This window comes from Galeopterus variegatus, unplaced genomic scaffold (assembly GCF_000696425.1).
Source record: "Galeopterus variegatus unplaced genomic scaffold, G_variegatus-3.0.2 Scaffold4994, whole genome shotgun sequence".
Classification (NCBI taxonomy): Eukaryota; Metazoa; Chordata; class Mammalia; order Dermoptera; family Cynocephalidae; genus Galeopterus; species Galeopterus variegatus.
In genome coordinates, this window is record NW_007731105.1 from 39,311 (window position 1) to 111,399 (window position 72,089).

Genomic DNA, 72,089 nt, shown 5'->3' on the forward strand with positions numbered 1-72,089 from the left:
GGAGGGATTGGCTGAAACAGCCGAGGCTCTGTTCTGTTCCCGTCTAGAAACACGGTGTCCTTCAGCACTTTCACCCAGAGAGCCTCATTTCCCCTGAGGGATGTAGCCTGGGGCCAGCAGCCTTTGAGGGTCCCTCAGCTGTGATGCAAATGGCACACACAGTCAAGACTCCATCCACCCTAGGCGGCTTTCCTGAGTTTTGGTGGACAAGCTCACAAGAAGCTTATGCCTCTGCTGTCCCTTGTTGCCTGTCTGTAAGTATTAAACCTGTGTCACAGGACTTGTGTACATGGTTATTCTGTCTCACGGGACTCAGACGGATGGTATCCAGTGCGCAGTCAACCTGCTGCATGCCTGACACACTGAGAGGGTTATATATGTTAAAGTAATCTCAGCAGTAGCATTTCTAGACATGTGTGCTTAAATGCCTCACGGTTACCTCAAATGCCAAGTGTTCAAAACCCCATCCTCCTCTCATCCCAGCCGTCCTCTATCCACTCATGCACACTACAGTGCCAGGAGTCGTTCTTCATTTCTCTTTCAAACTTACCTCGGTTCTAATCAACTTCCAGATCCACTGTTTTTAATCTCATAAATATTTCTTGGATCTGTCTTCTCTACTTACTCCTTTTCTATCTGCTTCTGTTTAATTTATTTTGCAAACTTAACCCTTTCTATCTAGTCATTAATATCAGCATTTCTCAAGAATTGTTCTACCCCTTCTTCTGTTCTCATTCTATATTCTTTTCAGTAAATTTCAGCCCCAACCTTTAATCTCTTTTTTATGCAAAAGTTTTTCAAATTTATCTTGTTAGCCCATTCTATTCTTCTGAGCACCAGATTTAAATGTTCATCAGCCTAGCTGATATAATTTATATATCTTAATAATTTAGATAATAGTTTATGTAACTTAGATATCTCAAGCTTATGTCAAATCTGGTTCTTCCTGTAGTCTCCTTGTCAAATGACTAACACCAACATTCATCAATTTCCACAAGATAGATACCTCTTGTAAATAAATACACCATTCCTTTTATTATTTATTTTTAATTTCTTTTTTGTTTTTATTGAAACATAATTGATTATACATATTTCTGGGATAGAGTTGATTATCAATATTTGTGAACAATAAGTGATGATCAGATCAGAATAATTAGCATAATCCTCATTACAAAACTTATTCATCATTTGTGTCCATTAAACCAGTTTCTCACTAATCCCACTTGCTCTCCCCCTTTCCCACCTCCAGTAACCACAGTTCTGTTCTCTCCTTCTGAAAGTTCAACATATTATTGCAATTGTTCTTCCTTTCTTTCTTATTTATTTATTTACTTATTTATTTTTTAGCTCCCACTTGTGAGTGAGGACATGTGGTATTTCTTTCTGTGCCTGGCTTATTTCACTTAACATCATGCACCATTCTTGAAGCAGACTTTGCCAACCACTACCACTTCTCCAAAATCTAATCTATTATCAATTGGCATAATTCTTTCTACTAAATTCTAAATATCTCTTGAATCTCTTTTTCTTCATCTTCAGCCCTGTCACTATAGACCAAACTATAATTGTTCTTTCTTTCTTTCAACCAGACCACTTTGCTAACTTTCTAAAAGGTTCCCTGTGTTCACACTTTCCTTTTTTTCAATTAATTTTTCATAGTGAGCTACGTATAGGCAGGGTTACCCAAGCCAGACATGGTTGAAGCTAATGGGGACCCTCCACAATCCAACTCTTGTCATTTTTTTTCCCTTAGTTGTAATTCTTCAATGGCTTGATATTAGCTTTAGAACAGAGAACAGAGTTCTTGATATGATAAAGGAGGAACTAGGATGGGAAAATTCAGAGATGTTTTTCAGAAGGTCATGGCAGTATCACATATGAGTTGCCTCCAATGGAACCAATAGAAAAATGTATGTTTGTATTGGATTTTTCTCTTTCTTTGTTTCATTCCCCCAGTCCGTCACTTCTGCTCCCTGGGATCCCTTCCTCAATAAAATACCTGCATGCCAGCATTTGCTCAGGCTTTCCTTTAGGATTGATTCTGGCTAAGACACATATGTTATTCCCTATGCTTGAAATCTTTTCTCCATCACCTTCACTAGTTAACACTCAGTAATGTTTTGAATATTGCCAAGAAGATGTTCACTATCTCAGTACTCCCATTTCTCCTTCCCTTACAGTCACAACTATTTAACTGTCATTAAGTAGATAAAATAATTTTTTTAAAAAAAATGGGTGTGGCTGTGTTCTAGCAAAACTTATTTACAATAACAAGAGTGTACTAGTTTTCTAGAGCTGCCATAAAAAAATACCAAAAAATGGTGTATTAAAACAACAGAAATTTATTATCTCACAGTCCTGGGGGCTGGAAATTTGATATCAAGCTGTTAGCAGGGCCCTGCTCTCTCTGCAAGTGCTACAGGGGAACCCTAACCTGTTTCCTCCAGCTTCTAGTGTCTACCAGCAATCCTCGGCACTCTGTCTTGTAGATGCCTCACTCCAGTCACATAGCATCCCTACCTGTGTGAAAGAACACAATTCAACTCATAACAAAGCCACAGGCCAGATATGGCCTGAGAAGAGTAGCTTGCCATGTCCTAGTTTATATAATTACTTTGTTAAAACCTGTCTCCCACACTCTACTATAAGTGTCATGAGAATAGAGAATGTGTTTGGTTTTGCTTAATTTCGTATTCCCAGGAGTTAGGATATTGCTTGACATAAAGAAAGTGCTCAATAAACACAACTTTTAAAATGACACAATTCATCCCAAAAAACTCACACTAAGTTATTAGTGAGGTATACTAAATGTTCTCCCTGTCCACACTCCAGTTTCTCTAAAATCTGTCCTCAGATTAACAGATAGAATTGCCTATCTTGAGTGCCAAATTAACAAATGCTCTTTCCTACATAAAATTTCAACTGGTTCTTATCTCCATAGATAAATTTTAAAGTTCATAAGCTGGCATACAACGTTCTTCATGTCATCTACTGGCTACCTGTCTAGCCTCATCATCAATCATTCTCTGGCTGACACGTTGTGACGCAATAGCATTACAAGACTTCTGACCTATACCAAGCTGTTTTATACTTTAGGCTGTTGTTTCAGTTGCTTTCTAGGCCTGGAATTCCTGGCCTACTCCCTTGGTCTAATCACCAATTAACACTAAAGAGTGAGCTCTGATATTCTGATATTATATATCCCAAGAGGTTTTCCCTAGTTTTGCAATGATGGATTAAGTACTCATCTTTACTGACCCTATAAATACTTAATACATATTTGTTATGTGTTTACCACAATATTTTTAAATCATTTGTTTCTACTTTTGTATCCAACAAATCGCAAACTCATTAAGAATAAAAATAGATTCTATTTTTCTGTCTTCTCAGTGCTTTTTACAATTCTTGGCATACAGTAGGCATGTTCAGGAAATGCTTACTGAGTAAATAGATTAGTTAATGAATGAAGACAGAGTGCTGGTTTTGAGCCCTCAAACACTTTCAGAATCTTCCTCAATGTGCACCTGACAACTCAAAGTGAGATGGAACAGACAGACTAAAGTCTTTTTTGACTTTTCTCCTCTTTAGATGTTCAAAACCACATCTTCCAAGAAACCCCTTTTTGCATGTCTAGTTAATAGGAGCAAGTAGATGAAGTAACTTACCAAACATAGAAAAACTAGGGTAAAGTAAATACGGAAGAGAAGAGGGGAATAATGTGTGCAAGGGCCAGGCCTCCAACTTTCTGAACTGGACACCAGCTCTCATCTCTTCTAAGATAATTCTTTTGGTCTTTTATCTCCAGTAATATAAATAAACAACATTGATACAACTGGCAAAAGACATTTAAGAAGTTTAACCTAAAAAGAATTGATTCTCATCTTACCTAAATAAACAAGAGAGATACCCTGAGAGCTAAATGCAAAATGACAGGATCAGAAAACTTTTTAAAAAGAAAGTATGTGAAGGAAAAATTATGGGCTTTAGACATCTCTGGGTTATTTTCCCACCAGTTTGCATTTTGGTTGGCATATTAGGAATATTTTTGACAATTTCAAAGTTATAGAAAGGCCAGTTACCAAATATTAACTATATGTGAAGAAACAATCATGAAAGAGCCTTCCTTTGTATAAAGCCAGAATAAACTAGGGAATCACATATGAAATTCAGCACTATATCAAGTAGAGAGAAATAGGCTGAAAAGCTCATATATTAAAGTTTACATATAATCTTGAAAGGAGGAATATAAAAGCAGAGATTATCTAAAGTGTACAAATCTATTAGGGAAAAAGATACATCACCTATGATATAAAAATGTTTGTATTCAACCAATAAAAATACTTTGAATAGAGGAAAAACAAATCCCAGGGACACATTTTCTTTTTTTATTTTCCAACATTGGAGAGGTCAAAGGCCAAGTCTAAATGCCCAATTCTTTGCAAAGTATATAATTTTATATGCCAAAAATAAGCCTTTTATAGAATACTTTCTTTTTAGTTGTTTGACTATTTCTACAAAGTGTTTTTTTCCCTTCTTTAATTGTAGTAAAAGATATATAACATAAAATTCGCCGTTTTAAATATTTTAAATGTACAATTGCGTGGAATTAATTACATCCACAATGCTGTGCAGCCACTACCTCTGTCTTTTTTCAAAACTTTTCATCATCTGTACTCATCAGGCAGTGAGTTCTCACTATAATGTCCCCCCATTTCTGCTAACCTCTAATCTACTTCTGTCTCTGATTTTTTTCTTTTAATTTATTTTTTTAATGGACGCATGATAATTGTGTATATTTATGTAGTGCAATATGATATTTAGGTACATCCATACAGTGTGTAATGATCACGTCAGGGTATATCCATCATCTCAAACATTTGTCATCTGTTTGTGTTGGGAACATTCGACATCTTCTCAACTACCTACTTGAAGTTATATAGTAATTTTTTGTTGACTATAGTCTCACTATATTGCCATAAAATACTGGATCCTTTCCTTTCTATCTTTCTACAATTTTGTATTCAAAGCACCCTCTCCCCACTGCCCTCTTCACTCCTTACTTGTCTCTGGTAACCACTATTCTACTCTCTACTACTATGAGGTCAACATTTTTAGTTTTCACACATGAGTGACAACATGTGGTATTTCTCAGTCTGTGCCTGGCTTATTTCACTTAACATAATTACATAAATTTCTCCAACCTCATCCATGTTGAGTAAATGACAGAATTTCAGAATTTCTTTTTGGTGGCTGGCCAATACAGAGATCTGAACCCATGAACTTGGTGTTATAAATAATTTCATTCTTTTTTTTACAACTGAATATTATTCTATTGTATGTATATACCATCCAATCATTTATTGATGGACATTTAGGTTGGTTCCAAATATCGGCAATTGTAAATAAAGCTACAATACACCTGACAGTGTAGGTATCACTTCAACTCGTTGATTTCCATTCCTTTGGATATATATCCAGCAGTGGGATTGCTGGATCCTATGGTAGGTCTATCCGTATTTATTTGAGAAACCTCCACACTGTTTTCCATAATGGCTGCACTAATTTACAATCCTACCAAAAACGTGTGAGAGTTCCCCTTTCTCCACATCCTTGTCAGTATTTGCTATTTTCTGTCTTTGATAATAGCTATTCAATTGGAGTGAGATGATATCTCATTGTGGTTTTGATTTGCATTTCTCTAATGATTAGCAATGTTGAGCATTTTTTCATATACCTGTTGACCATTTGTATGTTTTCTTTTAAGAAATGACTATTCAGATCATTTGCCCATTTTTCAATCAGATTTTTTATTTTTTTTGCTATTGAGTTGTTTGAGTTATGTGTATATACTGGATATTAATCATTTGTCAGGTGCTGTATTAGTTCATTTATGTCGCTATAACAAAATACGTGGAACTGGGTAATTTATAAAGAAAATGAAATTTATTTGCTTATAGTTTCTGAGGCTGGGAAGTCCAAAGTACATCTGGTGATGGCATAGAAACAGAAAAAACAATCCTAACATTCATATAGAACAACAAAAGACCCTGAAAAGCCAAAGCATAACTGAGCAAAATAAATAAATAAATAAATAAATAAAGCCAGAGGCATTATACTACCTGACTTCAAATTATACTACAAAGCCATAGTAACCAAGACAATATAACAGTGGTATAAAAACAGACACATGGACAAATGGAACAGAATAGAAAACCCAGAAATCAACCCACATACTTACAGCCAACTGATCTTTGACAAAGGCAACAAGGGCATACATTGAGGAAAGGACTGTCTCTTCAATAAGCAGTGCTGGGAAAACTGGACATCCATTGGTAGAATGAAACTAAACCTGTACCTCTCACCCTATATCAAAATGAAGTCAAAATGAATCAAAGACTTATATGTAACACCTGAAACTATAAAAATACCAAAAGAAAACATAGGGGAAAGACTTCAAGAAGTAGGACTGCACAAAGACTTCATGTACATGACCCCAAAAGCACAGGCAACAAAATAAATAAATAAATAAATAAATGAAAGGTATTATATCAAACTAAAAAGCTTCTGCACAGCAAAAGAAACAATTAACAGAGTGAAAAGACAACCAACACAATAGGAGAAATTCTCAAACTATGCATCTGACAAGGGATTAATATACAGAATATACAAGGAATGCAAACAACAGTGAAAAAACAAGAAACCAATTTAAAAATGGGTAAAGGACCTGAATAGGCATTTCTCCAAGGAATATATACAGATGGCCAATGGACACGTAAAAAAAAAAGCTCAACATCACTCAGCATCAGGGAAAGACAAATCAAAACTACATTGAGATATCATCTCACCCCAGTCAGACCAGCCATTATCAAAAAGAGAACAACAAATGCTGGTGAGGATGCAGAGAAAGTGGAACCCTGCTACACTGTTTGTGGGATTGTTAATTAGTATAGCTGCTATAGAAAACAGTATGGAGGTTCCTCAAACAACTACAGATAGAACCTCCATATGTTCCTACGGTCCCACTGCTGGGAGTAAACCCAAAGGAATGGACATCATTACTTTGTAGAGATTCCTGCACTCCCATGTTTATTGTAGTTTTATTTACAATAGCTACTAGTTGAAAGCAACCTAAATGTCCATGAATGGATAAGTGGATAAGGAAAATGTGGTATATCTACACAATGGAATACTACTCTGCCATAAAAAGGAATGAAATTCTGCCATTTGCAGCAACATGGATGAAACTAGAGAAAATTATGGTAAGTTGAATAAGCCAGGTACAGAAAGAGAAATATCACATTTCCTCACTCACAAGTGGGAGCTAAAAAACAAAGTAAAATTTTGTTTGCTAGTATTTTATCAGGATACTTACATCAGAGATATTGGCCTGTAGTTTTCTTTATCTGTTGCGTCCGTGCCTGGTTTTGGTAGCAGGGTAATGCTGGCCTTGAAGTATGAGTGTGGAAGAATTCCATTCACTTTAATTTTTCAAAACAGTGGAAGAATATTGGCATTCTTTCTTTAAATGTTTGGTAAAATTTCACCACAAAGTTATCTGGTCATGCACCTTTCTTTGTTGAGAAACTTTTTATTACTGACTCAATCTTATTACTTGTTATTGGTCTATTTAGGTTTTCTATTTCTTCTTGACTCAGTTTTGGTAGCTCATATGTGTTCAGGAATGTATCCATTTCCTCTAGATTTTCAAATTTATTGGTGTATAATTGTTCATAATAGTCTCTAATGATCCTTTGTATTTCAGTGGTATCAGTTGTAATATCTTCTTTTCCATTTCTGAGTTTATTTATTTGGGTCTTTTCTCTTTTTTTCTTCAATAATCTGAATAACGCTTTGTTGATTTTGTTTATCTTGTCAAAAAACCAACTTCTTATTTGATCTTTTTGATCGTATTGTATCTTCAGTCTCAATTTCATTTATTTCTGCTCTGGTTTTTATTATTTTCTTTCTTCTACTTATTTTGGGTTTGATTTGTTCTTCCTTTTCTAGTTCCTTGATGTGCATGGTAAGGTTGTTTATTTCAAATATTTTTATTTTTTTTCTTTTTTGATGTAGGTGTTTGTTACTATAAACTTTCCTCTTAATACTGCCATGACTGTATCCCATAAGTTTTGGTATATTGTGCTCTGTCTTCGTTTATTTCAAGAATTTTTGACTTCCTTCTTAATCTCTTCTTTGACCCATAGGTCATTAAGGAGCATATTGTTTAATTTCCATGTATTTGTCTAGTTTGAAAGTTCATCTTGTTATTGATTTTTAGTTTTATTCCATTACGGTCAGAAAAAGTACTTGATATAATTTCAATTTTTTTGAAATTTTTGAGAGTAGTTTTGTGACCTAGCTTATGGTTAGTCCTGGAGAGTGTTCCATGTGCTGATGAAAAGAATGTGTATTCTGCAGCTGTTTTATGAAATGTTCTGTAAATGTCTCTTAGGTCCTTCTGGTCTATGGAGCCATTTTAGTCCAATATTTCTTTGATAATTTTCTTTTCTTATGATCTGTACAATGATGAGAGTGAGGTTGTAAAGTCCCCAACTATTATTTTGTTGAGATCTAGCTCTATCTTTAGATCTGATAATATTTGCTTTATATATCTGGGTGCTCTGGTGTTGGGTGCATATATATTTATAATTATTATATCTTCTTGCTGTATTGATCCCTTTATCATTATATAATGCCCTTCCTTGTCTCGGTAATGGTTTTGGTTTAAAATCTCTTTTACCTGACATAAATCTAGCTTCTCCTGTTCACTTTTGTTTTTTATTTGCCCAGAATATCTTTTCCCATCCCCTCACTTTCATTCTATGTGTGTATTTCTAGGTAAGGTGTGTTTCTTGTAGGCAATGTATATATGAGTCATGTTTTTTGTTTGTTTGTTTGTTTTTTAATGCATTCAGCTACTCTATGTCTTTTAATTTGTTTGCATTCAAGGTTATTATCAATATGTGAGGTCTTACTCCTGTCATTTTATTAGTTGTTTTCTGATTGTTCTGTGTTTCCTTTGTTCTTTCTTTTCTTTCTGTTTATTTTTTGTGGTTTTGTGGTTTTCTATATTGATATTGTTTAATTCCTTTCTCTTCCTAATTTGTGTGTCTATCTTACCAGTAAATTTTAAATTTTCAGGTGTTTTCATGATGGTTGTTATTGTTCTTTCTCTTCTAGATTTATGACTAGCCTAAGCATTTCTTGTAAGGCTGTACTTGTGGTGATAAATTCCTTTAATTTTTGTTTGCCTGACAAAGATTTTATTTCTCCTTCATTTCGGAAGGATAGCTTTGCTGTTATAAATTCTTCACTGACAGTTTTTTTGTTTTGTACTTTGGATATATTATCCCATTCTCTACTGGCCTGTAGAGTTCCTGCCAAGAAGTCTGCTGTTACTCTAATGAGAATTCCCTGAAAAGTGACTTGACACTTTTCTCTTGCTATTTTAATAATTCTCTTTTTGTCTTTAACTTTTCACAGTTTGACTACAACGTGTCTTGGAGAGGACTTTTTGGGTTGAATACATTGGGAACTTTTGAGCTTGGATTTGGATGTTTGTATCTTTCCCTAGACTAGGGAACTTGCTAGTTATTATTTCATTAAATATGTTTGTGATATCTTTTTTGTTTTCATCTCATTCTGGAATGGACATAATTTGAATATTTATTTGCTTAATAGCATCCCATAAATCTTATAGGCTTTGTTTATTTTTTTATTCATTATTCTTTTTTTCTTTTTGTCTTCCTTGGTTATTTCAAAACAGCTGTTTTCAAGATCAAAAATTCTTTCTTCTGCATGATTTAGTCTGTTAAGACCCTCAGATGTGCTTTTTATTTTATTCAGTGAATTCTCCAATTCCAATATTTCTGTTTGATTTTTTTAATGATATCTATTTCTTTGTTAAATTTCTTATTCAGATAGAATTGTTTTTCTGATTTTATTAAATTGTCTGTGTTCTCTTATATCTCAGTGAATTTTCTTAAGATTATTAATTTCAATTTCTTTTCTGGCAAGATGGCAATTTCCAGTTCTTTGGGTAAAATTATTAGGGCATATTGTGTGTGTGTTTGTGTGTTGTTGTTGTTGTTGTTGTTTTTCTTTGGTAGTGTTATGTTTTCTTGTTTTTTGTGTGTGTATTTCTCATTTCCCTGCATTGATATCTGTGTATCTGGTGGAACACTTACCTCTGAATTTTGTAGAGTGGCTTGTGTGGAGAATTTTCACCTGCAAATGTATCTGTGGGTTTTGATTGGGTAGAATACAATGGCTTTGTTTATGATGGGTGCAGTCGTATACACTCTGTGTAGATTCTTCAGCTGTAATCCATTTTTGCCATGTCTGCATGTGCCTCAGCAGCCTATGGTTCATAGGTTTGTGGAAGGTGCATGGCTTAGCCAGGAGTGGGCTAGCTGTATTGGTTCTTAGGCTGGGGGGGGTGTGCATGCACACTGTAGGTCAATCAACTTGGGAGCTGACTAACTGAAGTCAGCTGGGTCTCTGGACTGATTTTCAGTCTGGGAATATGGGCACATGGCATGTCAGGGATTCTGGGATTTGTTTGCCAGTGTCAGGTCACTGTGCTGGTTCTCTGACTTGACCCACCAGGGGCTGTTTCTCACTCAGATGTATTTGTGTGTGATGGTTCAAAGACTTGGGGTCCACGAGGAGAATAATGGCTGGGCTGTTGCTCTTAGTTGAGGGTGCGGGCATACTTTGGCTCTGTCAGCTGGATGTGGGTCTGCCGAAAGGCAGTCCACTGCACTACTTCTCAGGCCCAGGTTTGAGGTCATGCTTCCCTTGGTGGTTTGGGTGCAGGTGTCTGCCAAGGGTGGGGCTGCTGAGATACTTCTCAGATGGTGGATGAGACCACTAGGCAGTCCTGAACAGAGAGGGCCTAGTCAACCCTTTTCAGGTGATGGGTGAGGTAGGGAAGTTGGCTTGCTTATAGGGTACCCAGCAAAATGCTTCTTGAGCATTGGGCAAAGCCATGATGCAGGCCACCTGAGAGGGGGCCCAGTCAATTTCTTCTTGGGCAGTGAGTAAGGCTGTTAGATGGGGATTGTTGAGGGTGAGACCATCCAGATGCTTCTCCAGGAGGGCATGAATGGCTTTAGTTTCACCAGCCCAGGGGTGTCTTTGTTACGGTGGGGACCCATGAGCTGTTTTATGAGATAGGAAACTTGGGCACACAGAATTCACCCACTAGTGTGGGTGTCTACCTCATTGATCTCTAGATGGGGATGTGGGGGTGTGCATCAATACAGAAGTCCTGGAGTTGGTTTGCCAGACATGCAGGATTAGAGTGACATCTGACCCTTGGTCCAGGTCTCAAACTGCGAGGATCAGGGTATTATAACCTCTTGTGTTAGCGTGTTGACATGAAGGCAGAGCCCTAAAGCTGGGGAAGCACACTGGCTGCTGGCACCCAGGGAAGGGGAGCTCCCACAGTGGCTATGGTGTCAAGGTGGGGCCATATTGCATCAGCTTGGGTTACAAAGGTGGGGGTGGAGAATGTCCATGATATGCTCCTGCTCTGGTACAGTGCAGTGAGTGTATTCTAGGTAGCTCCCTACACTTGGCCCCAGACTTGCAAGGACTGTGGAATCCTCCTGCAGTAGGAACCGCAGGCTGCTGGGGTGAGGATGGGGATTGGTGTGGACCCTCTCTTTCTTCCCTTTTCTCCTGCACTGATACAGTGGCAGAGACATGGCTGAGACCATGTGCCTCTCTCTCCTCTCTATGCTGATATCCTGGGCTTTCCTGCACCACAGGGATCTCACCAGCTTCCTGCTATACTCCTGTGCTCTCTCACAGATGTGCCCATCACTGTTTAGCTTTCTGTTAGTTTTTATGGTTCTTTTCTACGAGAGAAACATGCCCTGGACACATCTAGCCTACCATCTTGTCCCTATATTTGGTTCTTTATCTTCTTTTATAATACCTGTGAAAATGATAAAAGATAAAAAGATGAAAGCTTCCAAAGCTTTGGATACATTTTTAAATAGTTTCTGCACCAACTTCACATAGGCATACAAATAGCCCTTTGCCAACATAATCTATTCACTATATGCCCAGATTGCTACAAGAGTCCTCATGATCATTTCTTATAATTAAGAATTAATTTATGTGTACATATGTAGACTTGGATACATTGGACTTTTTCTTAAAAAGCCTTCAGAATTTTATTAGAATGTTATTTTATTTTGTTTTGTTCACATTAGCAAAATTAAACAGAGTGCTGAATTTCAATTTTCCATGGCTATGTTTATTATTTATTTTGTTATGTTTTTAGCTGCACTCAACCAGGTCCTACATTGCTAAGAGCTAAATGAAGTCATAAGATATCAGTGACAATGTGAGTATATGTCTGAGCTTCTGTCTCTGCCTACATTCTCCAAAGGAAATATTAATAAACTTTTTAAGATATATATATTTTTTTTCCCCCTTTTTGTCTTTTTCCGTGTCCGGCAACAGATCGCAACCCTCAGTGTCGCGCCCGTACCGGACCGGGACTGGCAACGGGATCGCAACCCTCGGTGTTGCTCCCACACCTCGCTCAGCCAGTGAGCGGGAACCGGTCTGTATGTGGGATCCGAACCCTCGGCGGGAGCGCCACCGCGCTCCCAAGCGGTGCACTGTAGCAGTGCGCCACCGGGCTGGCCCTTTAAGATATTTTTTAATATTGTCTGTAGCACCAATCAATTTCATAAGTTTACATAAATGGTAATTAACAATACATAAATTGGAAATACAAATATTACATATATATGTCCATACATATTTTTCACTCATAAGAAGGACAATACAGATTTTATAACCCTTAGTAGGTATGTGATGCAGAGGTCAAAAGGGCTAACATGACACTGGATTGGAAAGTAGCATTAAATCCAACACATAGTTGGCTGCTGTTTGCTGAAGTATTATGTTCAGTCCCAAGTAACTTGTGTAAGAGGAAAATAGAGAAAATGGAGTACACTAAGAGGGGAATTCCCAAAGTGAAAGGGAGATGCAATCTTGTCATTTCAGAAAGAATGAAAATATAAATCTGGAAAATGAGACATAAAATTGTCCTCAAATACTTAAAAATAATTTTGATGTGGTGTAAAAACTATTCTTATAATTTAAATTACTTTTTATAGTTCAATGAAGTAGAACATGGGCCCCAAAATAAAAATTATATAGTGACACAGTGTAGGTCATCCATTTTTTAATACATTTTTATATAAATCAGAGGGTTGGTTGATGAGAATTATGGAACAATTTAAGCATCAAATGGATTGCTGCATTAGATTATTCTTATGAAGAACTCGGTTAGTTAGAAGGATTAGATGCAATTATGCAGTTAAAGTTGTTTAAGACAGTATTTTACAAATAGTAATGGCTCAGTAAATGTTTTCCAGTGGTACTGCTAATAGTAGTTGCAGTAGCAGCAGCAGCAGTAAAACTAAATTATCCTTAAACTAGAAATTGTATGATTTACACAGTGACAAAAGGGAGTAAATTTATTTGAACATTGTGACACTATCTGAACATTGTAAACAGACATGATTTTTTCATTTACTGCCATGTCTAGTTTTAAAGAAATGTTTTAGTTTTTTTTCTGCCCTGACACATCTGCTTAGAATTAGCAGTTTTTATGGCCCTGGAATATATACAGTGAATATCTGAATACTTAGCTTATGAGATTATATAATGTCATAAATTATAACATTAGTGGAAATGACTTTGTCATTTATTCAAACATAATTGAAATCAGGTACAGTTCTACAGTAATTCACATTTCTGACATGTGATTTCATAAAGTCTAAAAGGATTGGGTTCCAGAACTTTCTTTTGTAGGCCTAAAACAGTGAACTTTTAACACAACATATTGATATGTCAGAATCCCTTGGGCTAAGAATGTAGAGGATAAAGATTGAAAACACTCCCCACTTGATTTTGACACATACACATTCCCTCTACTCACTGGTGAGAAAAATTGATTCAAATACTAACAAATTCAGAAGAAATTCCTCAGTCCCCAGGAGAAAGTTGAAATCGGGAACTGAATTTATTACACACTGAATTATATGAATTTATGATTCAGATAAATTAAACCTTTTGCTTTTAAAAATCATGTTTTTAGGAACTTTATCTTTTATGATGCTTGAACTGTGGGAAGAAAACTGCATGGATTGATTACTTGCAGCATGCCTGGTTCACAGGCACAGCTAAACCAGTCTTACATGAAGATTTCGTCCCTTAGGAAATAGATGGAATTGTCCCCATTTTCCAGATGAATATACAGCATCTCAGAGTGATTGATTCTCCCAAGATCAGACACCTAATGCATGGTGGATTTGTTATTGAAACCTAGTTCTGCCTGACAGCAAAGCTAACTTCACAACACCTACCTGCTCAGTGTACATGGAATTCAGAAGAGACAGGTCTTGGAGCATGCAGTTTTAATAAGTTCACAGAACTCATAAAAGACAGCATCGCAGAACAAAATTCACTGGCACCAGTGTTACTGCACTGAATTTTTCCAGAATAATTAATGTGTTTCTTAAGATATTTTCTTCATAGCAAATTTGTATCGAGGTTATTCCCTTTATTTTTGAATTTATAACAGAAGCTCTTCATAGCTTTGGAAAATAAAGTCTTATGTCAGGTCACCCAAGAAATTCACCAAAGGACAAGTAATCGTAAACAAAAGTAAATGCTGTCACAGGTTTTTCACAGAAAGTGTAATAATCTCAATTCTGGGAAAGGTAGTAATTAACAGATAAGAGGTTCATTAAATGAATATGCAGTGTCGTGACATTAGAATTGGACATTGATCACTGTTAGCTCTACAGGTTCTCCCCTGGCCTGGAAATTCTGACACCCCATTTATCATTCCCTCTATTTTTAGAATTTTAATGAGCAGATCACCAAGCCTTACCTCATTGACTTAGGCTCTGAGAAAACATATTTACAGAGATAATAGTAGGCTAAAATTGTCTCTACTCTCAAATTTGTTAGGAAATAATACACACAGACAAAGCTAAAAAATTTATTTTGTAGTGAGCAAGTTTGACCTTGTTTTAGCAGGTAAGCTTTTTCTTCGTTTTTTGTCCTGGAATTAATCTATATAAATCTATTTAAAATATCTATATTTTTTTCAAGGACAAATGAAATATTTATCTCATTCTGTAGCTCCTATGATCCGCAATGGTACATCATTTAAAGCAATATTTAAAATTTTTTCTGTAGTTTCAATTTAATACTTATTGCCATTCCTGAAGTCTGTTCTATTTTAAAATGTATATATATTTTAAAGCATTTTCAGTCTGACTTTGCTTAGCTATCGTAATAGGAATTATAACATAATTGCATGAATTTTTATGCACACTTTAAAGTTTGAAATCATAAATTCGGGGGGGGGAGTTAAAATTGAATATAACATATAAAAAACTTGTGTCCCTTCCACGAATTCTACAAAAATGGTAATAAAAATTAAAAATAAAGTTATAGACACAGAGGACCAAAGAAAGAGAAAAAGATAGAAAAAGGAAGTGTGATATGTCTTAAGTATTTTGGAAGTTGAAAAACAGATGAACAGAAGTAGCAACTTACTGAACAGGTCAGAGAAAACTGAAAGAGGAGGTCATTACTGAGAATCCATTTGATGACCTGCACGGAACCACAGAAAGCCTGGGGGACTGGAGGCATGCAGGAATCTTTGAATATTTGGATTAAAAAACTCAAGATATGTGATGTGATTGTTCATTATTATAAGGAGAAGATGTACCCAAGATTCTCTTCTTGAGGCCATTTAACCACAAAATTATCCTTTTCTCATCTGTCAAAAGTTTTCATCTATGGATATGTGCAAGAGAAATTATGGAGTCTCTGACATAAGCCAGAGCAGGGAGAGGTTGTGAGGGTGACTGGAGACAGGGTGGGAATCTACTCAATACAAAGGGATCAAGTGAAAGTATGGGTACTAAATCCTGAGATGCTCAACCCTGCTATCTTGCTCGCTCCAAAGCACTATCCACCAGATTTATAATTTCCAATAACATAATTAAAGGAGTTTTCTCTGGAGAAAATAACCAACCTGAGAGAAAGGCACAAAGATGCTAACAGCTGTAGAACCATCAGTGAATCAGCCTGGTCCTGGCCCTATCATCTTTTAGGAAAGCCTCAATTCAGCAAGATGTGCTTATTTAAGAGCCTTCACAATTTTCTGCTTTTTGGTGTGTGGATCTAAATATAAATGAACACTCAAAGATCATCAAAGAATTCAGGAGTGCCTCCAACACAAACACAGAAGCTTAAGAAAATAAAGAAAAATGAAACAAATTGGGAGAAAAAAGACAGTGGAAGGAGGGGGAGAAGAAGCATTTTTAAAACTAATATCTTCAGAGAACTAATAGAAGATATGTATCCACTATAAGAGCAGAGCATTTTTAAAAGAAATACTTAAAGGACTAGAAAGAGCTCTTAGAAATTAAACATAATATACTTTTAAATCCAATGAAGAGAAATACTTTTAAATCCAATGAAGAGAGTGAAATAAAACATTGAAAATTCTCCCAGAAAATAATACAGTAAATAAAATGGAAACAAAATAAAGTAAGATTAAAATAATGGGATGGAAAACTGGGGGGAAATAAAGAATTAATCTAGAGTGCCTAACATATTAAAACTAGGAATTTCAGAGAGAGAAAGAAGAAGAAAGAAAATTATTAAAGGAATAATGTAAAAAAAATTACTGGATTTGAAAATTATCATTTTCCAGATAGTAGCAATCAGTTAAGTGCTTCACTTGTGTCAATACATAAAATAAAACTCATACCAGAGCATACATCATGTAATATCTGAATTCTGAAATGAAAATAAGAGCTAAAAAGCTTTCAGAAAGGTAAAAAACAGACTAGAAATTGAATGTCTTCACATTTCTTCATAATGACATTAGAAGTTGGGAAGAGAGAAGTACCGTCAAAATTCTTCGGAATGATTTCTAACTTATAATATTTTGCTTGATCAAGCTATCTATTAAATATAAAGGAAAGAAAAGAATATTTTCAGACTTGGTAGGTCCTGTGAAATTTACATCCACGTTCATGTAAACTTTTTTTCTTAAGATGTTACTGGGGAAATGTGCTCTACTAAAGTGAAACCCAAGGGCATATGGGACCCAGGAAAAAGGATTTCCAAAGTAGAAGATAAGGCAAAGGGAATTTTCAAGATGGTAAATGGACATTATTGGACAATAGAGATTATAGCTATACAGCAGTTTTAAAGGGTAACTAGTCAATATTGGACCAAAACTAAAGGCTCTGGGAGGCATATCTTTGTATGAGTGCAAGCAGTAATGCACAAGCATTTATTCAAGTTGTTTCTTGTATCGTTTGCTATTCTCCTAGTGGCCAGGGCAAGTCATATGGCCAAGTCAAGAATCAGTGTGAGAAAGTGCTATCAAAGAGCATAGAAACAGGGAGATGTGGAAAATAGGTTTTCAATTAATTGCTGTCAATTAATGCAATATCTCTGTCATAAGCAGTAAGAAAGTTATGGAAATGATACCTTTTCCAAATTGTCTGATATTTTGAGAGGAGATTTGCAGTTCTATGTGATAGCTTAAGGATACATTTCTAATGGACAAAGAGAAAACCAAGCATGCAAACACATGTAACAATTATTAACTCTATGAAAACATAGAACATTGTAGGAAGAAAATATAATCCTTGCATTTTATGTGGCTCAATTGTGCACAATATATACAAAGTCAAAATAATATAACAACTGAACATCGATCCAAACTAATCTATATAACCGTATATAAAGGAATGGAGAAAGGATGTGAGTATGTAGAAGAAACGACCTAACGAAAAAAAAGTTATCATTTCTAATAATAGGAAGTCCACAATAACTTTGAGACTTGAGAAAATCAAGAACTAATACTAGCATATAATTAAATCATACACACACACACACACACAAACACACACACACACACACACACAAACCTGGGGAATGGGGAATAGGCGATTACTGTTTGTTACAAGCCTGATGTTGCCATCTGAGTTTTTAACTATGTGCACATATTTCTTTATTAAAAATAAAACATACATAAAATAAATCAAATGAGCAATAATATTTTTGTTCATAAAGATCACTTTACAAAGGTAATAGCTAAATGACCTTGAACTTTCCCTTATAAAAGAAAGGGATTCATCTATCTTTATCATTTCTTTTATTTTTAAAATTCCAAGATGCATGATTTCAATAAATTTTGCAGAATATTTATTAATTAATATCATATGTCTTTAATTTTTTACTTTTTAAACAATGATTTAATGCTTCTTCGTTTAAGTTTGTTTTCTTTTATTTGTTTTATATGTTCTGCCTTTTTCAGTTTAACCCAAACTTCTGCTGCTGAGGCAGTCACTACTTGTTTAATAGTAGGACTACTGCCTTTGTTCTCTGACTGCCTGAACCAAGATTACTCCATTTATTTCTGGGACTAAAAAAGACTTTCAAAAAGGACTAGAGAGTGAGATAAGTACCCCAGGCAGGAAGGCAATTTAGAGCTCCTTCAAACGGATGCTCTCTTCAATATTGGCTCAACAACTGTATAGTGAAATATGGCCAGCCAGAAACATTTTATTTGTTTTTTAAAGTTCTACTTAAGGGCATCATCTACTACAGGAAGAAAAGACCCACTTACATTTGAACAGTGATGTAAGGCATTACATATGGATATACAAACTGGTATCATTTCTGATTCATTTCAATGATATGCCATGCTTATAAATGGATGCCCCAAGCAACTCCCTGACTGGCTCACCTGAAATATGCCTCTGGTTTCAAACAATCCTACACACCAACCTATCCATGGTGGGCGGCTTACATCCATGTGGTTCCTTCCTTCTTGCTCTGGCCCCATTTTTTCATGTTTACAGTTTACAAAGCTTTTTATGTTTCATCACTATCCTTGCTTTCCCTAAAGTGATAGTATAAAACATACTAACACGATCACAGGCTTTTTTCCCCCAACTAGCCAAAGAGAAAGTAGGCATTTCCACTGAATCAGCCACCCCTTCTCATCACGCTCTCAGGAGAGAAATTCAGTCTGTGTCTAAATGTCATGGAAATTTTTTTCAGGCCAAATCAATGAGCAGGTGAAAAAGATGGTAAGGGCTGGAGAAGGGAGGAAAAGGATCAGCGAAAAACAGATTAAATTAATCTAAACAAAAAGAGCAGGAGATGGGTGTCTGGGAGATGGGGAAAGAGTGGGGGAATAGGAGAAGGGATGCTGAAGAGAAAGTTTTGTGAGGCTGCTTGGTGACCAAGATGGTCTGCACTGTGTGGGTATGTCAGAAAATGGAGAAGAAAAAAAAGCTAGGGATTATGAATTGCATTTTCTTTGATTTCTTCCAGGATATATGAGGAGAGAAAGGTATTCATGTTTAATTGTTATTAACCTTTCTGAACTGTGCTTCTTTAAATTCTATGCTACTCCAGAACTGAGCACCATGGATCTCACTTTGATAGAGTCACAGTGGGAACAGCCCTGTCACCAGGCTTTGCCTCCTGATGCCCCCAAAGCAACCATCCTTAGCAAGAAGGAGTGGATGTGAAAAGGACTGACTTAGCTCTTGCCACACACAGCTTGTCACCAGGACCCTATGCTGCTCTGCTTGTATCCAAGTTCTCACGACTTCTATCCTAAAAATTTTACTTTTGGTCCATAGCCCTCAAAGAGGACCATAAAGCACACCAAGTCTAACCAGAACAGACTGAATATCAACCTCAGCCATCCTCTAAAAATCTTCGAACCCCTCCCCAGTTACTCAAAATAACAATAACAATAATGATATCTTAAGCAAGAGGCAAAAATGAAGTATATATGGTAAGCTGTCATCCATAGGAGCAACTGGAAAAATGACCCTTGATATAGCACTAGTGTCTATATTTGCTGTTCTTGAGGGTTAGAACTAAATAAGATTGGGATATCCATGTGGGCAATTTGTTGCTCAACAGATATCAGAGCTGAGATTAGATATTAAGGAGACAGAGGAAATACATATAATGACTCAAAATAGACTATAGATTTAGGGGGAAATCTGAATTTGAATTATTTCATGGTCACTTAGTAACTGTTTTATATTAAGCAAATTATATAACCATCTGAGTCTCAGTTTCCCCATTTGTAATAGAAAGAGTTACATATACAAAATTATGTAAATTTTTAAGAGATAAAGCAATCAATTGAGAAGGACAGGGAAAAAAGTGCACAACTTTTCACAAGCTTAACAAATACTTCTATAATAGATACCACTTGCAAGATTACTGAGGTTAAAAGGATAAATTAAATATAGTCCTGATCCTGAAAGAACTAAAAATCTAGTAGTAGAGATAAGACAAATATGCATACACTCAAATACATGGGGAAATGTCACTAGTGTCATCACACAAAAGAACACAAGGTCCTAGAGAAGCACAGTGAAATGACAGATAATGTGCAGGTAGAGGGAGGGAGAGAAGGTTGCATTTCTGGAGGAAAAAAGGCAAGGAAATGGAATTTAAAACATCTCATAAATGTTAATAATGGGAAAGGCGAACATGTCTTCTTTTGAGACCTGTAAGAATAGAGAAAGATTAAGTAAAAATAAAAAATATATGTATGCTAAGGTTGAGAGAAAAAATATTGTATATATTTGACAATTGATGGAAAGAATTCAGAATCTTTTAAATAAAGGCAGAGATAAGTCATCATTAATGTGGAAGAAAAGAACAGAAAAGTGAGGCTACTAGAAAAGAATCGATAGAATTTGGTGAAATCATGGATGTATTTTCTTGCGAGTTGCTGTCTAGCCTGCCTCCTTTCTAACCAGTTAAAGCCTGAATAGCCTCCAGCAATAAATTTATCATGTCTCCTTGAAGAAACCTCTGTTCCTATCCTCTCTTTTCTGTGATTTCTCTTTTTCTATGTTCTTACCTTGTAAAGTCTATGTTGATAATATAAAATGTTATATACATACATGACATTTTCTTCTAAATATTTTGTGGATATGCCTTGTTTATGAAAGACTGTAACCTCCTCAAGGCTAGAGATCTACATTATGCATATCTTTCACTATGCTTAGTTCAATGAACACTCAAAATTACCTCCTTGGACATCTTGTACAATGACTTAAGGATGGAAGATTGTGAAGAGATGAAGAAGCATTATGGTGTTTTCACTATTTCAGAAGCTATTTTGCTTTTGTGGGACTAGAATAAATAAAAATTATTAAATCAGTCATGTTTGTATCTACCTACCTACCTATCTACATATATAGATATAAAACAAGATCACAACAGAATTGATCATGGGATTTTATATAACGACTTTGCACTTAAATATAATCCTCACCTAAATAATAAGAAGGATTTTGTAAATGTTCTCAGTGAGGTAGAAATTGAGCCAAGTTTTATTAGGTTGTTAATGTCACGAGAGGCCAAGTGATCTATTACATAACAATGCCAAATTTTGTATCTACCCTTAAAATGAGCCTAAGCATGGAGACTAAAGAAAAGGCAAGGAGAAAATTAATTAAAACAATGAAACCCAAGAAGGGCAGAGACTAAGTTAATAAAGTTTCCTTTGTAAAACAACTGGCATAGTCATGATAATCATTTATTTATTTAAAAACTAACATAAAATACCTTTTATAATTTAAAAATAATGCATACTAATTGTGGAAATTTGGAAATTTCAGAAAAGTATAAAATGAACAATTAAAACTATCTATAAGTGTTTCACCCAGAAATAGTCAGTGTTAAGTTTGTCATGTAATATCCCAATGTTTCAATGTACATAAAAATCTCAGGCACCTGTCATCTTGCAGGAAAATTAAAGAAGCTAAAGAAAAAGATGAAATCAGGACTAGATTCTTAAAGGCTCCCTGGGAAATATAACATTTTCTGGCACACCATGATTCAATCTAATAGTGTAGAAGCAATATATACTGTAAAATAGACTCGTTGGTAAATATTTTTTGAGTTCCTACCCAATTTCAAAGATATGGCCCAGGCAGTAAGGAGATACATTAAAAAAAAAAAAAAAAAAACTGTCCCTGTTCATAGAGAATCATAATCTGGTTACAAAAATAAGGTAGAAGAACAGGTGAACGGTTCCCGCTCACTGGCTGAGCGAGGGGCGGGCGCAGCACTGAGGGTTGCGATCCCGTTGCCGGTCCCGGTCCGGTACGGGCGCGACACTGAGGGTTGCGGTCCATTGTCGGACACAAAAAAAAAAAAAAAAAAGAAGAAGAACAGGTGAAAAATCAAATATCTACAGAATATTTAAATAACAATTCAAGACAACGACCAATGAGAGAGATATCAGATTATATATGATTAACTACCAAATGAAGTCCACAGACCTCTGAGTTCACAAATACTTGAATGTGATTGATGGCAAGGCACATTTAAACAGCAACTATATCATAGCCCCTAAATTTCCTAAGAGAACTCCATGTGTTAATGACAAGTGCAGATATACTTTCAAACGTGCACTGACAAATTGAAGCTATTCTATTCTGGCTGGTTTGTCATATTTTTTCCCACTTTTATGCAACGTAAAGGGTATCGTGACTAGGAAATTACATATATATATATATATATATATATATATATAATATATATATCATATAAAACTATTAAGTATATGATGTTAATAAACAATAAGAGCATTTGGCCAAAGGAGCAGAATCCTAACCACTGAACTTCACATTCTACAATGGTTTCAACCATCTTCTACAAGAAAAAAATTTACATGCAGAAGACCAATCCAGGCAAAAGCAGTCTTTACTGCTGTGTGGTTTTCCCCATGCACCTACCTAGGCCACGGAAGTCTATATTCCTAAGCTAACAGGAAGCCTAAGTGACCTCCTTTTCTTGTAAGAAAGGCCGCTGTCTATTACCAATATAATATCAAGGAAAAAAATAAATGATGAGAAAACATCCTTGAATTGGAAAATCCAGCAAGGAGACAGTGTTTCTTTCTGAGTGCTCCTGTAATCCTTGCCCAGAGAAATTCTCCAAGCATAGCCAGCAGAGGGCCCACTCATAAGCACCAAGCAGCCCCAGTGCCATCTTACCACAAGGTCTGAGGAAGAAATGAATCAATATCCTAAATGCCTAAGTCCCAAGAGACAACTTCCCCCTGAATTTTATAGAAGAGCTGAAATCACTTTCTTGGGCACAAGAAGGTGCTGGAGGTGATAAAAAAAATTATCTAGCAAAGAATTCCTGAAGCTTTGGAACCCTAAGAGGTTGATACCCAATTGCATTTTTGGACTCAACCTGTCTATGTAAACACTTCCTAATGTTGTTTATGAAACAATAACAGGTAAGGGATTGAGAAATGGATAAAGGTGACATTTCCCTTAGTAGCCAACAACATGGGCAGGCGAAAAACATTTTAAATTCCCATGATTCTCAGAATTCTGTCATTGTTCTGTTTAGCACCCAATATCTCAGAGGAAAAAGTTGTAGGCAGTTAATAAATTGATTTCTATTTGCTCAGAAAAAGTGAGGGTAAGCAGATATTGTAAGTTGCCTTACTCAGTACCCTCCATCTTCAAAACTGCATTCACGCACGTGGAGACTAGAAAGTTAAAATAGCATTTCCCAGACTCACTTCAGCCCAAGTTTATTCACGTGGTCTAAGAGTTCCATCAAGCAGGTGTAACCGGGAGCAGTGTGAGATGGGGAGATCTGATCTTTTGGGAACCATAGTGGCAGAGGCACCTGGTTCTACAGTAGATTTTAGGCCTCTGGGCAGCAGGAATACTGGTATTTCAGCTAAAGTAGCCCTGTGTGTGTTTGGGCATTTTTCCTGGCTGAATTATCCCTGAGTTTATAATTCTCATATAAGTAGCATCCAGAGTGGATTTTTCTGACTACAGTTAAGAATACTAACCAATTTGGGAAAAGTTTATGATTAATTAAGAGATATCGATCTGATGATCCTGAAAAGAGATTTTGAACAAAAGGCGAGATCGAAAAAATCCTACAACTGAAATGCATTCGACCATCCGTGAGCAGTTAGGAGCCACTTAGTGTGTGTCCGGCATTATGCTAAGTGCTGGCAGTACAACGAGGAATAAGATGTTGTCCTTATTTTAAGAAACTTACTGGTGAGGAAATAAACACCACCCTGTAATAAGGGTAATGATAGACGAAAACACCAAATTCATTATAACACAGGAAAAGTAAGCAATTTGGTGAAGGGCATAGGTCTCAGATAGACTTGAAGCTTAGAGTAGGTTATATGGGACACTTTGGCAGATCTGAGAATATGGAGAAGGCATGAAGCCAAGCAAGAGTCAGTTGTATGTTCAAGTTCTAAGTGAAGTGTCTTGTAGAGAAGGCACAAAGGTATAAGATAGAGACAAATGGGAGTCAGGTGAGAGAGGTCCTTGCAGGCCATACTAGGGAGTGCAGATTATACCTATGGACACTATACAGGGAACTATTACAGAATTTCAAAATGGTGCTACAATGCAGGTGTAAATTTTAGGTAGGTCACTTAATGGTAGTGTGAAGAAGGTATGAATAGCAGTGTGAAGATTGGTGGTGTAGCCTGTACGTGAAACAACCAGGCTTTGTAATGAAACAGAGAAAATGCAAGGCATATTTGAAAAAATATCTGAGATTAATGATTCAGGACTCCCAAGTTACTCTCTGAGTGTGTCGGTAGAAGATAAGCCACAGAGCAAATCACACCAGATGCTGGACACTCGATAGGAGGAACAATATCCAGTTATCCTTCTGTAGAGTTAAGGGTACGGAAGCCCCACTAGGAGAAGATTCCATACAGACAGTTTGGATTTCCAGAAACAGTGCCTAATAGCATGATAGAATGGTGTAACATGCAGGTTATAAAGGCTTTTTTCCTTCAATATTGCATTTTTTTTTTACATTCTTGGAAATTTGTTCATTAGTAACCTATTGATACATACTCTTAATTATACAATTGGATATACACAAAAGAAGTAAAAATACCACACCCTTCTCATGGGAGACAATAAAACATAGTAGGAAATGATTAATAAACATTCCATGGCACCTTCAGAGCAAATATTTGCTTCAAAATAAATTACCCATATTACTGATATGAATATAAAGTGTTTCACACCTCATTGGTGGAATGGAAGTAGATATTATATTGCATCGTTAGAGAATTGTGAAATTATCTTTCTAATATATCAGCTTCAAGCTTCCTACATACTGCTCAAATTTAAAAAGATTGCCTCTTTCACAAAATTCATGCTTAAACAACTTGAATGTAATTTAGTGATTCTGTCAAGTGAATTCAACATGAAAATATTAGGACAATCCCAATTAATACGACAGAATGGCAAGAGAATAAACTAGTTGAATAATATTTCACCTCTGGATGTTGTCTTCAATTAAAATTTCTATCAAATGAAAGAATTGATTAGTTTCTTCAAGCAAGAAGTCTTGCTTCCTACAAGGAAACAGAATTGTTTCCATTAAAGCTTTCAGTGCCTTTAAGAGGCTGTCACCTCTGGCTGGGGAAACAGTTTATGACATCCCAGCAGCTGCTTTCATTACATGCACTTATTTGGCAATCAGTGGCATGCTGCAAGTTCAGGACTGTAATCTGGAAAGGTCATAGTTTGACTGCTAAAAAAGATACTGAAAGGTCAACTAGTTATTTTTGAATTTTATGATGTGTATTTTTATGCTTTGATATGTATTTGTGTAGTTGTGCAATTAGTTTGATGCTTGCTTTATAATGAAAACAACCCATTTTCTTACTTGATATCTAATTTTCTCACTTGTGTCATCTTTGATTAAGAATAACACACCACACTGTCTTGTTGATTGTAGCAAGAATGCTACTCATTTTTATATTATTAAGGCAATATGCTGGGTGATACAATAAATTTGGCAAGGAAAAAAATTACATTAAAATAATTACATTAAGGCAGTTTTAAGAGAGATAGTCAGACACTAATTTAAAAACACATATGAGCTTCTAAAGTTTGGGGTAAACTTAAGCTGAGAGTTCTTGAATATTCAATTTGTAAAATTAAGATACGAATGTGGTAGTTTTCATTTAACATTAGATCTAAATGTGATTCAATTCACGCCTTGACTATTTATGTACCTTAGTTTCCAATTATTTTTCAGCAATTAAAAAAGTTGTGCTCACTGGTAATCATTTATCTGCCTTTGATTACTTATGTCAACTTTCTCATATTCAGGGTACAGTACCTGAGGTGTGCATTCTCATATTTACATAGGAATTAACTAAAACATAAGAGGCTTTTATAGTTTATGGTGAGCATCTTCAAAGCTTATAATGAACCTGTCAGTAAAAAATATTATGCTTCCAAGATTTCTTTTCCTGTGCTGTTAATACATCATTTCCAAAAAATACACTTTTATATTGTCTACTATCAGAAATATTGGGGCAATCAGAAGACTTTATATACATACTGGCTACTATCCTTGAAAAGAGGTCTCATTTACAATTACCATGCACATATATGTAGATGTGTAAGCGAAAGAAAATAAGGAATGTGAACAGGCATTTAAAATAAACCATAGGGCTGGCTGTTTACTCTGTTGGTTAGAATGCAGTGCTGATAACACCGAGGTCAAAGGTTCGGATGCCCATACCGGCCAACCACCAAAAATAAAAAAGAGAGAGAGAGAAAGAAACGATAAAATAAACCATATTATAGACTTAAAATTTGATACACATATAGTCAGCCCCCCCATATCTGCAGGTTCTGCATCTGCAGATTCAAACAACTGTGGATTGAAAATATTAAAATAAATAAACAAATAAATACAACAATAAAAAGTAGGAATAAAAAACAATATAATATAACAACTATCTACATAACATTTACATTGTATTAGGTATTATAAGTAATCTATAAATTATTTAAAATATACAGGAGGATGTGTGTAGCTTATACCAAATACTATGTCATGTTATACTGTATAAGGGACTTGAGCATTTGTGGATTTTGGTATCTGTAGGGGTCCTCGAACCAATGACTGTAGATACCAAGGGATGACTGTATAATGTTAGGATATAAAGAAAAATAGTGTTTTGAGTCACAAACTCATAGCAGCTATTATTCGATGTAGTGCCCAGGATGAGTTCACACACACTTTCCGTATAGGTATAATTTGTGTTATGAAAGATACTCACAAATAGAATTCTTACGTAAGCCTAAAACTGTCTATCACAAACACTGAAAATTATGCTATGATGTAGCTATTAAATATAGACATTAGCTGGAAATGTAGCTGTGCTTTGAATTTATTCTTGCTTTGTTTTTTATTTTGATGACTTTGCCGGTGTCGTGTGTTCCTTTAAATACATTTTATTAAAGGAACACTGCCAGGTCTCTGCTCCGCACATCCTTGCTTCTAGAACAAATGTACCTCTTATTTCTTTGATCTGTAAAGCATGTCCTTGCTTTCCTTTTCTTTTTATTATAAAATCAATATACATCATTAAAGAAAATTGGCAAACAGATAAATGTAGGGGGAAAATAACCATAGTTATACCACCTAAACACAGCTATTATCAAAAATTTGGTGTGTTCCTGTTTTTTGGGTTGTTTTTTTTTATTCTAATACGTGTTTTCATGTATTAGACTGTTATCCTACTGGATATATAATTATTATGTCCTGCTTTTTTTCTGTCACAGATTTTTTTATGGATCAATTTTTTAAAGTAACACACTTTACATTTTAGAATAACTTAAAATTTTCAGAAAAGTTATAAAGACAGGCCAGAGAGTTCCCATATACCCAACACTTTCCCCGATTAGGAACATCTTTCATTAGAATGTTACATTTGTCACAATTAATAAAGTTATATTGATACATTATTATTAATGAAAGCTAATACTTGATTCAGATTTCCTTAGTTTTCCCTAATGTCCTTTTTCTATTCCAGGATTCCGTCCAGGATATATTACATTTAGTTGTCAAGTTTCCCTAGCCCTCTCTTGGAAAGGGAACCTTCTCAGAATCTCCTTGTTTTTGATGACCTTGACAATTTTGAAGACTACAGTCAGGTGTTTTGTGGGATGCCCCTCTATGGGAATTTGTTTGATGTTTCTCTCATGATTAGACTAGGGTAATGGGAGGAATACCTCAGAGGTGAAGTGCCATTGTCATTATATCACATCAAGGGTATAAACACAACATATTACTGTTGACATCGACCTAGATCACCTGAATAAGGTAGTGATTGCCAGTTTTCCCACTGTAATATTAGTTTTTTGTCCCTGCTTCAAAACCATACTCTTTGAAAGGAAGTCACTACGTGCAAGCCACGCTTCAGGAGTGAAAAATTCTACTCTCGAAAACTTCCTTGGGAAGGGAGTATCTACATAAAATAACTGAAATACTTCTCATGAGAGAGTTGTCTATCTTTTCCATTCATTTATGTAGTCAATAACTCATTTAAATCAGAATACATTCGTGGATATTTATTTTATACTTCGGTTTATAATCCAACAGTACTTTACTTATTTTATTGCTCAAATAGTTCCAGGTGTGACTTTTGGGAATTCTTTCAGTTGGCTCTTGCACCCTTTGAAATGCATCTACCAGTGGGGTGAGTTTTTGGAACACTTTCTTACTTTCCAGCACAACAATGAATCACCTTTTCGTCTGCATCTCTGTACCCTCAATCATCTCATGCAATACTAGTTTGCTCAGACTGCAAATGCTGAGGGGGTTCCATACGGTTATAAGAACAACAAAATGTTAGCTCTCACCCACCCATCGTCCTGCATCAAAATCACTGGCGTGCTGATTCCAGTTCCTCGTTCATGGTTCAAGCAGATGGAAAAGGTTTCTCTCAAATGATGAGAGAAGCTGTGACTGACTGTGTCTTCCACCTCATGGTTTCAATCATTTATTTAACCTAATGGTAGCTCTTCATGTACTCCTAATCGATGGTGCAGTTCACACCAAAATTCTGATAAAACATGGGCAATTTACTTCTTTCTCTAATTCTCTTTCTTCATCTGCCAACTTAGAGAAAAAAATGCTTGTATAGCAGAGCTATCAGAAAAATTAAATAGTGTATGCACTGTATAAGTATCACATAATATACATTTATACAGTACACAGAAACACTTCCTCACACCTTAATCCTTCACTGTGATTATTTGGTTATTTTTCTTCTCCGCATCTGTAATACCACTCCTATACTATTCTTGAAATATTATTTAACCCTTCACTCCTCTATGAATACTTTCCTGTTGAAGTGGAGCAAGGTGAGAAAATGCTTACAATTCTTAGACAAGCTGCTAGCTCCCAGCTGACGCTGCATGGGCTGGAGGATCTGACATGGAGAGAAAAATGAGTGCGCAACATAGAGCAAAGGGCAAGAAACACATTTGAGTTCATCGGATTAATATTTTTGGCCTCATTTCATAAAAAGCTATATAGAACCTTAAAATGTTTCATATCTTATATTTTGGGCTGAAATACACCTCAGAACATGAAAAATTCCCCTGTGGGAACTGGAGGGAAGAGAAGCTATAGTGAGCTCCAAAAAGAATGCTCCAAGGCAAATATCCGGGGCCATATACCTGGCTTAAGATCTGTGACAGCAGCTCACCCAAAGTGAGAGTTACCTTCTCCATTCAGCCTTGGTAGTATCATGATGTTGGCTCCACATCATGGAAACAATATTCAATCAGCTAATGCAAAATATTCTTTGTGGCAGCAACTTCTGCCAACTACTATCTATATGTATACGTGGATTAGATGAGATAACTACACAAAGCAGTTAAGGTATTTTGAAGGGCTAAATTCAATTTAACTTATTTTTAAAACTAATGGTTACTTATTAATGGTTAACTAGTTACTATCAGGTTTTCGTTTGTCTTCCCCACGAATTTTCCTTTGAAGTTGAAGTTATAGGGGGTTTGCCTGGTTTAAGTCTAGGTTCTTCACTCTCTGGTCCCCCCTTGCTAGAAAACTCACTCAAACAGCTCTGTTCTCATTCTCATAGCCTCACACCTGGCACCAGGTGTTGCTCAGACATATAAGTACAGAGCCTGATCTGATTACCCCAGGACTCCCACCTTGTACTAAGACATTTCTGATACATGCCAGAGCTCTTCTTTTCAAAATTTCAGAGAAGAAGTTTAATCTCCTAGAGCTGCATCTCATTTGTGAGGTGTCCATGGACATTTCAGGTTCCTGAACAGCTCCCATACACTTGGACTTTCCCAGGCCTTACTAATCTACTTACTACTAGTATGCCTGAGTCACTCAGGGCTTTGATAGCTTGTGCAAAAGAACTACTTGACAGGTGATTCCATGATATGTCTTAACACAAGGTAGTAGGTGGGAGTCGAGAGAGGGGCAAGAGGGGCCTTACATTTATTGAATACTTATGTGTCAGAATCTGGGCTAAGTTATGCATCTAGGACATTCCAGCAGACTCAACAGCACTGAGCCTGGGATCAGAAGACGTGGTCTAAAGGACACATGGTGCAGCATTCAGATGTCATCCCCAGACCCATTAAAACAAAAGCACTCACTACCCTTTGGGGATCATTTTTGGCTGAAAAGAGCTACCTCCTGTCTCTCCTACCCCTTTCTTAACGACAGCCTCTGTCCTATGACTGGGAAATAGATGTTCATCAAGTTCCCCTTGCCCAACTCCGCAAGGCCAATCTAGACCAGAGTCTGGAGCTGAAACCTTTGTTGTGACTGCATTGCAGCTCAACTTCTCTCTCTGCCTAATTCTGTCATCTTCACCCCTCCATGTGTGTTGATGGGAGAGCACTCCCCAATTTCCTTCATGCTAATTTCCTTCTCAGTGTCTGTTTCCCAGAGTAACTCATTTGTAACGCCTGAGTTCTAGTGTCATCTACATGCACTGCTCAGCACACTGGGCTTCATGTTTCTACTTGGAAAATTAAGAAAGCTGGACTAGCTCTGTAAACCCATTTCCAACTCTATTATTATGACTGGAAAGTGGGAGTAGGGGGTGGGAGAGACTTTGGCAGCCTTAAAACATACCAAATAGCCTCTTTTTCCTGAATCAAAGCCTTGGTTCTACATGGGTCAGAAATCCCTGCATTAGTTCTTCACTGTCATTGATCAACATCAATTATTATATTTTTTATTCTTTCCTAGGCTTTTTTAGTTTTTCAACATATAGTTATGTATGCCATGTGTGAGATCATTTTTTCCCTTTCAAATAAATCATGTAACTTCTGTGTTTGTCAAGAAACCTGAAGTAGAGAAATATGAAATGTGAACTGAGAAAAAGTTCAGTTGACCAAGTTCCATTAATTCTTAGGAATGACGAGTCAAGGTCAGTGAAAGGAAGAATGAAAAATATCACAAACTGTTTTTTAAAATGGGAAAAAAATAAGTCTTAGGAGTGTGTTCACCTTAGTACTTAAAAAATACTTTATAGCCTATAAATAAGATATAAGAGTTTATAAAATAAAGCCCACAAAATCAATACCTTAGAGAAGTAAAAAATCTTGACAATTTGAAATACTTTCATTATACTTATCATTTTAGATGAAATCATCATATTGAAACGCTGAAAAAAAATAAAATGTCAGTCTTTTATTTTATGTTAATCTTTCAGATTTTATTAAATATCCAGATGTTTGACATAATTTAAAAAATCATTGAGTTGATAATGTATATTTTTTTATCACAATGTTTTAGCAGCACGTAAATAAATCAGTGCTGGGAACAAGGCCAGAGATAATGAAAGCATAAAATTTCCCCAGCTAAATTTTGTAAGGCATTGTAACTGGTCTTTTTAAATCTTTCTTTTTTTTTTTTTGTTTTCAGGGCCCCAGATGTCTCAATAAATAAAGCAAAAGCAAAAAATTGTAATTACTGGACTTATACCAATCATATTTCTTTAGAAATTCACATTTCTGATATACTTAAATACATTGACTCTGATGTTGAAAACAAATGGTTATCATCTGTTTCTTTTCTTGTCTTCTATAATCTATTTTCCAAATAGCAGTCAATGAGGGTTTACAACATAAAAATCCCATAAGGGGTTCTTATCATACTTAGAAGAAAATAAAATATTTTTACCATGGCCTAGACGCACCCCCATGGCCAGTCTCCGGTTTCTTTCTAGCTCATCTTCTTGCATCACTCTCTGTCTCTCTCTATCTCTATCTCTATAGAAATAGAGAGAACCTTCTTTCTGTTCCTTTAACACACCAAGACCACAGGCCCTTTGCACTAGTTATTCTATCAGCTTATGCATCATTTTAATTTTTCCTAAGCTAGGAAGATGAATTATAGACCATTAATCTTAACATTTTCCTTAGATTTGCATGCTCCAGATTTTATATGGCTAGTTCCTTTTATAACTCTAAGTCTTGGCTTCAATTTCACATCTGAGAAAGGTCCTCCCTGACCATTGAGTCTAAAATAGCATCCTTCCTCCCCAGCATTCTTTATCACATAGTCTATTTTCTTCTTTATCACTATCTGAAATGATCTTCTTTAATAATAGATTTGTTTAATGTTTGTTTTCTCTCACTAAAGAAAGGCACATGGAATCAGAGAACTTGGCTGTATTTTTATTATGTAAAACAACTCCTAAAACACAGCAGGTGCTGTGATCTATGTTCTAGGAGATGTTTAATCAAAAAGAAAAAGCTTTGCCTCATAAGCTTTAAACTGATTGATCATAAAGATAAAAGAAATATATTAGTTGATTATAAATTGTCTTTTAATCAACTCCCCAGTAAAGTACATCATTCCCCACACTCATTGATAACATGTTTTCTCATTCATTGAGTTCATTTACTCCATTGCTGACCACTGTATAGAGAACTCTATATAAATGACATTTATATAGGGATATCCACATCGAAAAAAGCAAGGCTGTTTTGTTAATTTTTTTATGCAAACAATAAAAGATAATAGTAGAAGATATACAAAAAGCTGATCAACAAACTTATATAACAACTAATTTTTGATTCTATCATTTAACATTAGTTCAATATTCATGTACATTCTTCCAGATTTTTGGTTTATTTGTATTGGATAACTACAGGATTGAAATTTTGACCTATACTCTTGTAAAATTAATTTTGATGCTTTTAATAGAATTTATATGATTAGAAAAATCCAGAAATAAGTTGTAGTAGAGGGTTTTGCAATATCAAAAGAGAAATTTAATAAGGGTGTAAATTACAATTGAAGTACTGGGAATAAAAATGATACATTTGAAAGATCATTCACAAAATCTAATTAGATTTAAAGGGACAGGGAAGGAAAAACAGTCAAAATTAATATGAAAATTTATGAATTCATAAATACATGTATGCATTAAACAGTTCTTTATAATAAGTTTCTCATGTACCAGATATTGAGCTAAGTATTGTGGTTAAGCAGAGAACAAATTATCAAAGAAACTTATTTTCATAGAGGTTTCCATCTTGGCCTTAACAGAAATAGGGATATAAAGAGAATAGGTATGGAACACCGTTATGAAAAATGTGGTTGGTATTGAAGGAGAGAGGTGGCTAGTGCAGGGTTGAAGAAGCAGAGAACTTTATCAAAGTGAGTAGACAAAGGCATGGTAGAGGATCAGAGGATTTCCTGAGCCCCAGAGATCCATGGTCACTTACACACACCCAGACGTAGGTGTCTTAGTCCGCTTTGTGCTGCTATAACAAAATATCTGATGATGGGCCATAATAATCATATACAGTGTATATTGACAAAATAAAAATTTAACGGAAAAAAAAAAAGGGCCCAAACTACTGTTATTAAAGGTATGTAAGACTATCCAGAATAAGGTCACAACAACCATGACCCACTAACATTGAAGTTAAAATAACCACATTTGTAAATTTAAAGCAAGATGAGCACCTATTGAGAAAGAAACAACCAACAAATGAGACGTCTGCAGGAAAATCTAACGATATACTAATAGCAATCTTTCCTGAAAACTGGACGTTCCAACCATCTCCGTTTCTGCTGTAGGTTATGAACTCCAAAGTGGACTAACCCATGATAATTAACAGTAGGAAGTCCTAAATATAAGTAAAATAGTCTGTGGATTTGGGGTTTTCATCTGTGAGAAATAAAGAAAGTGCTGGGCTTTGGATCATTTCAAATTTGTAGGATGAGCTGTGGATATTATAATCACGGAAATAAAGAAATGGAGATAAATATGCATAAACCAGAAAAAAAATATCTGAGATGAGTAATTTATTAAAAACAGAAGTTTATTTTCTCACAGTTCTGGAGGCTGGAAAATCCAAGATCAAAGCACTTCAGGTTTGGTATCTTGTGAGAGCTCCTTCCTGCTTCCAAAATGGTGCCTTGGTGCTGTGTCCTCTGCAGAGGAGGAATGCTGTGTTCTTACATGACAAAAGTCAGAAGGGCAATAAAGGTTCAAACTCCCTCTGTAAAGTCCTTTTATAATAGCATTAATCCTTTCATGAGGGCACAGCCTTGATGACCTTAACACTTCCCAAAAGATCCCACCTCCCTACATTATTGCATTATGAATTAGGTTTCCAACACATAAATTTGAGGGGATTACATTTAGAACATAGCAGTAGGATCGGTGTACGACATTTGTTAAGGGGGCACTTTAATCCCCAATGACTAGAAAATAGTACTAAGTATCTCTGCTAAGTCGATGGAGTGGACAGCTCATAGAGCCATTTCTGAGTCCTCTTGGATCAGGGGGTTCAACTGCATGTATTCAAACATGCAACAGCAAAGGCGGTCACCTCTGCATACCAAGATCTGGCTTTTCCCTCTCCCCCAATTTTTCAGCACCGCATAAACTCTTGATTATAGTATGACCCAGGGGAGGTAGGAGGAGAGAATGATGGAATCAGTTTTGCTATTGGATAAAAATATAACATTTCTTAGATTCTAGCTAGACAATCATACCTGCTACACAAAGAAACAGAATAAAAAAATATTGTTATAACTCTCAGGAAAGCTTATATTACAGAAAATGGAAGAGGAAGAAAATGAGAATAGAACCAGAATACAGAGGAATACTGAGGGAATCAGAGGCAAAGATATTCTGATGAAGAGGTCATTAGTAGCATCAGACAATGGGAAGGTCATCAATGTCAAATACTATAAAAGGTCAAGAGATTAAAGACTCAAACAAGTCCTGTAAATGTAACATTATAAACCCTGGTAATCCTCAAGAGAGCAATTTCATACTGTCATAAGAAAAAAAAAAATGGGGCTAGTCAGCTAATGTTTTTAAGGAAATTAGACATTGATGAGGAAAACTTCTCATTCTATGAAAAGTGCAAATTAAATTCACAGAGGAATATCACTCCAAAGAACAAAGCCTAAAACTGCTTTGTTTTCAAAAATTGTTTTAAAGAATATCCCCAGTGTCCTGGTCTGTCTCTGTTGCTTATAACAGAGTACCTGAAGCTGGCTAATATACAAAAACTAAAATTTAATTCTTAAAGTTTTGGAAACTGGGAAGTCCAAAGTCCAGAAAACACATCTGGTGAAGATCTTTTCCCTGGTGGTGACTCTCCAAAGCAACACAGAGTATCACATGGCATGAATGGGCAGAACAAGAGAGAACTAAGCTTCTCACTTGCTCTCCTTATAAAGCTATCATAACAATGCCCATGACCACCTATTAAACCATCAATGGATTAATCCATTCATGAAAATACAGTCCTCACAATCTGATCACCTCTTAAAGGCCCCACCTTTAAATTACTATAATAGGATTGCCCACCCTCTTAACACTGTTACAGTGGAGATTGAGTTTCCAATACTTGCAATTTGGGGGGATACATTTGACCCATGGCACCCAGTAAAATTTAAAATATTAGAATAAAGAGAGAATCTTTGCAGTTTCAGGTTTTCAAATGACATTTTCTGTGCTGATATTCTCCTGCACTACCACCATTTCCCACCCACTCCTCATATCTATTTTTTTTTCTCCTTTCATCTCTACAGTGTGCTTAGTGGGAAACATTAGCAGGAGACAAGAGGGCTGCAGGGGGAGAAACTGTACTAGGACATGCCTGCTTCCTCTGCTGGGGCAAGGTTCTAACAACTCTCCTCCCCACCCATGACTACGGCTCCTGTTAGGTCACCCTGATGTTTGGCTCTTGGCTCCATGTTGCCCTGAGCTTCAGAAACACCATTTCTACTCTTAGAAATGCTGTTAATAGCTTCCTGCTGCCCTTGATAATCTCTGAATGTTCTTTTTCCCCCCAACTCTGTCCAAACTTCAAACTTCATGAAGCTTTTTCCCTGTTTTCTTCTAGGAGTGTTATAGTTTCAGGTCTTATGTTTAAATATTAAACATATTCTAAATTGATGTTCATGTAGGGCATAAGATAAGGGCAGAATTTTATGAGTATTCTTTTGCATGTGGATATCCAGTTTTCTCAACACCATTTTTTGAAGAAACAATCCTTTCTCTATCATGTATTATTGGCTTCCTTGTCAAAGATCACTGATTACATACAAGTGGGTTTATTTCTGGACTCTCTATTCTTTCTGCTGGTCTGCATGTCTGTCAGTATTCCAGTTCTTTTGATAACTATAGCTTTGTAATGTTTTGAAATTAGGATGTGTAAGACCTCCAGCTTTCTTCTTCTTTCTCAAGATCGTATTGGCTATTGAGCATCTTTTGTGATTTCATGTTCATTTTAGAATGACTTTTTCTATTTCTGTTAAAAATGCCATTGGGATTTTGATAGGGGTTGCATTCAATACATAGATTGCTTTGGGAAACGGGACATTTTAACAATATTAAGTCTTCTAATCCATGAACACAAGATATCTTTCCATTTGTTTGTGTTTTCTTTAATGTCTTTTATTAACATTTTGTAGTTTTATGTATACAAGTCTTTCTCCTTTCTCCTTGGCTAAGTTTACTCTTATTTTATTATTTTTAATGCTATTGTAAATGAAATTGTTTTCTTAATTTTATTTTGGAAATGTTCGATGTTAATATATACAGATGCAACTAACTTTTGTCCATTGATACTATATTCTGCAACCTTACTGAATTTGTTTATTAGTTGTTAACAGTTTTTGTGGAATCTTTAGGGTTATTTATCTATAATATTATGTCAGCTATTAACAGAAATAACATTCTTCCTTTCTAATTTGGCTGCTTGTTGTTTCCTTTCCTTGCATAACTATTTGGCTAGGACTTCCAGTCGTACGTTGAATAAAAGTGGTGAGGGTAGGCATATGTGCCTTGTCCTAATCTTAGAGTAAAAGTTTTCAGTTTTTCACTGTTCAGTATAATGTCAGCTGTGGGCTTTTACATATGACCTTCACTATGTTGAGGTAATTTACTTCTTTTCCTACTTTGTTGAGTGATTTTACCATTAAATTTTGTTAAATTTTGTCAAATGCTTTTTCTGCGTCTATTGAGATGATTATGTGATTTTTATCTTCGTGCTGTTGATGTGCTGTATTACACTGACTGACTTTAGAATGTTCAGTCAGTCTTGCAACTCAAGGGTAAATTCTATGTGGCCATGGTCTGTCTTTGATTTCTTTCTCATTTTCCTTTATGTATCTTCTATAGATATTTTCCTTGTGGTTACCATGAGGCTTAAATAAACATCTTATTGTTTTAACAGTCTATTTTAAGCTGATAATAAGTTCAAACACATACAAAATCTGTACTTTTACTGTACTTTTATCTTGTACTTTTTTAAATCTGTACTTTTGCTACTCTCTCCCACACACTTTATGTTACTAGTGTCAAAAATTACATGAATTTTTATTGTGTACCTTCTAAAACATTTTTATAATTATAGTTATTTTTTATACTTTTATCTTTTAACTTCTATATCATTACTAAAACAGTTTACTCACTACATTTACAGTATTCTGTATTTGTCTCTATATTTATCAGAGAATATTTACTTTCATATGTTTTCATGTTACTAATTAGCATCATTTTATCTCAACTTGAAAAACTCCCCTTAGCATGTCTTGTACACAGGTCTAGTGATGGTGAAATCCCTCATCTTTCCTTTACGTAGAAAAGGCAGTATTCTTGGTTGGCAGTTTTTTTCTTTCAGCACTTTGAATACGTTATCCCACTCCCTTCTGGCCTGCAATGTGTCTTCTGAGAATCTACAGGTAGTCTTTTTACGTGATGAGATATTTTTCTCCAACACCTTCCTAAATTTTGTCTTTGACATAAACTTTTAACAATTTGATTATAATATTCCTGAGTTTGTACTTCTTTGACTTATCTGTGTTATTTTGTTTGGGTCCATTACTTTTGAATCTGAATTTCCATTTCATTCCCAAGATTTGGGAAATTTTTGGCCATTACTTCTAAAATAAACCCTGTCTCCCGTGTATGCATTTTGGTCTGCTTGATGATGTCCCATAATCCCTTAGCTTTTATTAGTCTTTTTCATTCTTTTTTTCCCCCCTGACTAGATAATTTAAAACTACCTTTTAACCATGTTTCTTCTGCTTGATCAATCTGCTATTGAACCTTCTTAATGATATTTCAGTTTATTTATTCTATTTTTCAACTTCAAAATTTCTATTTGATTCTTTTTATTTTTCTGTCTCTTTGTTGAAATTCTCATTTTGTTTATTTATTATTTCCTGAGCTTGTTAAACATTCTTTTATGGAAAGAATTGCTATTTCTTTGTCAGGTAATTCATATACCGCCTTTCTTCATGGTCTGCTTTTGGAGATCAGTTTTGGTCTTTTGACAAGAACTTTTTTCCTGTTTCTTTGTGTTTCTTGTAACTTTGTGTTGATATTTGGACATATGAAAGAAGAGTCACCTCTCTTGATCTTTATGAACTGGCTCCACATAGGAAAAGACCCTCACCTATTAGCCTGCCTGGAGATTCTGGGGGCCTCTTAAACCTTTTCTGTGGATGAGTTTCCTCTGAACTTATGCATTTAAATTCATAATTAGAGGGATTTTTTTGGTTTTGTTTAGGAGCTCTTAGTTTCTTGCTCCCTCTAATGCATACCTATGTACCATGGATTCTCTGAAGCTGTGGAACACCACCCAACTCTTTTTTGTTCTCAGCAGCTGCCAGTTTTCTTGAGTATGCCAGATCTCATCCACACTCCCAGAGAACCAAGATAAATTTAGTCTCTTGGGCAGTTCCCTGAAAATTCAGAACACTGGACAATATTCCACTTTTTCTCTTCCTCTGCTGGAGAGGCTGCCAAGCTGTATCAGCCTGTGCCTGTTGTACTGTACATATGTCCCCTGGAATAGCAGCACACCACTTAGCTCTTTTGTTCTCAGTGAGCTCCAAACACATGGAATATGCCGAGTCCCATCAAATCTCTGAGACAGATGAAACAGAAGCCAGTCCCTTGGGAAGATCCTGAAAAAGTCAGAACATTGGACATACAGCCCAGTATTCTCTTTCCCTCCTCAAGGAGAAGCCAGAAGCTAGGAGTTTTCTCCTGATTATGTGTTTTGGTGCTGGGGGGGGAACTATGGTGAGAGTATACCATGCATATTTCTACTGACTTTGATGCAACTATTTTCTTGGCTGCCTTGTCTACCTTGGAGAAAGGAGGGGCTAAGGCTTTCTATTTTGCCACCTTGCTGATGACACCTCCCTAAATCATTAATTTTTAAAGATACCATCAAAAGTTTAAGTTAGAAATTTCTGTTTTGTTTTAAATACCTTAATCTTCTCCTTCACTGAAACTGTTGATTATTCAGGATTTATCATCTGTTAATCACATAAAGACTTACACCATTGATGGAAAGTTTTAGGCAAAAATAGACAAATTACTTCTAATAGGAGATAACAGGAATCTGATGAAATTAGCAGGACCTAATTCCAATTTGTGCATTGCATTAAAATTGTTTCTAGCATACGGTAGGAATACTATGGCTGGTTGTGAATTGCTATCCTAAACACTGGGCCTGAGTGCATTTTTGTCCTGTATTGTGAATGTGTTATTATCACAGTGTGTAATAAGTAACTCTCACAGTGCACACAAACTCTGAATAGCAAATTGCCCCCAAATAGTCTTATCTTCAACTTATGATTTTACAGGCTTTACCTCTCATAGTGATTAATATCATACCACCATATAAGGTTTAGGTCATTCAGCAATGTAGCCACCATATATCAGACGTCAGACAGTTCAAAAGCACTTACTATCCTATGTAAATTACATCCTATGACATTCTAATTAATGAATATTTTCACGTAGAATAAAGATGCACACAATACTTACCAAAAGTAGTTAATCTTTAAGATACAAATACACACTCACACACACACACACACACATGCACACACATGCACATGCACACCCTTCTTTCCAAAAGAAAAGGCAATTGAAGAAGACATTTCGGCAGGAAGAAAAAGCAATAACTCATGATATGGACCCATTTCAATTAATGAAAATCCCAGGAGATTAAAGGGACACATTCCATTAGTGAAAGGGTCAAATGGTGAAGTAGGTCTAAGTAATATATGAGCCTGGGGTCTTGAATCCAGACCCATTTGGGTAAAAAGATTGCTAGCTTTGGCAAAAGAGCCCTTAGCCTCAATAAATGAACATGTTACCAAGCAAAGAACCTTAAAAGGACCTAGAAAAACTAATAGCTCTGAGCTTAAAAGTGAACTTCAGGTAGCCAACACTTTATCTAGATCACACAATTAAAACAAATCTTTTCAAAAGAAGATTTCTGTAGTTGTATTTAGTCTGTTTATATTTTTAGTTTTTCGATTTGACATAAAACCTAATTTCATTTTTTTTCTATATATTGTAATAAATACCATAAAAAAACATTAATACATCACCTGGTACCTTCTTAAACTGAGAGCTCCTCTGCCCTTGTCACCAATACTTTTGAGCCAACGTTACACTTTGTACCTTGTACCTAGCATTTAAAATTTTAATGTAACTGCATTTGATTCACTACAGACTTTCAGCTAACCCTTTGCCTTGTGCTAATGATGCAAAAACAATCAAAACCTTGTTTCTGCCCTCAAGAGAGAGACATTCTAGGAGAATAGAAACATCACTTAAACAAATAACTCCACTAAAATGTTATACAATACAAAGGAAAAAAAGACAATGGTCAAAACGCCTATGGAGGAGGCAAGTACACTTCAAAGATGAAGTGACCTTTGAGCTGCACTTTCAAATATTGGAATGTCTGCTTTCAAGAAAAGAGAGGTTGGGTTGAGTTTATTTCAGACCACAAAGGCACTGTGAACTAAGGCAAAGAGACAGTAATACAGCCCTAACATTAGGACTATAGAATATCAGGTTATTATTTTCATCCTAATATATTTACTTATTTATTTATTCATTTTGGTAGGGAGAGTCGAGGTGCAGAAAGAAGAGCAAAAGAAAGAAAGCCAGAGAGGTACACAGAACCTTGATTGTATTAGATCTTCTTTTGCTGTGGGTCAAATGTGTCCCCCAAAATTTCGTGTGTTGGAACTTGATCCCCATCATAACAGTGTTAAGAGGGTAGGAAATCAAATTATGGTATTGGAAAGGAGGGGGCCTTTAAAAAGTGATCTGTGCTCTCATCGATGGATTAATCCATTCGTGAAGTAGTAAATTATCATGGGTGTGGCATGGTGGCATTACAAGGAGGGCACATGAAAGCTCTGATTGCCTGCACTGCCACAGATTCCAAAGAGAGTCCCACCCCAGAAGAAGGTCCTCACCAGATGCACCCCCTTAGATTGTGGACTTCTCAGCTTCCAAAATTTTGTTTCTTTATAAATTACCCAGTTTCAGGTATTCTGTTATAAACAACAGAAAGTAGACTAATACATCTGTCTTTAATAATGACTTCGGACTTCATTTAATAAGCAATGGAAGATTTCCGAAGAATTCAGAGCTGTTTCCTTTTTTCATTAAAAAATGGAGGCAGTTAAAAAAATATGTTCCTCACCAAAAAGATTGAGAAAAATCATATGAAATAACCCATTAGTTCTTTGTGCCTCTGAGTTGTTATTAGTACATACTTGGCCTGAGAGATGAAGTTAGGCAAAAAAAGGAAGGAAAATTAGAGGAGCTAAAGGAATCCATGGGTAAAGGCATGGAGTCATGGTGGTTAAGAAGTCCAGTGGTTTGGGAAGTTGGACATTAAGGATGAAGTGAAACACATATGAAAGTTAACTTTGATCCCTTCATAAATAAGAAAACACCATCTCCTGGGGGCTTTAATAAAATTCTAACTTTCTGTTTGTTATTAATAATTATTGTCAGAAAAGATAACCATTTATCCAAGGTCCACAGCTAAGCAACATACCCAAGATAAGAAGATGGATAGATAGACAAACTCCAAAGCCCATTTCCTTTTCTTTTATAGCAAATTAACTCTTTAATTAAAATATTAGTATTTTTAGTATAGTTATTGTAGTGGATTGAATTATGACCCCCTGAAATTCACTGAGGCTTGAATTGTCTTCTAAGTTTTATGTATCAGAAAGTTAGCTCCCACTGTGATTGTTAAGAGGGTGGGAAATCCTATTATAGTAATTGAAAGGTGGAGCCTTGAAGAGACAATTGTGTGGTAGGACCCTGCAGTAGTGAATGGGTTAAAAATGGTGGTCAAGGGTGTGGTTCTGAGGGCTTTAAAAGAACAGGAGGCTGTCTCTCTCTCTCTGCTTCCACCGTCTTGCAATGTGAGATCCCTTAATCACTGTCACAACCACCATATGGACTTTGGACTTCCCAGCCTCAGAAACTGTAAGCAATAAATTGCATTTTCTTATAAATTACCCAGTTCCAGGTACTTTGTTATAAGCAACAAAAAAGGACTAATACAGAAAATTGGTATCGAGGAGTGGGGTGCTGCTATACAGATACCTGAAGATGCGGAAGCAGCTTTGGAACTGGGTAATGCGCAAAGTTTGGAGAAGTTTGGAGGACTCAGCAAAAGAAAAAGAGAAAGTGAAAGTTTGGAATGTTTTACAGGCCAGTTAAATGGTGGTGAGCAGAATGCTGATAGAAATATGGACTGTAAAGACCATTCTAAGGAGGTGCCAGATAGAAATAAGGAGTTTTTCAGAAACTGAGGCAAAGATCATACTTGCAAGGAACTTGGCTGCATTCTGTCCATGCCCTAGGACTGTGTGGAAGTCGGAACTTAGGAGCTATGAACCAGAGTATTTGGCAGAAGAAATTTCTAACCAGCAAAACATTAAGGAAGCTGCATGGCTACTTGCAAGAGCCTATGCTGAGTTATGGCAGCAAAGGCTTGATGTGAAGCCAGAATTTAAAAGGGAAGCAGAGTGTAAAGATTTAGAAAATTTGCAGCCTGGCCATGTGGTAGAGAAGCAGAGAGCATGCAATGGTGCAGCCCCGTGACCATTAGCTAAGAAGACTAACACAAAAGAACAGGATTATCAAGAGAAGGAGAAAAAGGCCCTGAAGGCATTGCAGAAGCCACTGGGGCCAACCCTTCCATTTCAGGCCCAAAGACCTAGGGAGACAAAACGGTCTTGGAGAACAGGTCTGAGGCACCATCCACAGGCTCGCTGCTCAGGACCACATTGGGAAGCTGCTTCCCTGATGGAGTTTGGATGTGTTGTTCCCTCCAAAACTCATGTGGAAATTTGATCTCCAATGTGGCAGTATTGGAAACTGATTGAGTCTTGGGGCAGATCCCTTGTGAATGGATTAATGCTCTCCCCGGGGAAGGGGGTATTAATCAATGAGTTCTCACTCTATTAGTTCCCATGAGAGCTTGTTGCTTAGAAAGACCCTGGCATGCTCTCTCTCTCTCTCTCTCTCTCTCTCTCTCTCTCTTTCTCTCTCTCTCTCTTGCATCCTTTCTCTTGCTTCCTTTCGCCATGTGATCTCCTTGTACCTCCAGCTGCCTGCTATTTTTCTGCCATGAGTAGAAGCAGCCTGAGGCCCATGCCAGATGCAGCTGTAGCCAAATAAACCTCTTTTCCTTTTAAATTACCCAGTCTCGGGTATTTCTGTCATGGCAACACAAAACGGACTAAAACATTCCACTCCAGCACTCCAGCTGCTTTGGCTGCTCCAGCTGTGGCTAAATTGGGACCAGGTGTGGCTGGACCCACAGCTTTAGAAAATACAATCTGGAAGCCTTGGCAGCATCCATGTGGTGTTAGGACTGCAGGCCCACAGAATGCCAGAGCTGTGGAGGCTTGGGAGTCTCCACTCAGATTTCAGAAGATGTATGGAAAAGTCTGGGGACCCAGGAAGAGATCTGTCACAGGGGTGGAGTCACCACAGACAGTCTTCACTAGAGCAATGCCAAGTGGAAATGTGGGGTCAGAGTTGCAGAAGAGAAACCCTATCAGCGTCATGCCTAGTGGAGCAGTGAGACTGGGACCACCGTGGAGACTCCAGACCTGTGGAGCTACCAGTGTGTAATGCCAGCCTGTGAGAGCTAAAGCATCACCTGAGACCAGGAAAGCCATAGGAGTGGAGCTGCCAGAGGACTTGGGGACCCAACCCCCACACCAGCACACAGAGGACATAAAACATGGAATCAAAGTACCTGATTTTCCAGCTTTGAGATTTAATGCCTGCATGTCTGGGTTTCAGACTCGTCTGGGATCTGTTACACCTTTCTTTTGGCCAACTTCTTACTTTTGGAATGGGAATATGTACCTTATGTTTGTCCCACCATTGTATCTTGGAAGTAGATAACTTGTATTGATTTCGCAGATGGGACTTTGAACTTCGGACTTTTGAGTTCAAACAAGTCAAGACTTGGATGAAATGAATGTATTAGCACGTGAAAAGGACATGCATTTTGGGGGCCAGGAGCAGAGTGTAGTGGATTGAATTATGTCCCCCCAAAACTCACTGAGGCTTGAATTGTCTTCTAAGTTTTATGTATTAGAAACTTAGCTCCCACTGTGATTGTTAAGAGGGTGGGAAATCCTATTACAGTAATCGAAAGGTGGAGCCTTGAAGAGATGATTGGGTGGTAGGACCATGCAGTAACGAATGGATTAAAAATGGCAGTCAAGGGCATGGTTCTGAGGGCTTTAAAAGAAGAGGAGGCTGTGTCTCTCTCTGCTCTCTCTGCTTCCACCATCTTGCAATGTGAGACCTCTGAATCACTGTCACCACCACCACATGGACATTGGACTTCCCAGCCTCAGAAACTGTAAGCAATAAATTTCGTTTCCTTTATAAATCACCCAGTTTCAAGTATTTTGTTATAAGCAACAAGAATGAACTGATACAGTTATATAAACCTTCACCACTACTCATTGCACTAAAATTATAAATCTGTTCTTTTATACAATTAGCTTCTAAGAAGACATTCAAATAGAAACACAGACCTATCTGTGACATGCAACCTAAATAACATCTTTGCCTTACAAGACCATATAATTTGCTCCAAGATTTCTCCCAGAACATTATATAGGATATATCTACAATTTTATTGAACATATGAAAATATATAGAGTGAAAATATATGTATGTATCCAATTGGTTTTGTTTCTCAGGAAAATTATACATATTTGAATGAATGTATGAATTTGTTTATATATGTATGTGTGTGTATATATATTTATTATAAGTTCTGGGCTGAAGAGATTATATAGACTGAGAAGTCTCATTATCTGTTCTCTGCCACCTGGAGACCCAGGAAAGACAGTGGCCATTCGAAGGCCTGTGAGCCAGAGGACTAATGATGCAGATTCTAGTCCAAATCTGAAGGCCCGAGAATCAAGATCACCAAGGGCAGGAGAAGATCAGTGTCCCAGCTCATGCAATCAGGAAGAGGGAGAGCAAATTCAATCTTTCTCAGCCTTTTTGTTCTATTCAGGCCCTGAAGGGATTGCATGATGTCCACCCACATTGGGGAGGGCCATCTGCTTTACTCAGTCCACCAATTCAAATGCTAATCTTCCAGAAACATCCTCACAGAAACATCCAGAAATAATGTTTAATTTATATAGCTGGGCATCCTGTGTTCCAGTCGATTCATAAAATTAACTGCCACAATAACCCATCTTTCTCTTCTACTCTCTCAAGTTTCTGAAAAACAAAACAAAACAAACTTTTGGATTTGTTTTTTCTGTTAAGAAATTATCATTCAGCTGAAAATGTATTACATGGGAGAAAAAGAGGAAAAATAAGAGGAAACGTATACACAGTGGAATCAAATGATTCAAAAAATTAAAGGGATGAATAAGCATACCCTTTCTTACCCTTAGGGTCTTCACTATCGCAGCACTTCCTGAAAATAAAACACCCTATCCTGGAATGTTGCAGAGTGACACAAGCAAAACAAAGATCAAAATCTTCTAACCTTGCAGACTGAGATTAGCATAGTCTGTCTAAAAATAACTCCAGATTTCAGAAGCCCATCTCACTCACTAAATTATTCAGGATCTTGCCTTAGCCAAAAACCTGGTGAGTTGTCTTTGGTAGATTCCTTGAAACTTGGTCTTTCTAATTTTAGCTAACATCACAGTGAGCTAACTCAATACGTAAAACTAATCTGGTATGAGTTACACACATGTACAAACACAAACAGCCACAAAAAAATGACAAAATCCCCCCACCAACTCCTGGATATACAGATCTAACCTCCTTGATTTTGTTTTATTACGTTTGTTTTCAGGTGAGTGTAAACATAGCAGTGAAAGTTCAAGCTACAGATCTAGAAGAAGTACAAATCCTTTGTCTTTCATCAAATTCAAATAAATTTCATTATGGTTTCATATCAATAAGATTTTCTAGCAGTATATGAGGCAGTCACTTAGTAACACTTCCTGAGTATCTATCTAGCAGATGCAATCATAATTTGGGGTGATTTTGAAATCAAAGTAAACTCAGGTTTAGAAACTCTGAAAGAGAACCATTATTTCTCAAAAGGTCATTACTTCAGAGATAATTTGAACTTGAAAAAAATGAACTACCTGATCGAATCTGTGAACACAACATTATATTATTAATTTGAAGTCTCCATAAAATGGAAATTACCTTAATTAATAATCATTATTGTCTATTTTCAGCACATTATTGTTTGCCTTTTTCCTGAAAGTAAAATCTAAAATTGTGTGAAAAATTACAATTTCTTTTGAAATTTGAAATAGTTTTTTATATCAATCATCCCCAATCTGACTTAATATCACTTAAAAGGTAAATGAAGAGAATAAAAGTAATAGAAAGTTTAAAAATTCATTAGTATATTCTGAAATTTTTGTTGTTGAAGAATCTGAAGTATGTTATTTTTACCCTATTTAGCATTTCACATGTATGTTGATTATATTGTGATTGGATCAATCAAATCTTATTCATTACTTTTGAAAAAGAGAAAAGCAGAAATTTTATAGCTTTGTTGAAAGTCTCAGAAAAGAAATTTGATATGATACCATGATGGAATGCACTTGAAATCACTGAAAACACTGCACATCCTTTTACATTTATATGAAGGCTTAAGACCTTCATTAGGCTTCTAACGTTTCATAGGTTAGGGCCTTGGTAGGAATATAATGCATTCAATTTATGATTCAAGGAGATAACTAACATTATGTATTAGTTAAAGTCATGGGAGACTTTGCTGTCTTAACTGGGACACTTTTGAGAATAAGAGGTACCTTTTAATAATTTCATACCAGAACAACCAATGTAAATAAGGTTTATCCCATGTCAGAAAGAACGGTTCCTCTAGAACAAGAAATAGCAATTCGATTTAATCTAATCTTTTATTTTATATACATATGTTTTGTGTGTGTGTCTGTGAATTCTATAAAAATATGAATATAAAGAGGGGACTTAAAATACACATATTATAGAAGTAGCAATTCGATTTAATCTAATCTTTTATTTTATATACATATGTTTTGTGTGTGTGTCTGTGTGTGTGTGTGAATTCTATAAAAATATGAATATAAAGAGGGGACTTAAAATACACATATTATAGAAGCTTTTGTACTTTTTTCCTTAGCAAAATTATGTTCCACTGTACCAGAATTGCAATTTCATAATTTATACTTTAATAGATTCAGCACTCCTCAGAATAAAGTTACTCTCTAATGGTGGAAATGTAGTAGCTAGAGAGATCCATAACCTCTTTCAATCACTGGGCTGCCTTTTAGGATATATGGCTCTAGGGAGTTAGAATGAATTTAATTATACCCTAGGTGACCGAAGTTAATAAAATGTCTCTCTAACATCCCCATTTATTCTCCTCAAGTGATAGGCTAAGTCTTCATGATATAAAATAGAACAAGATAATTTACTTTAATCTATGAATCAGTCCATTTATTTTTATTGTTATTTTCATTCAAAATTTTAGTTTGCCTGCATTGACTGATACAATGAATAGGTTGATAATCTCAGGATACCATTGTAGACATGGGAAAGAAACAAGAATACTTTGTGTCTGTTGCTTGGTTTTTGACAATTTACCATTTTCACCTGTTCATTGAACCAGAACACCACAATAATAAGTTGAGTACTTTGGATATTAACTTTCCTCTGAGCAAGGTGCCTGAGAGCATTATCGTAATGGCCTAAAAGACATAATATACTCCTCCAACTTTCTAATTAAGTACCCAAATAATAAATTACTTAAATAGTTAAATTGCAGAGCCATAGAATCCTAGATCCTATGAGAACTCAAAAAGTCATCTATTTAAACCTCCCACCAGATAAAGCAAATGGAAGCAGTAGCTTGTTCTCAAAATGATTAACTAGCTCGTTAGCTCTATAATTACCCCACATACTTCATTTTGCTTTTCGCTGTATTGATTCATCCTCTTTAACCATGTCCTTGTCACTTTCCTTAACAAGATAGTTTAAACATCAGAGTTTTTAATTGATTTGTCCATAAATATTTTCAGGTAAGAAAAATAAATCAAAATATTAAGATTAAGACTCAAATTATTATTTCAATGCCAAAGAAGTTTTTGTAATTTTTGTTAGTAGTTAATTTCTGAGTGTAGCACTGTAAAATGTTGGAAAGATGGAAGCAGAGATACACTGCAGTTCTGACACACACAAATGACTCATTCTGTTCTCAGGAAAACTGCACAATTAGCACTTTGCACCATTACGGGAATGTTTTCATTTCACCTCTTCCCTCAATATTGATTATTTTAGCTTTTAGATTATTGTAGATTGAATCATATAGAACTACAGGTAATTTTTCCTCAGAAATTTTATACCAAGTTCTATATCAAAGCATGAAATATTACCTACAATGAGATCATGAGTTAATATCCTAAACATAATTACTTTTAATCAACTAATATTCATAGTAATGTATATAAAAAATACAATACCCTGTGTTTAAAAGATTATTTGTAATAATTTAAGACATAATTCATTATTATCCTTGATCATAATAGTATCACTTTTCAAAATGGAAATAAAACTATAATTCATAATTATAAAAAATATTTTACTCCCATAACTTATATGGAATATGATATTCACCAAACAGTTCAATTCAATGATATTATTTTTATTGATGAAAACCAAGGACATTTATTAAATTGAATGGAAAGTAATTTATAAATAAACCTCCTCTAAAAGAGATGGCCGCCTCATCACTTATACGATCTCCTTGGGAATTTGACAAGCCTCTCTTTAGAAAATTAATCTAGAATTGGAAAACAGAAGACAAGGGCATTGGTGTGAACTGCCTGTGAACTCATCTACAAGGCCTAGATATTGACTTGGTCACTATCAAGCCTATGATCAGCAGCATGTTACAAAATAAATAACTGAAATTTTAGCTGAAAAAAGTTATTAGCATTTAAATCATTACATGATTAATTAAACAGAAAGAACTTTACCAAGTAAGATCATACAGATATAAAACACTATACAGCAAGTCTGTGTTTAGCCCCCAAACACATTAATAAAATCCTTTTAACATCCTCGAACTATAGCAATAAAAAGAATCAGGTCACAGACTGTGTCAAAGCACTAAATATTTTATTTCTCTTCCCTTTGAATAACATCTCTCTAGTGGCATAGGTGAAACTTCCCATTATTTCATTGTTCTAAGCCTGAGGAGTGAGAAAGGCAAGAAAGAGAGGAAGATATAGAGGTGAGAAAAGGTCAGAAGAGGTGAAGAAAGGACACAATATCAAATATTGCTTTCTTTTTCTTACCTTTCCTTTTTCTCCCATATAACATAGTTGCACCTGGATGATAATTCCTTAATAGAAAAACCAGATCCAAAAGCTTGTTTTGTTTTGTTTTTCAGAAACATGAGAGAGAGGAAGAAAAAGGTAGTAATAGAGAAACAGAGATAGAAACAGAGGAAAAGAGAATCTGTTGAACAAAAATCAAAGGAGAAATTGATTTGTTGCTGCATTAATCATCTTACAATCGAAATCATTTGATTGATTTTTCATGGTACACCAATGTTTAAATCAACTGAGAAAAGACACGTTGTATATGTACTGAATTCTCAGTTATTCACAAGGCAGTTAACATTTTTTTAGTAACGGATCTGTAATTTTATTTTGTTAATAAAATTTCATTAATAAAATAATATTTATTATTATTAATAATAATCTGTACTCTTATTACAGATTAAGGACCAATTATTTTACTTTATACTTGGTAAAACTAGAAGATGGACTTGTCACATATTTTATATTTAATCTTATAGCATCTGTTTTTATCTGTAAAATGAATTATGAATATCTTCTCAGACCATTTTAAAGTATAAAATGAGGTAGCAGGTGAAAAGTTCTTTTCAGATTTAAAGGTCTTAATAATTGTTTAATGTGTATCTATCCTTTAAAAGAAAAAATGTAAACTTAAAACAGAAGATTGCTATAGATCTATTGGTTGTGTCATGAAATTGAGTCAAATATGTATAAATATGGAACATTTGTGATTTTTTTGTTTGTTTCTGTTAAAATGCTCAGCCACCAGAATAATAACTTGTATACCTAACTGACTAATAGACTAACAGAATTTTACCTGAGTACCTAAAAATTAGATTTACCAACACTAAAAATTTCTAGGAATTCTGACTTGGAAAAATTCTATTTACATTTCTTAATATCACACATCAGAGAAAGGTAACTTAAAATAATATTTAAAAGTCTAATCATGTTTATTTATTTAAATAATTCATATATAGAAAAGTAATAACCCAAATCCAAAAGTAAAAATACTTAGTAAAAGGGAACTATTCAGAAAATAAAGACATTTATAAATAATTTTCCCTAATCTACTTTAAAGGATAACTCTAATTCTTCAACTTGAGTAATAAGATTTAATATCTCCTAACCCATACTCCCTCATAACCACCCTAGGCACAAATTCAGAGAAGATTGTTCATGAAGAAAGAATTTCTGCTTTTAAACAAAAACTGATGCCAAGCAGTGAAGAGCAAAGCAAATGGTCACAGATGACTAATGAGAGTGTGTCCTTCACAGTGGCCATCAGTATTTTCTCTGTCAGGAATTCTCTGCTACAATTTTTGAGTCAGCATTGTACGTTTTCGCTTTATTGTTATGTAAAAGACAGTTGCACTATCTTATCCACATCTCCTGACATCTCAACCTGGCTATACCACAGTTTCCTGAAACTTAACATTTCATAACTATTTTCATAACTATACTCATTTACTTCCCTCAGACCTGCTCATTCATCTGTTTTTCTTATCCCTGTTAATGTTTTCTCATTCACCCTATTACCAAATCTATCAACATTAGATAATTCTAAACTCCTCATTCCCCTTCACATTAAATTGGTTTCACTTGGAATTTTCTCTTGCATTTTTCCTCTCTTTTCATATAACTACTGTTTAAATTAAGGTTCATTTATCTCCTGCCAACATTTTCAATAACTCTAATACATCTCATTATTTAGTCTCTGCCTACTCCAATCTACTCTTCTCAGTTGCCAGATCCAGAAAAGAGATGATTTTGGCATTTCCTGCTAAAAATAATGTGGAATATAAAATGCTCTAGATTTGGGGGTGTTGATTTTGTATCCTGCAACATTAATAAAATTGCAATCAGATCTAAGTTTTGTGGTAGAGTCTTTAGGTCTTTCTACATATAAGATCATGTCATCTGCAAACAGGGACAGTTTGACTTTGTCCTTTCCAATCTGGATGCCCTTTATTTCTTTTAGTTGCTTGATTGTCCTGGCTAGTATTTACAATGCTATATTAAATAGGAATGGTAAGAGTGGCTTTTCCCCATTCAGGATGATATTGGTGATTGGTTTGTCATAAACAGCTTTTGTTGTGTTAATTTCCTTTTGTAGTTAATTTGCTATGAGTCTTTATCATGAAGGGATATTGAATTTTGTGTAATGCTTTTCTGCATCTGTTGAGATAATCACATGGTTTTCATCCTTGGTTTTGTTGATGTGGTGTATCACATTTATTGACTTGCATATGTTGAACCATGCTTGCATCTCCAATAATGAAATAGAAGAAAAAGAAGTCAAGAGAACAAGCCCATTTACAATAGTCACCAAAAAAATAAAATATTTTTTATCTAATGATTTAAACAAGGAGGTGAAAGATCTCTAAAATGAGAACTACAAAACTCTATCAGTCCATCTTTGTGTTGCTATAACAGAATACCTGAGACTGGGTAATTAACAAAGAACCGAAGTTTATTTGGCTTATGATTCTGGGACAGCTGTATCTGGCACAGGCCTCAGGCTACTTCTACTCATTGCAGAAAGCAGCAGGCAGCTGACAGGTACAAGCAGATTACATGGTGAGAAGAAGCAAGGGTGGGGGAGTGCCAGAATCTTTTTAAACAACCAGCTCTCATGGGAACTAATAGAATGAGAACTCACTCATGACCACCCCCCCAGCATGAGTATTAATCCATTCATGAGGGATCTGCCACCATGACCCATACAGTTCCCAGCACTGCCACATTGTGTATCACATTTCCACATGAGTTTGGGGGGAACAAAACATACAAACTCTATCAAAAACACAACTGAAAGAAATTAAAGAGGGCACAAAATGGTGGAAATACATACCATGCTCTTGGATTGGAAGAATTAACATCATGAAAAGGTCCATACTACTCATACTACAGATTCAATACACTCCCCATAAAAATACTAATGACATTCTTCACAGAAAAAGAAAAAAACAAACCCAACATTCATGTAGAACAACAAAAGACCCTAAATAGCCAAAGAAATACTGAGCAAAAAATAAATAAATAAATAAATAAAGCTGGAGGCATAACACTACCCAACTTCAAATTATATTACAAAGCTAGTGGCTGGCTGGTTAGCTCAGTTGGTTAGAGTGTGATGTTTTAACACCAAGTTCAAGGGTTTGGATCCCCATACTGACCAGATGCCAAAAAATAAATAAATGAATGAATAAAGTATTACAAAGCTATTGTAACTAAAACAGTATGGCACTGGCATAAAAACATACAATCAGACCAATGGAACATAACAGAGAATCCAGAAATCAACCCACATACAGCCAACTGATCTTTTACAAAGGCAACAAGAAGATACATTGGGGAAAAGACTGCCTCTTCAATAAATAGTGCTGGGAAAATAGGGCATCCATATGCAGGAGAATGAAACTGGACCTGTATCTCTACCATATACCAAAATCAACTCAAAATGGATTAAAGACTTAAATATAAGACCCCAAACCATAAAATTACTAAAAGAAAACATAGGGGAAACACATCTCTACCATATACCAAAATCAACTCAAAATGGATTAAAGACTTAAATATAAGACCCCAAACCATAAAATTACTAAAAGAAAACATAGGGGAAACACATCTCTACCATATACCAAAATCAACTCAAAATGGATTAAAGACTTAAATATAAGACCCCAAACCATAAAATTACTAAAAGAAAACATAGGGAAAACACATCAGGAAGTAGGATTGGACAAAGACTTTATGAATAAGAGCCCAAAAGCACAAGCAACAAAAGAAAAAATAAATAAATGGGATATAAAACTTAAAAGCTTCTGAACTGCAAAGGGAATAATCAACAGAGTGGAAATACAACCTACAGAATGGGAGAAAATATTTATAAACTATGCATCTGACAAGGAATTAAGATTCAGAATGTATAAGGAACTCATACAACTGTACAGTAAAAACACAAATAATCCAATTAAAAAATGGGCAAAGGAGATAAATAGACAGTTTTCAAAAAAAGACATACAAATGGCCAACAGGTACATGAAAAAATGCTCAACATCACTAATTATCATGGGAATGCAAATCAAAACCACATTGAGATATCATCTCACCCCAGTTATACCAGCCATTATTTAAAAGATCAAGAATAACAAATGCTAGTGAGGATGTAGGGGAAGGGGAACTCTTCTATACTGTTGGGGGGATTGTAAATTAGAACAGACATTTCTAATTTACAATTAGAAAACAGTATGGAGTTTTCTCAAACAACTACAGATAGAACTACCATATGATCCAGCAGCAATCCCACTACTAGGTATATATACAAAGGAATGGAAATCATCCTGTTGAAATAACTGCACACCCATGTTCATCACAGCTCTATTTACAATAGTCAAAATATGGAACCAACCTAAATGTCCATCGACAGATGACTGGATAAGGAAAATGTGGTGTGTGTATACACACAATGGAATACACACAATGGAATACTACTCAGCCATAAAAAAGAATGAAGTTCTCACCTTTGCAGGAACATAGATGAGCCTGGAGAATATTATGTTAAGTGAAAGAAGCCAGACACAGAAAGAAAAATACGCATGTCCTCAGTCATAATTGGGTGCTAAGAAAGAAGGAAAGAAGAGAGGGAGGGAGGGAGGGAGGAAGGGAGGAAGAAAGAATGGACCACTAAATATGTTGAACTTTCAGAAAGAGAGAATAAACCTAAGGATACTAGAGATGGGGGGTGAGGAGGTAGTAAGATTGGGGAGTGATTGCTTGAGTAAGGGGCATAAGGATTAATTATGATATGTAATAATGTATATGCTAATAAAAACAAAATGAAATAATATGTACAAAAAAATTTTGAAATATCTATATTCACATAAAGTCTTAACTCTTTAATGCAGTTTAAATTTAATATTTCTTTTTTTAGTATTTTTAAATTGTTGTAATTGATTATTCTAATAACTTGGTGAATGCATAATGATAGTTAAAGATGATTGTATAATATTAATTGAGATTAAATGCTCTTTATTTTTATTTTTATTTATTTATGTTTTATTTTAATTTATTAATATACAATGCAGTTGATTTTATGTCCCTTTACCAATTACTTTTTACCCTCCCCCCTTCAACATCATATCTGTTCACTTGTCTTAACAAGTTCAAGGAATTATTGTGATTTTTGTGTCTTCTTCCCCACCCCCCCATTTGTTTGTATATTTATTGATTGATTGATTTTTAGCTCCCACAAATAAGTGAAAACATGGTATTTCTCTTTCTATGCCTGACTTATTTTACTTAACATAATTTTTTCTAAGTCCATCCATATTGCTGTGAATGGTAGTATTCCATTCTTTTTTATAGCAGAGTAGTATTTCATTGTGTAGATATACCACAGTTTCCTTATCCACTCATCTGATGATGGACATTTGGGCTGATTCCAACTCTCAGCTATTGTAAATAGTGCTGCAGTAAACGTGGAGCACAGGTATCCCTTCAACATGATGATTTCCATTCCTCTGCGTATATTCCCAGAAGTGGAATAACTGGGTCATATGGTAGATCAATCTGTAATTGTTTAAGGAAACTCCACACTATTTTCCATAAAGGCTGCACCATTTTGTATTCAAAATGGATTAAAGAATTAAATATACATCCTGAAACAATAAAACTCCTTAAAGAAAACATAGGGGAAACACTCCAGGAAGTAGCATTGGGTACAGACTTCATGAATATGACCCCCAAAGCACAGACAACCAAAGGAAAAAATAAACAAATGGGATTATGTCAAACTAAAAAGCTTCTGCACAGCAAAAGAAACAATTAACAGAGTGAAAAGACAACCAACAGAATGGGAGAAAATATTTGCAAAATATAGATCTGACAAAGGATTAATATCCAGAATATACAAGGAATTCAAACAGCTTTACAGCAAAAAAACAAGTAACCCAATTAAAAAATTGGCAAAGGAGCTGAATAGGCATTTCTCAAAGGAAGATATATGAAAGGCAACAGACACATGAGAAAATGCTCAGCATCAGTCAGCATTTGGGAAATACAAATCAAAACCACTTTGAGATACCATCTCACTCCAGTTAGGATGGCTAATATCCAAAAGACTGAGAATGATAAATGCTGATGAGGTTAAATATAGCATTTCAAGCCAACTCCCACACACTCAGGCTCATCCATTCAGTTTTGCTCCATTCCACACCTCAGGCTTAGAAAACTAACCACCTCACACTACCCACCTTTTTCAGATGACAGCATCCACTCAATTCCCTTCCTAATTCTATTTCCTCTGCTTATACCCATCTTCCTTAGCCTCTTCTCCCCTTCCTAATTCTATTTCCTCTGCTTACTGAATAACCTTTTACCCTCCAGGGCCCAAGAGTTTGTCTTTTTCTCTATGTAGGTTTTTCACAAGTTTTCCCCTTCCTAATTTGGTATAAAATTATTCATTTATCCATGCACTACCTTAACCTTTTATACATGCCTCTATGTTAAAATGTGTCCCATTGTAACACAGAAAACAAACAGCAAAACAGAAAGCAAGGAACAAATATCACTTAAGAAAACCAAAAAAATAATTAAATGCTAGGAATAAAGCAACACCTCTCAATAACAACTCTTAATGTTAAGGGTTTAAATTCCCCAATCAAAAGACACAGATTGGCTGACTGGATAAGAAAGATGGACCCAACTATATGCTGCCTACAAGAGACCCACCTCACCCATAAAGACTCACATAGATTAAGAGTGAAAGGATGGAAAAAGATCTTCCAAGCAAACAGAAAAGAAAAACGAGCTGGAGTAGCTATACTCATATCAGACAAAATAGACTTTAAACTAAAAACCATAAAAAGAGACAATGAGGGTCACTACATAATGATAAAAGGACTGATACATCAAGAAGACATAACAATCATAAATATGTATGCACCCAATGTTGGAGCACCCAGATTTATAAAACAAACTCTATTAGAACTAAAAAAGGAAATAGACACTAATACTATAATAGCAGGCGACCTGAACACCCCACTGTCAATTTTGGATAGATCAACCAGGCAAAGAATTAGCAGAGAAACACAAGAACTTAACAAAACTTTAGACCAATTGGACATGGCAGATATCTACAGAACATTCCATCCAACAACCTCAGAATATTCATTCTTCTCATCAGCACACGGATCATTCTCCAGGATAGATCACGTATTAGGACACAAATCAAGTCTCAACAAATTCAAAAAAATTGGAATTATCCCATGTATTTTCTCAGACCACAATGGATTAAAACTAGAAATCAATAATAAACAAAACACTGGAAAGTATACAAACACATGGAAACTAAACAACATTCTTCTTAACGACACATGGGTCCAAGAAGAAATCAAACAGGAAATAAAAAAATTTATTGAAACTAATGAAAATAATGATACATCATACCAAAACTTGTGGGATACAGCAAAGGCAGTACTAAGGGGGAAATTTATTGCATTAAACGCCTACCTCAGAAAAATGGAAGGCTGGCAAGTGAACAATCTAATAATGCACCTTAAAGAACTAGAAAAACAAGAACAATCCAAACCTAAAGTTAGCAGAAGGAAAGAAATCATCAAGATCAGAGCAGAACTTAACGAAATGGAAACCCAAAAAACAATACAAAAGATCAACAAATCAAAAAGTTGGTTTTTTGAAAAGATAAACAAAATCGACAAACCACTTGCATGGCTAACAAAAAAAAGAAGAGAGAAGATTCAAATAACAAAAATTAGAAATGAAAAAGGTGATATTACAACTGACCCAAATGAAATACAAGGAATCATCCGAGACTACTATAAACAGCTATACACCAACAAGTTCGAAAACCTGGAGGAAATGGATAAATTCCTGGACTCACACAAGCTTCCAAAATTAAACCAAGAAGATATAGAAAACCTGAACAGACCGATAAAATTAAAGGAGATTGAAGATGTTATCAGAAAGCTCCCAAAAAAGAAAAGCCCGGGACCAGATGGATTCACAGCAGAATTTTACCAAACATTCAAAGAGGAAATGACACCGATTCTTTACAAACTATTCCAAAAGATTGAAACAGAAGCAAAGCTTCCAAACACATTCTACGAAGCAAACATCATCCTGATACCAAAACCAGATAAAGATATAACCAAGAAAGAAAACTACAGGCCAATATCCTTGATGAATATAGATGCAAAAATCCTCAATAAAATATTAGCAAACAGAATACAACAGCACATATGTAAGATCATTCACCACAATCAAGTGGGATTCATCCCAGGGAAGCAAGGTTGGTTCAACATACACAAATCAATAAATGTGATCCACCATATTAACAAAATCAAACACAAGGACCATATGATCATCTCTATTGATGCCAAAAAAGCATTAGATAAGATCCGACACTCATTCATGACAAAGACCCTTTATAAATTAGGTATAGACGGAAAGTATCTCAACATAATCAAAGCCATATATAATAAACCCACCGCCAATATCATCCTGAATGGGGAAAAACTAAAAGCTTTTCCTTTAAGAACAGGAACCAGACAAGGATGCCCACTCTCACCACTCCTATTCAACACAGTATTGGAAGTATTAGCCAGAGCAATCAGAATTGAGAAGGAAATAAAGGGCATCCAGATTGGAAAGGATGAAGTCAAACTGTCCCTGTTTGCAGACGATATGATCCTATATATCGAACAGCCCAAATCATCTACAAAAAAACTCTTAGAGGTGATAAAAGAGTTCAGCACAGTAGCAGGATACAAAATCAACACACAAAAATCAGTAGCATTTCTATTCACCAATAGTGAACAAGCAGAAAGAGAAATCAAGAAAGCCTGCCCATTCACAATAGCTGCCAAAAAAATAAAATACCTAGGAATTGAACTAACTAAGGACGTGAAAAATCTCTATAACGAGAACTATAAACCACTCCTGAGAGAAATTAGAGAGGATACAAGAAGATGGAAAGACATCCCATGCTCCTGGATTGGAAGAATCAATATAGTGAAAATGACTATACTACCCAAAGTAATATACAAATTCAATGCAATCCCCATCAAAACTCCTATGACATTTCTCTCAGAAATGGAAAGAACTATACAGTCATTTATCTGGAATAACAAAAGACCACGAATAGCCAAAGCAACGCTGAGCAAAAAAAAAAAAAGCTGGAGGTATTACTCTACCTGACTTTAAACTATACTACAAAGCCATAATAACCAAAACAGCATGGTACTGGTACAAAAACAGAGACACTGATCAATGGAATAGAATAGAATACCCAGAGGGGGGGGGGAGAGGAAGATATAACAACCACAACTTTTTTTTTTTTAAGTTCTTACAAGAAGAAAATGGAGGGGACACACCTGGGTGGGAGGGGGGAGAGGGAGGATGGAGGGAGGTTTTGGTGATGGGACACAATAACTAACTACATTGTATATTGACAAAATTAAAAAAAAAAAAAATCCCTCAGTGTCAGTTTACTGAAGCTGTGGTGACATAAAAAGGAGTTTCTGGGCCATGCCTGATGTGATTAGGAAAACATTTGGGCAATGCTGGAAAATACAAAGGAATACACAATAATAAAACTTGGCAGACCACTCACCAAAATGCCAAAAAAAAAAAAAAATGTGTCCCATTGTTATGAGCTTTGGCTCTGAAGTCAAAGAGCTCAGGTATCACTATTTGTTCTGTCATGGACTTGTTAGGAAACTTGGAGCAAGTTAGCTTCCTAAGCCTGATTCCTAGTCTGATAAATGTCATTATAATATCTACCTCATGGGGTTGTGGTGACAAACAGATGACATCATTTATGTAAAGGTATGAAAAGTACAGTGTCTGATGCATAGTAAATACTTTTATTAGTCCATTTCTGTTGCTTATAATACCTAAAACTGGGTAATTTATAATGAAATAGAATTTATTTCTTACAGTTCTTGAGGCTGGGAAGTCCAAAGTCCAGGGAACACATCTAGTGAGGACTTTTTTTCTTGCTTTTGACTCTCCACAGTAACAGCAGGGCACCACATGGTGAACAGGCTGAAGAACAGTAAGTTAACCTCCTCACTTGCTCTCATTTTAAAGCCATCACAACCAGGCCCATGACCACCCATTCAACCATCAATGGATTAATCCATTCACAAGGGTACAGTCCTCACAATCTAATCATCTCCTAAAAGCCCCACATTTCAATAACCATCACAGGATTTTCCACCCTCTTACCACTGTTACAATGGAGATCAAGCCTCCAAAACGTGAGACTTTGGGGGACACAATCAACCCAGAGCAACACTCCACAGATGGAAATTAGTACTATTTTTATCATTGTTGGGAACAGTTAATGCATTGATCTCTTCTTCTGGACAACAAGCTACTTGAAATAAAAAGAGTTTTCATCATTGTATCTCTAGTCCCTGATTGCACAGTGTTTAGTATATATGAGGCAGTTCATAAACATTTACCAAATTAATAAAGAAAATGGGGTATAAATATAAAAAATAAAAATAAAGTTTTATTCTTCTTCAGTTTATCTTTATTATGTCTTGACTTGTAACATTGAACTGAATATTATACCAATCATTAAGACACCAATGATGGTCCTGAGTTCCAAAAGACAGAAAAAAAGAACATATATGTAGGCAACAACAAAACATATCCTTTCCTCCCATTACCTCTGCCAATTCAGACTGAGTAACTTTTTGATCTATGAATTTAGCCAACTGACAAATGGAGGACAGGTGAGGCATTTTCTTTACAAGGTGAAAGGATTGACTACATTGGAAGGTGATGGGAATGAATAGTCTGATACTTTGCAAAATCCTACACAGTAGAAGCACAGTGCTTCAACTGCAGTAGTCAGTCACATTATCAATTATCAATGCTCAGTTGCAAGATAAATTTTATTTTATTAATGTTCTACATGTAATGACTTCCTTTTCATTTATTTACATTACTCATGCTCCATTTAAAAATTACTCTATTCTCTGAAACTTACACTTTGTCACTTCTAGTAGATTCATAATTATTTGATTTTTATAAGGAGGCTAGAAAAGAGTTTGAAAAGTTAGAATTGATGACATGTTAGTATTTGAGAAAGACATATTTAGTGTAAAATATATGGTTGTGTTAAAGTGCATTATCCTAGATAATGATGCCTGTTTTTTAATAACCCAACAAAGACCAGAGAACTTGGGAAACATCAGGGGATGGGGTGATTAATAAATTGCATGGTTTTATATTCAAGAATAAACATGACAAGAAAACACTGTTTATCAAGCTGGTGTAAAAAATCACTGATATTTCTGTATTTAAGTGGATTATTGAAGCTTAATGTTTGGCTAAAGTGAAATTCAAAGTACCAAATTGTACAGAGCTTCAAATATGTTAACAGGTAGTGGCAACAGGGTTACCATATCGATCCCCACAGTTTATTAATGAGAAAATTAAGACCTAGACATATATTAAGTTTCTACATTTAAAGTCAGGTTGATTTAGGGGAACAGTAAGCCTAAAACGTGTATGAACATGTTTATTGCTTTTATCATTATGCCTTCCTTTACATTTATACTTAAGTTCACAGTTTCTCACTTTGTGAAAGAAAGTTTCATTTATCTCTGGGCAGGAAGATAGAGTATTAGCATTTTTCTGGATGTTATGGAGTTAAATATACCAAACATATTCACTGATAAATTCCCACCTATAAGGTTGATTGTATGAGTTTAGGGTTATGAAGAGTTAAGCAATTAATTTATCAAACAGTGTAAAAACAAAGTAATAAGCAGTATAATGATTCCTCACACTTAAGATTATTCACAGAGTGGTCTTCCAAAGAAAGATTTGAAAGGCGACCAGCATTCTAGATCTTTCTGCTTGGCAGAGTCCTACCCAATCCCACTTTGGGAAAGTTCAGGTGAACACTCACAGCTTTTCTTGGCCAGAATTTCTGTATTAAGGTGCTTTCAATCTGCTCACAAGATCATATTCATAATGATCCAATAACCTCATATAGGCCTGTACAGGTAGGGCTGGGTCTGGTACTCACGGACCCCTTGAGCCCATTCACAAACCTTTCACATGCAGTTCTATAAGCTAGGTAACCAGCAAAAAGGTCCTTGGATCCTTGGTTGAAGAAGGAATAGTCTTTATTCAGCACACATAGCACTATGAGCTAAGCAGTCCACAAAGAAACTCAGAAATTCAACTGCTACTGGCAAAATAAAAAAAAAAAAAAAACTGAAACTGAGCAACTGCCAGCAGAGTAAACATGCTCTATTTTTAGAGGCAAGCTCTGCTGCCAGCTCTGCTTCACAAACTGAAGAACACACAATAGCAATAACTAAAAAGATACATTGGCGCACATGTGCACTAACTCCACACACACACAACTTGTTTACAAAGAATTAAGAATGTGCTGCTCATCCCCCAACCAGACCTGAGCTGAGGAAGACTGACTAAATTATCCTATTTTCCCCACAAGGCCCCACTCTTCAACACTACCATTGTCTGATATCCCACCCTCTTAACACTGTTACAACAGGGATCAAGCTTCAATGAGTTTGGTGAAACATGCAGTCCACAGCATTCCACGTCTGGACCCCCAAAACTCATGTCCTTCTCACATACATGTATATTTATTTCATCCCCATAACTCCAAAGTCTCACTTTGTCCCAGGACCAACTCAAAAAGTCCAGTGTCTCATCTGTGAAAATAAAACAAATTACCTACTTCTGAGAAACAATGGGTGGACAGGCATAAGACAGAAATTCTCATTCTGAAGTGGAGAAATGAGCCCCCAAAAGGGGGTAACAAGTCCTAACCATGTCCAAAACCCAGCAGGGCAGGCATTAAATCTTAAAGCTTGAGAATAATCTACCTTGACTCCATGTCCAGCATCCTCTGCACACTGGTGCAGGGGTTGGGCCTCCAAGTCCTCAGTCAGCCCTGGTGCTATGGCCTTCCTGGTTTCAGGCCATGCTTCAGCTCTCCCAGGCTGGTGTCACATGCTGGCAACTACTGTTCTGGGGTCTCAGTGATGGTCCCACTCCCACAGCTCCACTAAGCGTGGCCTGGTGGATATTCTCTGATGCAACTTTAACCCCACATTTTCACTTGGCATTGCTCTAGTGGAGGCTGTCTGTGATGACTCTGCCCTTGTGAAAAATCTCTTCCTGGGACCCCAGGCTTTTCCATACATCCTTTGAAATTTGTTACTTTCATCTACACATTAATATTGACAGTCTATATGTGAACTTTTTAATTGGGTTTATTTTTGTCCAATTATTATTTAAATATCTCCAATCATTCTTCTTGTCAGACCACCCTTCCATTAGGCCCCTGAGATAGTATTATATTCCACTGAATCTATATTCTACACATTATATCTGAAAGTTGAAATGATTAAATGAATAAAAGTGTGAGTGAACTCTAAGTTTTTGAAACCTCTGAGATATAAAATAAGATTACAATAGCAGAAATGTGCCAACATTATTTTAGTAAGAAAGATAATTTTAATGCCCATAAAATGCATACATTTATGCTAATTTCAATGATATCTAAGTAGTATGAGCACCACACAATCCTAGGAGGTAACTTCATCTTTTCCCTTCTTTAAACTAGGTTCAAACCTAGCACAAACAAAAATTATTTTACAGCTTCTCATATTCAGTAAAGGCCCTGTAAGATAATCATAAAATTAAATACATAGGTAATAATAATGTCTTACATTTATTTAATGCTTTATAACTTATAAAATTATTTTTAAATGATCTCATTTGATCTTCAGAACTGCTTTTTGCTCTATAGAACCAATTATAACCCTACATCTGTTATTTCAAAAACCAAAAATTTCTAAAGACCAAAAGTTTTCTATTATGTTTTAAAGTTTGCTGCCAAAACTCATTTAAAGGCAAAACTATTCTGAATTTTTGTAAGACTGTTTATAGATCTTACTTTTCTCATTTAATACTAATATTTATGAACCATTGCATAGACATTAATATGTTCCTTTGTGGGGTGTGTCCCAGACCCTAGTTGGTATTAAATAATATATGATGCATACACCACATGTTTTTCTAAATCCATATTTAAACATAACTGGATCCACATTTCAGATAATATGGCCAATTTAATGATGATGAAACTCGTTTCTAGTAGTTGAAGTAGCTCATCCAAGGTCATACATCAAGATAATTCTCATTTCGGGCCGGCCCGGTGGCGCACTGGATAGTGCGCCGCTTGGGAAGCGCAGCGGCGCTCCCACCCGAGGGTTCGGATCCCACATACAGACCAGTTCCCGCTCACTGGCTGAGCGAGGCGCGGGAGCAATGCCGAGGGTTGCGATCCCGTTGCCGGTCCCCAGTCCGGTGCGGGGGCAGCACTGAGGGTTGCGATCCGTTGCCGGACACGGAAAAAGACAAAAAAAAAAAAAAAAAAAAAGATAATTCTCATTTCAGGTCCAATGCTTTGATGACCTTCTTCAATCACATATCTGGTAGATAAAGAAAGAAATTTCATCTGTATAATACTTAGTGAAGATATTAAATCAGTGTAGCCCTTTTTCAAATACACTACTTGTCTGGAATGGGTCGGGGGAAAAGTATGATTTTTCATTCTTGTGTAAATTGGCATTTGGTCAACCTACTAACAAGTCCTTTGAGAAAAAAAAGAAATGTAGATATGTTCCTCAATCTATAAATTATTAGAATGACAGCCCTTCAAAAATATGAATGGATATTTACCCCTAGTGAAAGTCAATTTTTAATTCAATACAGTGCTCCTGCCAGTTAATGTTCAACTAATAGTGGACACTCACTGATGTTTCCAAAATAAACACATCTACTGAAAAGGAATATGTGTTTCCTGATCTAGCTATAATATTTCTCCTGCCTTCCACAAACATATAATTCTCTTCAAAGGTACGAAACTTTACCAAAATATATTTTTAAATTTTTCAAGGAGTCACACACTATTCTAAGTACTTCTTGTGTGATAGCATTTAATCCTCACAATAATTCATAAGATAATTACTATTATTATTCCCATTCTATAAATGAGAAGACTGAATCACAGAGAAGTTAATGGACTTTCTCATGGTCATGCAGTAAGTGGCCAAGCTGGAATCTTAACCCAGGCAGGCTGGTTCCATAATGTGTGTGTTTATCCTCTATGCCATACTATAGAACATCCAAGGACTGATGAAGCAGAGCAGGACCCACAAGTACTAAGCAAATTATCTATCAATAACCCAAATACAGGAGGAGGACAAAGACAAAAAATAAAATAAGAATCAAAGTCAGCACATATTGTCAGATAATAAATTTATGTTAACACAGCATTAAGGTTAATTTGATGAAATTTTACCAGAATTCTAAGCTTTTCAAATCTCCACACACCAATTAAGAATTTGGTTAAAGAAATTTTTTTTTCTGTCGGTATGATCAGACGGTCTCATAATTGTTTATTAGAGAAAAATGAAACCCTGAAATATATTAAACTAGTCTTCGGTTGCATCTTCAGTGAAATATTAATGATATATATCACTCTCCACTAAAAAATGGTGGAAATAAAAGCAATTTTACTCTTTATTATTGTTTCGCTTTACATAAGACATAAATATTCCTTATATAAATCATTGTTGTGTCATTGCTATATCCCAAGTACTATTGGGCATCAAAATATCTCAGTAAAAGACACTATCCTTGTCTTCCAATCATTCATAAGGTAGTGGAGGGAACAGAAAAGTAAAACGTAAATTACAATCCAGTGTAAGTTCTAGGGTAGAGGTAAGCACAGCTATTGTAGGAAGAGAGATGGTTTAGGTTATTCTGACAGGAAGGAGGGAATCATTGCACTGAGACTTAAAGAGTCATTCAAGTTAACCATGGAATAAATTGGAATAAAAAATAAGCCTCTGAACAGAAGAAAGACATGTTTAAAATAGTACAGGTAAGAGAAAGCACTGGGAAAATTGCAGGAAATTTGTGTTAGCCAGATGTTGACATGTGCCTAGACTGAATGGTAGCAAATGACTCTGCCAAAATGTGGAGAGACCTGATAACCCAAGATCTGGTTTGATCAACTAAACAATTTGTCTTTTATTTGCTGAAGATCATGAGGTAGTCCAACATTTTACTTTTTTAAATATTTTCTTTGACATAATTTGAGATTTAAAGAAAATTCGAAAAAATTGTACAGGGACTTTCCCATATACCTTCACCCAGCTTCTCGTATTATTAACATTTTTCTATGTATGAAATTATTGAAACCAGGAAATTAACATTGATGCATAACTATTAATTAATCTACAGATCTTAACTCAAATTTCATCAGTTTTCACACTAATGTCATTTTCCAGGTCAAGGATCTGATCCAGGATCCCACATTGCATTTAGTTTTCATGTTCCTTTAGTCTCCTCCAGCTCCTTAGTCTTTCTTTGTCAGTTATGATGTTGATTCTCTTGAAGAATAATGGTTAGTTATTTTGTAGAATGTATTCTAATTTGGAATTTTTTAAATTTTCATTTTATTTTATTTTATTTTTGCTGGCCGGTACAAGGACAATGTTTTTTTTTCTAATTAAATTGATGTTGCACCTTTCTCAGTGGATACAGCAGGAGATATATGCTGGCAATACGTCTTATTATTGGTGATGTTAACTTTGTTCACACTGAAAGTGTTGTGTGCTAGGTTTCCTTACTATTTTTCTCCTTGTACTTAATAAGTATCATGTGGGGTGATACATTGCATCTATATAAATATCCTGTTTCTTATACGTCAGCTCATCACTTTTAACATCCAGTAATGGTTCTTGCCTGCAAAAATTATCACCATGGTGTTTACTTCATGATCATTTCCTAGTTCTATGAGTTCCTCAACATTTATTGAATTGGAATTTTACTGTAAGGTAGAGCTGTCCATTCACCCCTCATTATTTCTTCAATTATCTATTTTTATCAATATAAAGCCATAGATATTTGTTTTGTTCTATGCTTTTGCTCATTACTATCTGTAGTGGATTGAACATTGTCCCCCCAAAACTCACTGAAGTTTGAGTTGTGTTCCCAAATTTTATGTATTAGAATCTTAGCCCCCCCCCCCCATGACTTTTAAGACGTTGGCAAATCCTATTATGGTAATTGAAAGGTTGAACCTTAAAGAGGTGATTTGACTCACTGAAGTTTGAGTTGTGTTCCCAAATTTTATGTATTAGAATCTTAGCCCCCCCCCCCATGACTTTTAAGACGTTGGCAAATCCTATTATGGTAATTGAAAGGTTGAACCTTAAAGAGGTGATTTCATTGCAGGACCATGCAGTAGTGAATGGATTAAAAATGGTGGTCAGGGGTGTGGTTCTGAGTGCTTTAAAAGGAGAGTCTCTTTCTCTCTCTCTCTGCTCTCTCTGCTTCCACCATCTTGCAATGTGAGACCCCTAAGTCACTGTCACTACCACCAGATGGACTTTGGATTTCTCAGCCTCAGAAACTGTAAGTAATAAATGCCGTTTTTTAATTTATAAATCACCTGGTTTCAGGTATTTTGTTATAAGCAACATAAATGGACTAATACACTGTCATTATTTATTTTGCTTCCCAAATTGTTCCAGACTTGAGCATTGGGAGCATCTTCAAGTTTACTCCCTTGTTCCTTTCGCATAACCCATCCTTCATCATTTTTAAGGACTTCTTTACTTTTCCAGCATCACAACATACCCTAGGCTTATCTTACATATACTCTGGCCAAGCCCTAGAATCAGACATTTCACCAAGGAGCTTTGGAACATTTTATTGGAGAATAATATTTGGAAAGCAAGACCTGAAGAAGTTTTAATTTATTGAAGAACAACTCTGACAGAATCATGGAGTATCGATTAGTTATTCAGTGAAAATAAAATTAAGGCAAATTGGAATATTATAATCAATGTGTGAGTCAAGTAATGTTTAAGAAATAGAATAGGCAAAATTTTATTAAATATCTCAAAATAAAGCAAAATGATGCTACTAACAAGAAAATTTTTTTCTTAGCATGAAGGATTATTTCACTCTCCTGTCATACTATAGATAAACATGTTATGTCTGCTGGATCACTGCAAGCTTTTCAATCCTAGGTAATGTGGAATGTAAAATAAATTCAGATTATTTTGTGCTCATTTATTTTCATAGCCTAAACACCCAACCACCCCCTGCCAAAGAACCCTTTAAATATGTACATTTCTCTTCATTTTCTAACATAGCAGGGAAACCTTACCATGTGGAAGATAATATACACAAAAGTTTCTTTTGAAATGCAAAGTTAAACCTCATAAGTACAATAAAAATCTTTGGGGCAAAAAAGAAAGAGAAATGTAAATCGGACAATTTGTTGTAGTAAACTTGTTTTTGTACCTGGTGTTTGGTGCTGTGTGTGGAAGTCACAACAGGTCAAAGAATCTGTTAAATCTTTTTCATTATCTCCTCCCAGATGGATGTTCTAGAGTCACATTTAATATGGTAATAACTAATCCCTCATACTTTCAGGCAACAAAATAATTCACATGTGTGTTAGCTCTCTTCTTGCTTGCTGTACTCATTTTATCCTTAACTTTAGTTTTCTGGGATGCCCTCCCTAATAAAGGACTTATACTTAACCACTGTTTCAGGCTCTATTTTGGTGAAATCCAGGTTAAAATAAGCCACCAATACTTGTTAGAAATGGAAAAGGCATAGCTAAATAAGGAGCTATTTAAAAAACAATAAGATTATACAATTTGATAAATTTGAAAAAATAATAAAGTGAAAATTTTTCTTTTAAAATATAACTTACTAAAATTAAGAAAAAATTAAATATCTTTATATATATCCACCTATGAATACCTATAATTTAATTTCTATAAATTAAGAAACAGTTAAAAGCTAAAGAAAATTACACACACACACAAAAGAACTGAAAACTTCAGATGGTTTTAGAGGTGAGATGCAAAAATCCATAAAATACTCAAGAGCCAGATAATTACAATGTTGTACAACTTATTTAGAGATCAGATAAAAAGAGAATGCTGAGTTACATTGCCAAATAACACAGACAAACAGGTACCATATTTACTCTCTTGCCTTGAGCAACAACAACAACAAAATTACAAAATATACGAAACAAGGCACTGGCCATCAACCAATGATGAAAAGTGATTCCTGAGAGACTGACAAATAACACAGACAAACAGGTACCATATTTACTCTCTTGCCTTGAGCAACAACAACAACAACAACAAAATTACAAAATATATGAAACAAGGCACTGGCCATCAACCAATGATGAAAAGTGATTCCTGAGAGACTGGAAACTAATGAGTAGAGCCCTGTGATTGTCCAGCTTACTGAATTAAGAGTGTTTTCAAGCCATGGTGAAGGCAGGGTGTACCTAGCAGAGTACTTGAGTTGAGGATCTGATAGTCAAGGGTGACAAAGAAAATTAGAATTGGCAGGATACAGTACCAGGGAGGAGAGTGCGGCTCAGAAAGCACAGTACAGAGAGATGTAGAAGATCCCCCCAAATAATCATTCAATTAAGCACTAATCAGCATACACATATGAGGAAACTACCTATGGGCAAGGAAAGACCACCCAAAAGTATTAAAATAAATATTGTTAGTGCTTACAGATAGTGGGAAATAGTGCCTGTTCCTGCTAACTAGACTGGGAGAAAGCTTCATGACTCACTCACTGAGTACTCAAAAGAGTCTCAGGAGTGGGATATAATTAACCCCACACTGATTCCTGGACTGGTCTCATGTCACAAACCTTGAAAGCAAGACCTGAAAGGATAAAACTGTTTCCAAGTATCTAACTAAATCCTACAACAAAGCTCAAGAATATTTATAGGAATAAAAAAACAAAATCCAGGACTAGCAAATTAAAAACAATGCCTGACATTTAATAAAAATCATCAGGCATGCACAGGGGCATGAAAATATGTTCCATAATAAAGAGTAAATTAATCAACCAAAACCTAGTCATAACTGTCAAAATTGTTAACATTAAAACACTAGAACATAAATGTAGTTACTATTTATAACTACATTACATATGTCCAAAAAGTTAAGTCAAGACATGGAGGATATATAAAAGACCCAAATTGAAAAAAAAAACTATAACATCTGTGATGAAAAATACACTAGGTGGTATTAATGGCAAGTTAGGCTTTGAAGAATGTCTAGAAAAGACTAGTGGATTTGAAGATAGTAATAGAAACTATTAGAAATGCAAAACAGAGATAAAGTGGAATTTTAAATATTAACAGAGCATCAGTGACTTGTGCGGCAAATTCAAGTGGCCTAAAATACATGTCATTAGAATCCCTGAAGTAGAGAACAGAGAGAGAAATACAGAAAGAAATGTGAAGAAATAATGGTTGAAATTTTTCCAAATATGATAAAAACTATAAAATCAAGACTTCAATGAACCTCAATCACAAGAAACAGGAGGACAATTATATCATGACACATTATAATAAAATTTCTCAAAACCAGTGTTAAAGAGAAAGTATTAAAATTAGGCAGAGAAAAAGACATATTACAATCAAAGGAACAAAGATAAAGATATCACATTAATTGTTTGAAACAAGGTGAGAAAGAAAACAGCAGAATATCATCTTTAAGTATAAAAAAGAAAAAATAAGAAGCCAGCCAACTTAGAATTAGATACCCAGCAAAAATGACTCCTAAAAATGATAGTAAAAGAAACACTTTTAAAGACAGATAAAGCTGGAGGAAAAATGACAACCACTATTCTCACAATATAAGAAATATGAAAGGAATCTCTTCAGGCAGAATGAAAATAATTCTCCATGGAGAACTGCTTATACAGAAAGGAATGAAGTGTACTTGAATGGTAAGAACATGAGAAAATGTATAATTCTTGAATATTATTTTAATCTTTTAAAGGTATAATTGCCAGTTTATAAACAAAATTGATGTTTCTTGGGGCATATTACAAATTTAATGTAAAATGTATGACAACAATAACACAAAGACTAGAATGGGAGAAATGCAAGAATACTATGTAGAATTATTATACTCTATGTGCAGTGATATAATATACATGAAGGTATATCATTACAAATTAGAGATGTTTACTATAAATTCTAACAGAACTACAAAAATAATAAAACAAAAACTTAAATAAAATAACATAAAAATAATTAATAAAAATAATTCATCCAAAGGAAGGCAGAAAGAGAAAAAGCAAACAAAGAAAACCTGGGGAAAATAAAAACCACTAGCGAGAGTATACACATAAAATCAATCTCATCAATAATTACATTAAATATAAATGAACTAACCATCCATGTCAATGGTAGGGTGTTCGACTGAATAATAAACTCAGGACTCTACGCTCCTTATAGGAAGCATTTTAAACGTGAAGACAAACACAGATTGAAGTTTAAAGGGTGGAATCTTCTCCACCCTAATCTAAAGAAAGTTGCAGTGTTACATTAATATCAGATATAAATTAGACTGCAGAGCAAAGAATATTGCTGGGAACAAAAAGGACCATTCCATAATTAAAAGGATATAACAATAGTCAAAGTTTATGCCTAAGAACTGAAATTAAAAATGTCGATAACTTTATAGGAAAGATATTTTCAAAACTTCTATAGAGGATAAGTTATCAAACTATATGATAAATTCCTATAAATAATTAGAAAAATATAAACTTATAGCAAAAAAAAGAGGACTATTAGCAGCAAATTTGCAGAAAAAGATACCCAAAGAGCCAATAAATCAATGAAAATCATGACATTCTCTCTAGTAATCGGTAAAAATAAAACAAAACCAATATCTCACAATCATGTTACCAAAAAAAAAAAATTAGATAATACCAAGTGCTGATGAGGATGTGGAGTAATTTGAACTCTCAAGCACTTTCTGCAAACTATAAATAAATAAAAC